Source organism: Papio anubis, unplaced genomic scaffold (genome assembly GCF_008728515.1).
Source record: "Papio anubis isolate 15944 unplaced genomic scaffold, Panubis1.0 scaffold44, whole genome shotgun sequence".
NCBI lineage: Eukaryota > Metazoa > Chordata > Mammalia > Primates > Cercopithecidae > Papio > Papio anubis.
Window position 1 is genome coordinate 255,839 of NW_022164575.1, and position 72,089 is coordinate 327,927.

A 72,089-nucleotide genomic window follows, 5' to 3' on the forward strand; every position below is an offset into this window, starting at 1 on the left:
TTTGCAGAAAGAGCTCCATTGCATTACCATCATCCTCCTTCAAAAAGCTCCTGCTGCTGGGAGATACCCCGGAGGTAGTGTGATGAAAACATTGTCGAAGAAACCAACAAACCTTTCATGGTAGAATTTTAGGCACTGTAGCAGATTATGGGGAACATGCCTGGTGGCAGATAGGACATTTGGCACTTCAGAGTGCCAAATGATCTCCCAACAGCACCCAGCAGCTCACAGCTCTGGGGACATTGGGCCTTCTCCTGGCTCTCCCTGAGGAATGAGGAGACCCAAATGAAACCGCAATAGAAAACAAGTGATACTTTCTGAGCCAAAGAAAGTTGCCTTCAAATCTGTGTTTTTGTAATTCCTCCTGGAAACAGGTTTGATTTTCCCTATGAGTTCTACATCTGGAGGCTGAGTGAAAACTGACCTAACCAGTTGCATAGGAGTTTCCTAATCTACTAGAAAGCTCTCAAAAAGCCGCATGAGATAAATGTGGAACTTTTGCAAAACACCAGTTTCATTCAAAATAATTTTCAGTTTGAATGTCATGAAAATTTTAAAATATTTTTCCATTTTCATTTCAGGTTCATCTTGTTGAAATGGCATTGTGTTTATTTACTTTTTGTTTTGTTTTTAAACACATAGCTCAGCAAGAAAAGGCCTTATATTCTGTCTGCTAGCAGAGGGTTTGGGGTACTTGTCTTGCACCTGCTCCGCATGGCCTCCTGTCCCCCAAAATCTAGCTATTAACTCCTTAAGACTGGAAGGGTCTCATTTTTCACTGTGTCCTCAGCAGGCCCAAGACCATACCTGACAGGTAATAGTTGCTCAATAAGAACCTGCAGATCTGAGGGGAACTGTGGGGGAAGACAGCAGTGTGGTTTTTCCATCAGGAAAACAGTGTCATGGGGCAGCTGCCTTGAGAGGTCACTTGGTCCTCTGCTCTGGGTGCCCCATGATGGCAGGGACCAGGCTGTCACTGGCTTTGTGTTCCCAGCCCTTGCCACCCACCAGGCATTCAATGAAAGTTGGATGTAAGAGGCTAGGCATTAGGGCCAGGAAAAAGAATATTATACATCAGGGGAAATACTACAAATGCAGGATTTTTTCTTTTTGGAATCAGGGAACTCCAGGCCAGAGAAACAGAGCTGTTTTGGTTGCTGGAATAGTAGAGCTATCACTGGTGGAGGATGATGGGAGAGTTTCCAGGATCTTCATTCCTGGTGGGCGAACAATGTGAGCAGGATGCATAGAGTAGCTCCTTGATGCCTAGAGCAATAGAGCTATCCCTGTTATCATTCTCCATTCAGAACCTCTTCCTGCACACATTCAGTGAGAAGAACTCTGGGGAAGACAGGTTTGGGTTTCAACCAAAACTTCACCACTTACCAGCGGTGTGACCTTGGCCAAATTACTTAGCCATTCTGGGCTTCCATTTCCTCACCTGCAAAATTGGGCTAAAACTTAGTAGTATTACCTCATTGAGAAGTGGGGTAGATTAAATGAAATCTTGACATATGAAAGGCACAGCTCCTGGCACATAGCAAGCACTCAGTACATTTCCCCAGGGCGGGAGAGGCTTACCCAGGGCGGGCCCTGGCTGAACTTGCTAGGTGGAAGGTGTTTGCCCACAACTGCTCTCACAGCAATTTTGATAATTTCACACAAACAGGCCCAAGCTCAGTAAAGGGATGGGAGGATGGTCGGGAGGGGTTGGGGGTAGCACAGAATCTGGGACAGAATAGGGCTGGGGCTAAGGGGAGCCACCTGAGAGATGCCTGCCCCTGCTGCTTGTGCAGGGGAGGTGGGAAGTGGCCAACCAAAGGTTATAGAGCTCATCCCAGGGAGAGCCCTGGAAAGCACCCTGTAGCCGGGATGATATTTGCTGATGCAGAAGAGAAGGATGGGGTTACAGCCCCAAGGGAGTTGACAGGCAGTTTCCAGGGCCTCATCCAGGGCACCAGGGCTCAGGAGGGAGCTCCTGAGTGAGTGTTCTACCAGGACTTACTCCAGGCCTTCCAGGCACTCGAACTGGGGAATCAGGAGTAACTGCTCCTGTCACCCCACCTCTCTGACTTCCTCACTACCACCCTTTCCATGCCTCCACCCAACCACCCCGGCCTCCTGCTGTTCCTCAGCCCCACCAAGCAGGCTCCCACTCAGGTGCTCTGCCCCAGCCACTCCCTGTCCTGGCGTGCTGGTCCCAATAGCTCACTCACTGCTTATAGCTCTCTGTCCAATTGTCACCTCAGGCAAGAGAACCTCTCTGTCTGCCATATACAATATCATTCATATGTTTCCCCATCCCTTTCACTCTCCAGCCCCACCTCATTGTCTCCACAGTACTTGCCACCATATGACCCATGTGTATTACCGGTAAACTTGTTATTCTCTACCTCCTACACTATAATGTGTGCTCCATGAAGGCAGGGACTTTGTTCACTCCAGTATGCCCAGAGTCTGGCCAAAATGCCTGATCCCTGAGATGGACCTGCCCAATAACTATTTGCTGACTTAATAAGGAGTGAGTGAACTGCCAAACCCCATCTGCTGGCATGTGAAGGACACTAACATCCTGAATTGGTACAGAACTGGCCAGGACCGAACCAGGACCTTATGAAGGTCACAGGTACCAGTTGCTAGTGGGATGGGAATTGGGGAGGAGAGGGCTGAGTTTACAGAGGGCAGTAGCTTACCTTGACTCCCATCTACCTGCTTCAAGTATCAATCCAGGAAAACTTTTATTAGGGAACTCTTGGACGCTGAAAAATTCCTTTTGATTCAGTGGTATGAACCACTGATGACAGAACTTCAGGCACCACGGTCAGCAGGGAGAAGGTGTCCGGCTGTTTGGCTCACCCAAATCACCCCTCGAGTCACTTTGTACCTACTTATAACTCCAATAGTAACCAAGAGATCATTTACACAGACAAGTCATTAGAGAAATTTGAGAATTTAAGTCATAGTTTCAGCAGTATTACCCAGATAAACAGCAGCTTGTGGTTAGGTCTTGGATGGAGTTCTTACCCACAGGTCAGGGTTTCTCCTTTCTGGTGCTTAAAATCACTGCCTCACCAAGAGGGCAGCAAGCAGGGTATCATTACAGTGAACAATTCATGACACAAAATGCAAGAATGTCTAAGCCCCACCCAGAAGCCCATGGTCACGATGCTTGCCTGATCTGCTCATGACTGAATCCATTGAGAGGAATTATTTTGGTACCAAGAACACATTTCCCAGTTCCCGTCCATATGTGGGGAGAAATGGCATGCCTCTGTGTGTCAGTGCCCAGAAACAAGCAGGCTGTCAGAGTTGGGAATGACAGAAGCCTCACCCACAGTCTGGCCGACATCTGAGAGGTTTCCAGGGAGCCTCATTGAAGAAGCATTGTTATTTTCCAGAGGAGGTCAGGGCACAGTGGTGATAATGTGGAAGAGAAGAAAGAAAATGAAACATCCTGTTCTGAAAGTGTGAGCTCAGAAAGTAATGGTTGTGTAAGAGGCTATCCCTTGCAGGAATGTCACTATTCCTTCTTGTGACTTCACCTTCCCTGCCAGGGCACTGAATTTCTTCTGGGCCATGACTAATTACAACGAAACCCCGTCTCCACGAAAGAATTATATCTGCGTGGTGTTCACATGAATAGGATCTGATCTATGCCTTCAGCAAAATAAGATAGCTGCATGCCCCTGGAGCTGTTTTATCAGGGTTAAATAAAATTGTGTACCTAAAGGACCTAGAAAATATGTGCCTGGGAGTCAGTGTGTGCTCAAGAAATATTATTTTTCCTGTCTAAAGATCTCATTATTTTGCTTACTACATGATATTTTGTTGCCTTGTAGTGATGATTATTTCTTTTAATATCTGGCTTAGACTACCCCTTTTAGCTTCTTGCATTTTTGTTTTAGAGAGTATAAAGTATGTTTGGTTTTTAGTTGTAACAAAGTTATATGTTGGAACTAGCTCAGTCTAAAAATAATCTCAAACATTACAGTGATTTGAGGGACATTTTTTCCCTTCATTAATTCACTTACCTCATGTTGTTCCAGAAGTATTTTGAGGGGCCACAAAAATAAATACAGCAGGATATAAAGAGATAAGATTAATTATTACAAGTTGGTTCCAAAATTGGTCCCAAGCATCAGAGAAGCCGAAGCAAAGAGGGAAAACAGCAATGACAAGAATCACAATGTTTGCAAGATACCAGTTCCTTCAAGAAAGCACAGTTTTTCTTGCAGTAAGGCCTAAGTGAACTCTGTTCCATCCTCAACAGTATCTCTACAGAATAGCTGCCTCTGATCCTGCCTTTTGGTACAAACCAGGGCACCACACCCAAGAGCAGCTGAAGACAAGATCTAAGCAAGGTAGGTTTCTGCTGGACTAGTGTGATTCAGGTGTGGGATCTTCCTGGCAAGAGGAATCAATGAGATGTACATTTGTTCCAGTTACTACAGGTGCATAACAAATTACCCCAAAACCTAGTGGCTTAAAATTACTATTTTAGTTTGCTTACAATTTTGAGCAAGAGTAATGTGGATAGGGAACAACAAGGATAGCTTGCTCTGTTCTGTGATATTTGGTGTTCACACAGGGGCAATGTGAAAGCCGGAATCTGGAAGCGTCTTTACTTACGCAGCTGATGGCTGGTGCTGGCTGTTGGCTGGGACAGGGGAACTCACACATGGCTCATCCACATGGCCCAGCCTGCCTCACTGCATGGAGGTTGACAGTAATCAGAATTCTTCTGTGGTAGCTAAGCGCTCCAAAGGTGAATGTCCCAGAGGGCCAGACAAAAGCTGGATAGTCTTTTCTGGCCTAGCCTCAGAAGTTATCCGAAGTCCCTTTCACTGAATTTGGTTGGTTACAAAGCAAGTCACAAGCCCACCCAGATTCAAAGAAAAGGGACATAGACCCCACTTCTTGGTAGAAGGCATGTCATCACATTATAAAAAAGCATGTGGATGGGAGGTATGGTTGCCGCCATCTTTGGAAAACAGAATTTTCTACAACATCCTCTATGCAATCACCTATACATACTATATCTTGCAATAAAGCCTTTGATAAGAATTGAGCAGACCCTTGGTCCTTAAAGGGTATCTTTTTGGTGTCAAACGCTAGATGAATAAGTCTAAATAGGTTGGTCTATTAGGTATAGTCTAAATAGGGATACAGCACATTTGAGAGTCACTGTGACCATAAACTAAATGGCTCAACAGAATCTGGGTCCTCAAATATACTAGTATGCTCAGGCTGCCATCACAAAATACCATAGGCTAGGTGGCTTAAACAACAGAAACGAATTTTCTCACCATTCTGGAGCCTGAAAGTCTAAGATTAGGGTGCCAGTATGATTGGTTTCTGGTGAGGCTTTACCCTTGGGTAGCAGATGGGCACCTTCTGGCTGTGTACTCAGCTGACCTTTCTCGTGAGCAGAGAGAGTGAGAGAGTTCTTGCATCTCTTCTTCTAAGGGCATTAATCCCATTATAAGGATCCCACCCTCGTGACTTCATCTAACCCTAATTACCTCCCAAAGGCCTGCTCTTCCAATACTATCACATAGAAGCTAGGCCTCTACATGTGAGTTTGGAATGGACACAAACATCCAGGCATAACACCATGGTTACAGACATGTCAGCATTCAGTGGAAAATAGCATCAATCCCTGAACATTTCCAAATATCTGGAGTCTTTAATCAAGTGGATAATTTACTCATACACATGAATTTTTCACTTTCTTTCAACTTAGTCTTATAGCTAAAATTCAAGCCAGAGACTATGACATGGATATAAATAGACCCAGAGAATCATTATATATAATTTGGAAAGGGTGTCACTGGCATACATCTGTAAGCAGTTCAGGAACACTTTCAAGCTGTGTTTACATGATATCAAACATCTGGATGAAAACTGAAAAAAAAAATAATCAATTTGGATTGGAAACAAAGCAGAAGTACAAATCTCAGTGCACTGTACTGGCCTTTGGAATATTGAATGCAGAACTGATCCCCTTACCCCAGGAATGAGATAATGGTGCTCAAGAAAGGACACTGAAATGACCGAGAAGGAAAGGGGGCTTCTGTGGGAAGCCATATTCAAAAAACAAAAAACAAAAAACTAATTCCATTATGCAACAGGAGATGAGAAGGGACAGCATCAAAGACTGAAAAACATAAAGGAAATGAATCTTAAAGCACCAAACTGCAAGAACTGGGAGCTTGGAGTCTTAACGGCAATGAATTTTATTCAACTAAAAATCCAATAAATCCTGGTCGTCAGGGAAAGGGGCATTCAGTAAACTCAAGATTCTAGATAGCCAACAAACCATTCCTTTAAGTATCACAACCTATGTTCACTTTTCAGGTAGAACCTTTTCTCAAATATCTTACGTATTCCTGGGGCCTCTTAAAAAGAATACACTCTACCCAGATCACTACACACCAGCCCTCAGTGTGTAGAGAAACTATGCCACATATCTTTGTGTCCCAGTGGTCCTTGTTAAAGGGCTACAGGACCCCAAAATACTTTAGTTGTTGTCTGCATTTTTTCAGAGTTCTGCTATTTTCTCTTTCCATCATTTCTTGGCTTTTTGTTCTTGCAGCATGTCTTAGGATAAGTTTCTCCAGAAGCTGACCCTGAGTTAAGGACTTGAGAGGTAGTTGTTTGGGAGGCAATTTCAGGAAGTACCAGGAAGCCCATCCAGGTGCATTCCTGAGAGGTTATTTATTCAACCCCTGTGGACAGCTGGGCTTCAGTCCTGTCAGAACTTCTATAAGACTATGCAGAACTGTCCCACACAAGGGGCAGGAACCTAGATTTCATCTCCAAATCTTGCCCATTGTTATCTTAGAACCACTGCCCTTAACTCCCAGGCACTATCAAAAGCCTGCAGGTGTTTGCATTAGGAAGCCATCAGGTGAGTAAGAGGTAAAGTGAGTGTAGACAGGAGCACCTGCTCTACCCTGCCCTCCTGATAGAATTTTGGGGTAAAGAAAGAAAACTAGACTATGAGTGAGAGCCTATAGGACTCTCTCCTGAGTAAAGGATACCTTTTCTGATAGCTTAGGGGTGTTTACTTTCTGATTTCTCCTTGGTTCTTGATCATATTTTTTAAAGGTGCTATAATGCAACTGGTAGTTTAAAAAAATTTTTTTGGTCATTCAAAAAGTCCAATATAATTAATTTTTGAAGCAAAGTAACAGTCCACTAAATGGCAGGTAGTGTTACATACACTCCCTAGAGATGAAAACTGACTTGCTAGTGTTACCTCAAGTAATGGGAAATGACCAGACTTCCTAAAGAGTCAGTGTGCAAGTTAGGGCTACTGTCCCAAGAAGGACACCTGAGTCCAAATGGGGAAACTGCAGCAAAACCCAAGCACACTTGTTTCCACACTTTGTGAGGCAGAGCCAAAGGGGAAACTGCAGGTCAATAGATATACAGGGGTCCACGGCACAAGGGATGCCACATTACAAACAAGACTCATCCCCTTATCTTTTCATCTTCAGAGGGGAAAGGGACTTGGTCGACACTGGCTCAGGAACTGGCAGAGAAGAGAATATAGGGGCGGGGAGTCATACGCAAAGCATGCAAGGTGGTGAGGATGCACAGAGCTGGCATCTGAAGAGGGCCAGCACAGGCAGCCCATCTCTTATTTAGTGCTCCACATCAAATTCATGAACAGCCAGAACAAAAATCCAGGTGTCTTCACTCCAACACAGCAGAAATTACTCAACATTGATTCACTTAGAGGCAAAGCTAAGAGGATGTGGGTTCCAGGAACACAAGGGCACGCTGGCCAGAAGGTCCCACGAGGATAATTCAAAGAGAAGGGCCCAAGGCCAGGTCGGAGAGCCAAAACCACCAGCCATCACAGCAAAGCATCCACTGGCAGGGAGGAGACAGCCTTAAGCTGGGGGAAGGAGGGGCCAGGAGTGCACACACCAGGGACGAAGCTGCAGCAGACAGAGAGCAAGAGGAAAGACATGCAGCAGCAGGGCAGAGAGCAGAAACAGACTGACATGGCGCAGATGCAGGATGTGGCTGGGCTATGACAAACTCCTTGCTGTGTGGACTCTGGGTAGTTCTTTGTTTTGGTGTATACTCAGGACTTTCCTGTGAGTGGGGAGCATAGCAGGTTAGTAAAGAGGCCGGCTCTAGGATGGCTGAGAAAGCTTGAACTCTGGCTTGGGTGTAGCTGGATTTGGGCAGGGATGGATAAGGGGAGATAGCCAAGAGAGTGCTGTTGCAGCAATCAAGACACAGGAAAGAGCTGGGAGGAGGGAGCCTGTGAAGATGGAAAGGAAAGGGTAAAATGAAGAGATTCATGGTAGAAATAGCATCAGATGTTGATAGGACTTTGGATGGCAGCATTGAAGCAAGGAAGACAGAAATAAGGGCACTGATTTGGAGACTATAAGCCTGGGGAACTGGGAGGCTGTTAGCATCTTCAGTACAATGGAGATGTAATTGTTGGAAAGATGTGATTGAGGTGAGAATGGTTGCACTGACCTCACCCTCCACTCTGTACTAGCAGAGGAGAGCATGTTGGGAAGTGATTCCTGGTTTCAGAGGCTCTCCTTTTTCCTGCCAGTAACTCCTCATTCCTCTTAACTCTCGCAGCAATATCACCTATACTAAGGAAGAAGGCACATGTCCCACATGCTTGTTTCCTGGGACAGAACCCAAATATTTGATCCTTGGACTTATGAATTTCATCAAGAGAAGTTAAGGTATGAGTTACAGGAATGTGGAGGATGAACCGAGTTCCTGGGTTTTTGACAAAATATGTGACTGAGACATAATACACATTAGAAGAAAGTAACACAGAGTTTGGAAGGATAGAAGACCACAGTTCAGCTAACTGGAAATATGGTATCAACGTGTCTGTTTTAGAAGAGGACTAGTCCACTTGAATGAGGTCACTGTGACTCAAACATTATGCTGTAATGCTATCCTGAAAGAGCTTCAATAAATCTAACCACTTATGAATGCCTAGATAACACAAATTTGGCAAGATCTAAAAACCAGCTAAGATTGATAGTGACAGTCAAAGGAGAAAGTTGTTGAAACATTGGAAACTCTCATGGGATGATGTCTGTAAATGGTTTGAAATAAAATAAATTTGATATCCTTGGCCATGAAAGGAATTCCCTTCTCTGCAATAGTGTTTGAGGTGTTAAGATGCCCACAGCCACAGTCAAGAGGCCAGAGAAGCAATGGAGAGAGGCCCAGGTGTCTTACTAAGGGATAACATTAACTTATGCCTCCTCAGAGAATGAGCAAAGGCTTATGGCAACCAAGCATGGAAGATTCCTCTTTTAGAAGTGTTGATAGCTTCAACCAGGCAGACTGCTTTGAACACAAAAGGGAGGGATCAGTTTAAGGACAATGCCAAGGGAAGACTTGGCGGGAAAGAAAATGTCGGATAGATAGAAGAGAGGAATGGAAAGTTTGAAAACCCAGAAAAGAAGAAAAGGGAAGGGAAAGGGAGGGAGATGGAGGGAAGGGGAGGAAAGAGGAGGGGAGGAGAGGAGAGAGAGTCTTTGATGAGATGAAGAAATTGAAAAGAGGTATTGGTCAAGTCCTGCTTTTGTTAATTCCATTCCAGACGTATATGATCTACTAGAACACTGGTGTACAGGAGGTAAAAGGAGAGGAAAGATCAGTACTGGGGAGAGAGATTTGGGAAGTGAGGGTGTAAACCAAATGAAAACTGGATGTAGTAAAGGAAGCAGCAGGAAGTCACTGCTGTCCTGGGCTGGAGTACACAGGCCATAAAGGAGCATGGTAATATGATGGGAAATCCTGAATAGGGCCAGAGACATGGGTTCTGGTCCCAGTTGTTCCTAACTCTGGGCAAACCACTCTATCTTTCTAGATTTATTTCTTCATATCTAAAGTGATGGGGTTAGACTAGGTGACCTTGAACATTTCTTCCCCCTTCTACAGCCCTCGACTGGGCGTAGATGTTATGAAATCAGAGACTTACAAAAATGGAACCGTCCAGATTGGAACATGTATTTAGCTTTTCTAAGTAGAAAATGCTTTGAAGGGAGGAACAAAAGGTTCCACTCAACACTTGGCGAGCGATATTTGTTCTGTAAAATAATTAGTGAGTAAGCATTATTGAACTGGGTTGTCACATAAACATTAGAGAATTAAAAGAAAAAACAAATTTAGGAGATTCAATTTTCCCTTCCACAGATCAGAAGGATGATTAACATAAACCACGGGAGGATATTTTTAAAGACATGCGCAGGAGAAGAGTCAGCATCAGATGAAAGCCTGCTTGTCTGGAGATCAGGAGCCTTGAGCTCTAGTCTCAGCTCTGCCACTCCCAGGACTTGGACACATCATTTCCTTTCCATGTCTCAATTTCCAAAGGAATCCTAAAAGTCGTGGACTCCAGCCTCCCACAATACCCCTACCCATGGTCATCCAGTTGTAATCATTAAAAAACACTTTCTTATTCCTGTACCACTGGTACATGTGTATCAATGAGGTCTAACTAAGAAAATGTTTTACATATTTTCTTTTCTTTTCTTTTTTTTTTTTTTTTGAGATGGAGTTTCGCTCTTGTTGCCCAGGCTGGAGGGCAATGGTGTGATCTTGGCTAACCACAACCTCAGCCTCCTGGGTTCAAGCAATTCTCCTGCCTCAGCCTCCCGAGTAGCTGGGATTACAGGCATGCACCACCACGCTCGGTTAATTTTGTATTTTTAGTAGAGACAGGGTTTCTCCATGTTGATCAGGCTGGCCTCGAACTCCTGACCTCAAGTGATCCGCCTGCCTCGGCCTCCCAAACTGCTGGAATTACAGGCGTGAGCCACCGCGCCCCGCCCTATTTTACATATTTTCAAAGGAGATCATGCAATGCAGGGAACTGGCTACACAGGTTTGAGAAGCCAGAGGATAGTGAGGTAACCTAGACATTAGCAACAGCATGAAGTCACTGCCACCCTGGGCTGGAGGAGAAAAGGGAGGAGTTGCTGTTACTGGAGCCAAGGGGTTGGTATCATCTCATGAAAGCTGGAACCACAGTAGGTCCATTCGGTGGGAGCTGGAGCCACAGAGGAGATACAGCAATTGTCAAAGGTGCCAAGATTGAGGGACAGAGGATAGGGGAGAATATTCCTTCCCCAACCTGCCCATCTTCTGCCAGTGCCTCCCACTGGCTCTATCCAGCTAGAAACCAGCTAGTACAGGGGCCTGGCAAATGCAGCCTGTAGGGGTCAGCCCCTTTTCCATACAGAGGATGGAAAGGGCAAGGACAGGCAGGCCAGGACTGGCACAAGATCCAAATTCTCCCTTCTTATAACTTTTATCCATTAGTCCCACATCAGCCTAGAAGCCAAGTCTTTACACATTTAAGGACATGAATCCAGTCATGCCTTCTTTGGATTTTTTTGTTTTTGTTTTTGTTTTTGTTTTTGTGTTTTGGCCTTCTCCAGCCTGACATTCAAACTTTCTCATACAGAATGGTTTCCAAGCCGCTTTCAACATCTTGATTCCCCCACCTTGGGGAGATTCCTGATATGTCCCTTAAAATGTGGCACCAGATGTTCATAAGACCCCAGGTGTCTATAAGACTAGCTCCAATACAGAAGAACTATTCCTGCCCTTATTGTAGCAATACAGTTATTACCCCACTGTTGACTCATGTTGCTCTTATAGACAACTAAGACCCACATGTCTTTTCCACACGATTTTGTCTTCTCTGACCTGCGTTAGTATGGTAATCTATACCATTGATAAGCACAAGCATCAAATTCTTTCTCTAAATCACTACTCTTGTTGTTGTCTTAAAAAAAAAAAAAAGTACAATAAACTAGAGACAAGTGCAGAGTTCTGTGTCACTCCACTGGAGACCTCCCTCCTAGTTAACTCAAAGCCCATGAATCAAAGCTCACTGCGTAGGATTGTTCAACCAGCTCCAGATCCACCTAGCAGCAAGGAAACTGTGTAAGACCTCCTCAAAACTTAAATCACAATATATGGTATCTGTGACAGTCACTTCCCTTCATTTTGCACCTGAAACACAGAGGGTACTCAACAAATACTTGATACATACCAAGTAAAATAAAATTATCTTGATTTATACACTTCATGACTCTGTTTAAAGAAAGTTAATATGGTTATTTTAGCAGGACATGGTAAGGAACCCATGTTGGCTGCTGGTGATCAGAATTCTCTTCTTTAAATGCTTATAAATCTCTTTGTTCCAGACTTTTGCTAGACAGCAACAAAAAAGTCACCAATTTGTTAAATCTGGAATCAACTCCTTTCTTCTCTTTGAAAACTGGGGTAACATTGCCCCACCCAGTCTTTGGGTACTTTCCTATCATCCTGAAAACCATAAAGACTCTAGTTGCCACTGAAGCCTCATGGGTCTTGATTCCATCTTCTACCCTGTGGGAATAATACTGGCCTTTTCTATGCCATAGAGCTGTGTAAGGATCCAGGAAGATGGGAAGGCACTGGGCAGAGCTCAGCAGTCACTTAGGGTACCCACATACAAGCTGTGTAGATGCTCGTAAGAACAGCTCTCATACAGCAGTGGAGTCACATCCCACAGCCAAAATGAATGCCACGAATGAGATCACACACCATATGTGATCAGGGAGGCTCCCAGTGGGGCTGAACCAAAGATCCTGGTGCTGCCGTTTCAAGGGCTTATAAATAACCCCATAGGGTTGGGCTAGGGCACAACAGAGGTTGGGCCCATAGAGTTTTCTTCTCTCTCCCTCTTTCTCTTCTCCCTTTCTCCTTCCCAATTTCCCTCTCCCTTTGGATCAGTGCTTTTGAGCCACTGTAACTGCATTAACCACCCAGAAAGCTATCCTGCCGGCGGCAGCTCAGGAAACAGAAGCTAAGAACCCAGGAGAATAGCTGAATGACAAAGTTGCCAGCCTCATCCGCCCTCTGCCTCCTACAAGGGGTCTGGACTTGGATGGGGCTGTGCAGAGGACACATTGCCCACAAAGAAAGTGTGGAAGGAAACTTTGTATTCTTCTCCTAAACCTATAGAAATCCCCTCTGGACTCAAGTGATGCTGGACAAATGCAAGAATGAACTCAAATAAGCCACCCACTGCCTAGTGGAGATTATACCCATGAAAAGTCTTGATAACCTTAAAGTCTTGGGATATATACAACAACTATTTTGTTAGCTGCAATTTTCTTTCTTGTTTCTCTCTCCCAAGGTAAACCAAGGAGGCTGCTGAAAGTTCGCAGGCATTGATTAGTGATGTGTGCAAAGATTTAGACATGAGGATATTGATTGATACTATTATAGCAGAAAATTGTAAACAACCTAAATGCTCAACAATAGAGGATTATTTAAATACATATGGCGTACTCATCCAGTAGAAAATTGTACAGCTATTAAAAATCATGTTATCAAAGAGTAGATGAAATGATGTTCCCAACATATTGTTAAAAGGAAAAAGTAACTTATAAAAGCCGAATACTGTACACATATAGAAGGAAACTTTTCAAAACATACGTTAACCATGATTGCAACTGGTAAAATTACGAATTAATTTATTTCCTTCTTTTTTGTTTATATGTATTTTCCAATTTTTCTAGTAATGTGCATTACTTTTTAAACAAGAGGGGGGACTAATTAAAGCTTATTTTTACTGGCAAGAAAGAAATAGGAAAAGCTCCCTTTTTCAAGGCTGTCTTCTAGCACCTTGTTCTGTCAGATGGACATTGAGCTAGCTTGGACCCTGCTCTCCAGCTTACCTACAGTCCATGGAGGCCTCCTTAGCTCTGGGTAGAAGCTTCCTCGGGACCAAAGTCTACCTTGAGATAAATTATCAAAAATAGGGCCAACCTCTCACCTCTAAGGACCAAAGGCCTCTTCAGCCTAGAGAAAACAGCAGTTCTAGAGTTGGTGGGTTTTCAAAGCAGAGCAGCAGCCCTAACATGTGAAAAGTATCTCCCTCCCTCCTCCCACTGCTGAAGGTTTGCAGACAGCTCCCTTTCCATCCCACAAGAGGAGACAGGCAGATGAGTCATAGCACTGGCTCAGATTAAAGGAGTATTATTGTGTTAGCAGAAATGGATCTATTTTATTATCTGTTTCTTGACACCTTACAAATAGATATGCTTTACCCACCAGACAGGCAATTTCCTTAAAAAGCCAACAATTTTGTTCACTCGAGTTAAGAAATGACCAATGAGTGGTAGAAACTCGTATATCTGAAGAGCTGCCAGGCTGAAAAGATGTAGTGGAAACACTGAGGAAGTTGGTTTATAACCCTCAGACTCTAGATTCAAGTCTGCAAAGTGATGCCATTTTTCTAAAAATATACAGAGGAACTACAGAAACCCTTTCCCCTTTTCTGTTTCTTAAGAGTTTTTTTCCCCCCAAGAAATACATCAGAACTGGTTTGTAAAAGGAGATTTACCACCTCAGATTTCACTGTTTTAGTTGGGGTGATGGTCATAGGATACTATTTTAAGGACTTCCTTCTCTTACACAGATTTTTCCATACTGGGAGGAGAGATAAGGTATGTTCCACTAATGTTCCTCATTAAATTCACACGCGTGCCAATAGTCATTTCCCTTTGTCTTGCTGTCCCATGACAACAGATTGCACATCATAGGAAATTGGAATGAAGACCTTATTTAGTTTGGATCTCTCTTCCCCATTGTCTAATTCCATATTCAATTCAATTTTTCATTCTATGTCTGCCTCCTTTCGCAGAAATATACTATGAATGAATATAGGTGCAGGTAAATTAATAGGCATTATCTAAGAACTTAACTCAAAGACTTTTCAGGATACCTTGACCAGTTCTTTCTCACCCCCCGCATGCCCCAAGCATTTCTCTCTGGGTCAAAATGTACTAGATACTTAGTGAAAACCTGATGACTGATGAGCATATATGTGTTGTAAATGTGTGTTCTCAGTACATTGTTTACTATTGATCAAATTCCAGCAGTTTCTCCATTTCCTTTTTGCTGTTATCCATACATGTCTCTGTGGTCTGTCTCCCTCACACTGCAACCCAGGCTACCTGTACATTAAAACACAAACAAAACCAAAAAAGCTTCCATGAAGTGCAAGGAAAGGAGATCTAAGGAAATAGGGAAAGTTTCACATTTCCTGTTATTGAATTTAGGCACAACCTTTAGAGGAAGCTGAATGCCTTTTCAATCCCATATGCTCTGTTCTGTGAAGCTATCATTGTTATTTTACCTTATGACTGCAAAGCTATTATAGCAAACTTTTTAAATGATCCCAACTATTTGTTTTTTGAGAATCATCTTGTATCCAAATTTTGCCATTACTTTTTTCTTTCTTTCTTTTTTTTTTTTTTTTTTTTTTTTTTTTTGAGACAGCGTGTCACTCTTGTTGCCTAGGCTGGAGTGCAATGGCATGATCTTGGCTCACTGCAACCTCCACCTCCCGGGTTCAAGAGATTCTCCTGCCTCAGCCTCGTGAGTAGCTATGATTACAGGCGTGCACCACCACACCCGGCTAATTTTGTATTTTTAGTAGAGATGGGGTTTCTCCATGTTGGTCAGGCTTGTCTCGAACTCCCAATCTCAGATGATCTGCCCGCCTCGGTTTCCCAAAGTGCTAGGATTACAGGCGTGAGCCACCACGCCCGGCCCCCAGTTTTTTTCATTAAAAAATGCAATTCTAAAAGATTTTGTTTTTCTAAATGGGATCCATTCGATATAAGAATTAGTGTTCTTTCCAGTTATCAAACATTCACTGTGTGCCAGGCATAGCTTTCACACTCATTAATTTATTTACAAACGCCCTATGAAGGAGACACCAACACTTGAGGAAATCGAGGGACATTTAGCCATTTGCCCAAGATAACACATCCACTGTGGGGTTCTTTTGACCATTTCATCAATATCCATCCAACTTTTATCACTAGAGTCCCTGAGCTTGGCCATCCTTTGTTTTCTGCAAACACAAAGTAGAGTGGTATTTGCACTCTGTTAAGCCCACACTTCACTAAAGAAGGCAGCCCTCAGGTAGACCAGAAGCCAAAACTCACTTATGACACTATATCATAGCAGTCAGGAGCAGATCTGGACATCAGAAGGTCCTGATTTCAAGTCCCAGCTCACCTACCTACCGGATGACCTGAGACTACAGGGACATCATCTGCTTTCTCTGAGACTTTTCCCATCTGTAAAATGGGAGTGAAAATAAGTTGAATTCTATGAACTTGCCAACTGTCAACCATTTTCTACTTCCAAAAAGTATTTTCAAATGGTGCAACCTAAATTCTTCACTGGGTCATTGTACAGATTACATGAGGACACAAAGGGAAACGTTCAGTAAGTGGCACTTTTTAGTAGACTTTTTCTTCTTGATTTTCTTTTGCTCCGGCCAATAGTTTGCACTCTCTGGGCAGACTTGACATGCAGAGAACCCATCTTGAGGCTTTGTGAGTGTAGGAGCCTATAACAGGGAGACAACAAGAGCATATAGATAACCAAGAATTAACAACAACAAAAAAAGGCCTCAGTGCTCCGTGCATTTCCTCCCTCGTTTGGGCTCTTAATTAGTAAATAGATTTACAAATGCTTCCCCACCCCGTTTCAGAAAGGAGGGTGTTACGGAAGTTTAGCACTCTGTTTAATCCCATCTACAAAGAAAAGCTTTCAAAATTTATTCTGGCCCCTCTCTAGTCGCAGGCGCGAAGTGGCACGGCTGCTTGATTGGCAGGGTGGCTCCAGCCTTCCAGGCGAGTCAGGGTTCGGACTCACCGAGCCCCCGGAACCAGCTTCACCACCGCTTGCCCCACCTGCCCTGCCCGCGCCGGGAGAAGATTCAAACAGCCAGAGTTAGCATTACCTGCCTGTGTCTTTACTTCGTCGCTAGGTGCCAGGCCCTGCGGTCTGTCCCGCACATGCCTTGTCTTACTACTTCCGACAACAGTCCTACGAGGAAACTGTCATTTCCCCCCACCCCGCCTCTTTCCCTTATCACTCCCCCCCCGCCCCCTTCCCTCATCTGCCTAGTGAGAAAACACGGGTCTCATCCAAGGTCTCTGAGCGGTGGAGTTGGACTCGAACCCTAGCAGCCCCATAACTCGGAACACTCGGAACCTCTCCTTTCCTGCGCGAGTTGAAGCGCTTTTTCACCTAGGAATCTTACAAACTTGGTCTCACCCTAGGGAAGGGGCTCGGCCTTGCAAGACCAGCACAACCTCGCCGCGCGGGGGAAGTCCAAGGGCTCCGACGCAGGGCGCGGGTAGGGAGGCGCGGCGCCGCCCCCGGGGTATTTAACCCCAGCCTGGAGCCCACTGGGCGCCGGACGCTCTGGCTCCTCCGCGCTCCCGCCTCCCCTCCCTCCTCCCATCTCTCTCCCGGCTCGCCCCACCCTCCGCCCTGCGCTCGCCTCGCGCGCAGGCACCGGCCGGCGGACGCGGGGAGCGGGGCGCGGGCGGCGCTCGCCTCTGCGGAGCCGCCCCCTGGCCGCTGCCGCGGCGCACCGCCCAGCCCGCACCGCCCGGGCTCCAGCCGCTCCGCCCGGGCTCCAGCCGCTCCGCTGTCCGCACTGAGTGCGCCGCGGCTGCCCGAGCGCCCCACAGACGGGCGGGTGGCCGTGGACGCCCAGTCAGCAACCCGCAGCATGGATTCAGATTCCGGGGAGCAGAGCGAGGGGGAGCCCGTGACCGCCGCAGGTACCGAGGGGCCGCGACGGCCCAGCCTGGTGGGCTGGGGCTGGGGAGGAGGGGAGGCTGGGGCATGAAATCGGGAAGCCGATCCTCAGCAGCCGGACCCCTTCCCGGCCAGGAAGACTGGCGGTTGCTCCGCGCCGTGAGTTTGCTTTGGGTCTTCCCCCAACCCCATTGCACTTGGGCGCGCGGGAGGAAGGGAAGGTGCATTCAGGGGTGGGTCTCCTTGCTGCCAGTCTCCTGCGGCGGGCTCTGGTCGCCCGGGCTGGGTGGGGGCGGGGAAGGGTTCGGGAATCCGCGTACTGTAGTTTGCTGCAGAGAGGGTTGCAACACATCTGCCTTTTGAAATAACTTTCCGAGCGCGGGCCCGGTCCTCGAACCTGGGTCGCCGGGACTGCGCTGCGGAGCAGGTGACTGGGTCCAAGAACATGACTGGGGGCTCTGAGCAGAAAAGGCCTCGCGAGTGGGTGGGGCAGGGGTCAAACCACATCTTGCAGCTGCGGTTCCCGAGGCTGCTAGGCGAGCCCGTGCACAGGCGCTCGTCCATCGCTGCCGCGCAGCCGGCAGAGAAGGTCCAGAAGGTCCCCGCGGCCGAGTCCCGAACACAGACGCAGGGGCGCGGAGCCGGTCTTCTCCTTTAAGAGGCCCCACCGACTTTTCACAATCGATAGTTATTAAAGCAATAGGTGGAAATAGGTGGATGCTTACTTAGGGAAGAAAAAAAAAAAAAAGAATGTCCTCCCCCGCCACTCCCTGATACTGAGCAACAGGAGGAAGCCACCCACAGCCGTGGGTCGACTTGCCGCCGGGCTCTGCCCACCTCCACTGGCCCGCTCCGCCCCCCACCCACGGGTCTACGCACCTGGGACCGGCTCGCTCTCCGTACGTGCCCACGGCTCCCGGCGCTTGTGCAGCTCTGAAGGTTAGCCCTGGGCCTGCAGTCCCGTGACCTGCGGGCTGGGACCCTCCTGTACAGACCGCGGCCCTGGCTAAGCCCCCCACTCTTCCCAGTGTCACACTAGAATACTGGCGGTGGGGACCAAGTGACAGAAGTCACCATCATTCCAGCCGTGGGTGTAGGAAAGGGAGGTTCGGGAACCAAGCAGGACAGCGCCCTGTGTGTGTTATTAATACCCTTTCATACTCACAGCCCCTGGCCAGGCAGTTATTTTCATTTTACAAAGATTCCCATAGAGTAAAGGGCTTGCCCACGTCTCACAGCCGGAGTAGCCAGGACCTAGTGACGCCCTTCACCCTGCATCCGGCCCCACAGAGGGTGGCTGTGGCCAGCACCTTTGGGTGGGTGGGAAGGGTCAAGGCTGGTGGAAAGGAAATGCCAAGATGTTTGCATTTGAGGGTTCCTGTGTGTGTGCGAGAGCCACCTGCTTTGCGTAGGTATATGTGGATATAATTCATAAACATGAGCCCTTTGCATGCCTATATGTTTCTGTGACTATAAAGTGCTGAGATTTTGCTTCACAGGTGGCTTGTGGATCTCCTGTCATCATTTAAAAGTTCCAGTAGGTGTTTTGTGTGTATCTATTTCGAGAGCGCAAGCGGGAGGGAGACATTGACACTGACACTTAACTCTCTCAAAATCCCAAGAACAGCATTCTCTGTGCTACCCTGCCCAACCCTCCATCTCTTCTTCTGGTTGAAGTTAAGGGGTTGAGGGAGAAGGGGGAGGAGGATAAGGAGGCTTAGAGAAAGAGGAAGGAGAAGAAGCCGGGGGAGGGAGGAGTATCTTCAGAATCCCTGGTACTTTGGTGAAAGGGAAGGAAAAGAATTCTTCCGCACCCTGTTGTTTTCTCTCTCCAGCCTGCCCCAGTGTTTAATATCCCGGTTATATTCACGGTCCGTTTGTGTCAGAAGGCCTCTGTGTAGCTGACAGCAAACATCACTAAGGTCAGATGGACCCCATGAAGAACAGCGCAGCCCGCTCTCGTGAGCTGTCACCATTTGTTTGCGCCTTACTGTTTTCTGCAGTCACTTCTTTCTGCGTGTGCTTAAATCTCACAAGTCAAACATGTATTTTAATGTCACAAGCCATTCTGCTAAATGGCATTCAGTCTCACTCATTATATTCCGTCTTAAAGTATTCTCCTGTATGACAGTGCTTCAAAGCTGGATGTTAATTCACCACCTTGCTAGGGCTGCATCCTGTCAAATGGAAACCGTTGTTGCGGATTCAGATGCAGGTTAGATGAGAGGTATGTTCTCCTTAGAGATTGACCTTTGTCCCTACAAGAAACTTGACATTCATCCATGGACCTGTATCTATGAGAGCTGAATGGGTGTAACTGAGAAGTACAGCAGAGTGGGACCTCTTGGAGAACTTATATGTGTGTGTGTATCTGTCTCACAGGGAATTGAGTCATAAAGGCTGTTTCCTCGTCCATGCCTTTCCATTTCCTGAATTTGTGGAAAAGCCCTGCCATAAGATGGACATTGTAAGGGTAAAAGGCTGGACTCTGGAACTGGACAGACCTGAGTTTCAGTCTCCACCTCATGGGCGAGTTATTTAACATCTCCAACCTCAGTTTCCCACTCTGTAAAATGGGGATAACAATAGTACCATAGGGGTTTATGAAGATTCAGTATAATAACACGAGAGGTGATCCTGGTAATCATTTAGTAAATGGTAGTTGTTATTTTGGTTATTACCTGATTGGATTATTTGTTGTAAGACTATTGCTAAATAATGAACTCCAGTGTTTTAAAATATAAATGCATGTGTAAAACAATTAATGTTGCTGTTGTTATTATCACATTAATATAACTGCCTAAAGAGATTTGTTTTGTATTTTCTCCTTTTCAGTCTCTTGTTCATTCTCTCTTGTGTGTGCACATGTGTGTGTGCTTGAGGAAGTATTTTTAGTTTACCTCTTCTCATCTTCATCCATCTTCCAGCACAAGGCATGAGATGGGGATATTCCAACCTGCTGCTTTCACCAGCTTTTCCTACGCCTCTAGGGAAAGTTATAAAAAACAGAGAACCCCTTACTCAATCCACCTGCTAACGTGGAGATGAAAGCGTTTCTTCTTTCATGGTGCTTCAAGTGGAAGAAGAGGAGGCAATCCCCTGCCCTCCACCTCCCCTATTCCATTGGTAAACCTTTTCCCTTCAAGGTGGCAGGAAGCATAGGAGGTGCTCACCTTCCTCCCTGCCACTTTTGCCCATCATGGTCACCTTTCTAGTCACCTATTGGCAGAGGAGTAAGAAAATCTCCAAAGACAACTCACTTTTTACTGTACCACCTTCAAGAGACTCTTCCAAAGTTCCCCCCACTTTGTGCGTGCAGAGCAGATCTCTCATAGAGCAACACACTGCAGTGGAGGGTGGGGCGGAGGATGAAATTTGTCTCCATCTGCATTTTCTGTTTTTCAGGAAGCACAGAATGATGCTTCTATGTCATTCTGCTGCCTGCATTCTCCGCTGCCTTTCTGTCATTTTATGGATCTTTCTATGATTAGGGAAGAGGCAAGGTTTATGGAACACTGGATTCTTTCCAGAGACCCAACTTGGCACTCTTTCTTTTGGCAAACCCACCATCCATCTCTCAGAAATCCCAGAGCTTGATGCATTCACTTGGGAGTTGTTAAGTCTTTCCTAAGAAGCAACAGGGGAGTAAACATTAGCGACATCAGTTTTTTCCCCTTTCTGGCTTGGAAGATCAAGACAGCCCACCCAGCTGAGGGCAGATAAGCTCCTTCCTCCCACAACTAGATGGTCCAGGGCAATCCAGCTGATGGTGCCTTTGTGCCTGGGTCGGTGCTGCAGAAAAGCATTTCCATGTGATGGAGTCAGAATACAGTAGGGGAACCACAAGAGAAAAACAGGACTGGGAAAACACCAGGCCCCTAACTCTGCCCTTCCTGTCTCTCTCCTCCCCTACATGCTCAGCTTGGTCCACGTGAACCAACTGAAGGAATGGATCGGATTCAATAGGATCCTGTTGAGGAGGTGGCAGGTGAGAGGGAAAGACATTCCAGAAGTCATACAACTTGTCTCAAAAGGCACAAATAAACAGGAAGGCAGCTAGAATAGAGGGCACATACTGGGGAGTTCTGGGAGATAAAGCTAGGTGAGTATAGGGAGTAAGTTGGTCTTGGCAGGGCCTCTGGAGCCCCCATGGTTCTTGAGCAGAGATGTGACCAAATGAAAGCTGAGTTTTCAGAATGTACATCTGGCAGAGATGGACAGATGCAAGGTTTGCCTGGACTTGGCACCTCAACTCCCAGGGTATGGCCACAACATCAGAAAAGGTAGTGGCACTAAGGCAAGACAGAAGAGGAAGGGTGCAAATGGCATTTCAGAGAAATCAACAACAGAAGTTGGTGACAGATTGTACAAAAGCAGTGAAAGGAGAGGGAGAGTTGAAAGAGACAGTGGCATGTTGTGTTGGGTAACGTTCTCTGGAGGCAGGGAAATGCAGGAGACGGGCTCTGCCACCCCACAGACGCTCCCTCTTCCTTCAGGCACTTAGCAGTGATGTTTGGGGTAAAGGTTCTTTTCCCCTTTAGACAATAAGTTTCACAGGTGTATTGGTTTTGAGGCACTGTGAGGTTTGAGGGTTTGTTGATTCTCATTGCTAGGTTCCTTGCAGAGACTGTTTAGTAATCTTTCTCTACTGACAGATTGAAGATAAATGGGCTGGCCTGCTAAGGGCAAGGGCAGCCTGGGAATGATGTGCCGTTTGGCTATTAGTCATTTTCCCATTTCTTGTTCCTGTTTGTTGAAATTTGCATGGATCTCTGCCTTATCCACAGAGTAAGCTGTAGCTGCTTTGGGAGTCAGGACCTTGTCTTGTGCTTCTTCATGTTCCTGAGATTTTATGGACATAGTAAGTGAATGAACATCTTGAGGAACCTCCTGAGAACTTTGTCCTAAAAGGCCAGACCAGCAGCCAGAAACCTGTCCTATAAAGTAGACAGGATGCCAAGGCTTTCCCTCAGTGTTTTGTTTTGTTTTAGTGTTTTAAGATTTCTTGTACTGTCTGGGACTCTGTGTTAGGAATTATGGGAAATGCAAAGAGAGATAAGGACACAGTTCACCCTGACCTCCAGGGCTTGACATTGGATGAGGAGACAGGGTATGTCTACTGATGACCACAGCCTAAGCCAGTGAATGAAGACTCCTCACCTCCCTTACCTGCATCACATCCCCAGTTATATCTCCCTTAACACCAGCCCTTCCTATTGCATACTTTATGGTTATTCCTGTGCTGGACTGTTAGTTAGCTTCCTAAGGACAAAGACTGGGTCTTTTTCATCTGTATGAGCCCATGCCATCTATGTCCCCTAAACATAGTGGCAGGTTACTGGCTGGATAGGTGGGTGGGTGGGTGGGTGGGTCGGTGGATGGTTGGATGGATGGTGTTGTGGGTTGGTTTGCTAGGAAGCAGACTCTGAGATGGAGGTCAGCAGCATGCACAAGGTTTATTTGGAACTTCTCTTGGAATTAACACCTGTAGAAGGCAAGGAAAAAAAAGGGGGAAGGGAAGGGAACAGGACTGGGCAGAGAAGCTGAGCTATCATGTAGACCCAACAGCCTCAGCTGAGTCCATGGGAGCTCTGGAGCTAGAATGGCTCATCAGAACTATTCTGAGTTGGGGTGAGAGGCCAGGCCTTTATACCTTTACACCCCCAAAATAAGCAGTCATTAAAGGCAAGCCATTTCAAGGAACGAGGTATGACCTTGGGTGAGGCTGTTCCCTCCAGCCGAGGGCTTCTGCAGGTAGCACTACCAGCCACTTGTGGAGGAAGTCCTTCGTTCCTGAAGGGGGAGTCCATGAAGCACATGGCAGTGGTCACCACAGGTGGCCTCCACAGATCTTTAGGACTGTTTACTAGGGATGGCAGGCCTGTCTACCAGCGGAGTTCAGGGGATAGTTATTGAACTGCAAACTTTGTCTAGACCTCTTTGGGGCAGTTTCAGTTGCCAGATTAAAGTGGCCATTCTAGACCTCATAGCTCTGAATTCAACTGTTCAATCCACACAGTGCAGTAGATGCCAGCTGATCAGCTGTTTTGTGTTCAGAGTGGTGCCAGGTGCTGTGATAGTATATAGAAATGTGCTTAGATGTGCTCCTGCCTTCCAGAGGTTTGTAGCCATATTGGGGAGAGAAAACCCACCCCAAACTGGATCTGTAAAACTGGGCATCACCAGCAGTAAATAGTGCAGGATTTGGAGCATGGGGCAATGTGATTTGGAGTTCTAGTGGGAAGGCTTCTTGAGGTAAAGACTGAGTGTATATGAATATATACATGGAAAGCTCTATTTCCTATGTTATTTTTCTCTTAAAAAATACAGCACTTGCCTTTTTATTTGTCAACAAAGCTAAATTATAGTCACACTTTCCATTAGCACAGTTCCCTAACTGGTTCATTTCCCTCCAGCATTACCCTTGGCTCCCATTCGAATTCACATGTAAATCTCTATAAAGACACTACATAAATAACTTTGTTTTGTTTTTCAGTCACTTGGCTTCCAACTCTTTATGTAAAATGCCTGTGTAGGTGGATGTTTGGGCTGTATTCTATACAAATATAGAAATAAAAGGATAGAGAAGAAGAATTTAAAAGACAAGTTTCCTCTAAAAATTCAATCCAAAAAATCATATAAGGAGAGCAAATATCCTCCCCATTGCCATATATATATATATCTTAAGGTATGCTAGAAAAATTTTATTACATATCAGAAATGCTCTTTTTAGGCAATGGCATGGGAGAAATTCTGAGTCTGCTTTAGAACAATCTTCACGTTCATATTGGGTTTCCTAAGCATCATTGCTTGGGAATAAATTTGAGCCTGTTCATGGAAAATCTACCAGTGTGCAGACTATAAAAATGGAAGGCTTGGCAGCACAGAAAGTGCTAGACACACCCTAATAGAAACCAATATTTTGTAACTCAGTTCTCCGGGAAAAAAAAAGAGACACTTGGTGGTGTCCAATATTGCTTTAAACTGTTGAAAAACCACAGGGGCAGCCACTGGCTTCTAGGTTGTGTTTCAGAAGTAAAATGTGCTTTCTGGGAAAATATTCTGGCCATGAAAGGAAGCATGTTAGCCATATGTAGCTTCATGGAGACTCCTGGTTTATATTTTTGTAGTAGAAGCATCCAGTTTCACATGAGGGAGAAGATTCTGGAAGGAGCTGTTGCTAGTGAGCACACACATCCCACGCTCCTGATTTGGAGCCTGTGGGTTATGCTGGGAAGGTGGACAAATACAAAGTCAAATACGGGAGGTAGGTGAGGGGGGCCATCTGCCCAGCAGGCCTCTGTGGCAGCTCTTTCCTGCCACAATTGAGTCCTGTCTCCTTGGTTTCCTTTGGATAAGACTGAGAAAGTGAGGGTGGGAAGACTGGGATTGGGGGTTACAGGATAAGAGAAGCCAGGGTTTAAGAAGTTATGGGCCGGGTGCAGTGGCTCACACCTGTAATCCTAGCACTTTGGGAGGCTGAAGCGGGCGGATCACCTGAGGTCAGAAGTTCGAGACCAGCCTGGCTAACATGGCGAAACCCCATCTCTACTAAAAACACAGAAATTAGTTGGGCATGGTGGTGCATGCCTGCAATCCTAGCTGCTCAGGAGGCTGAGGCAGAAGAATCGCTTGAACTCGGGAGGCAGAGGTTGCAGTGAGCCAAGATCGTGCCACTGCACTCCATCCTGGGCAAAAGAGAGACTCTGACTCCAAAAAAAAAAAAGAAGTTGTGGCAAAACAAGATGAGAAATAAGATGGCGTGATCCTTGCCAGCCCAAGGTCAGCCCCCGAGGGCTGTTACTGAACATAAAAGTATAATGATGTTTTACTTTTTTATTTATCCTATATTAATTAAGCACTTACAATGTATTCGGGACTGGGTTAATTGTTTATATGGTAGTTGATCCTTATACCGGCCTTCTGGGCTACGTACTATAAATAGCCCCAATTTATAGAACAGAAAACCAAACACAGAGAGGTTAAGTAACCTGCTTAAGATTGCACAGCTTCTCAGTAGATATGAAGCCAGTCTAACTCCAGAGACTCTTCTCTTGCACAGGTAGACTATGTAATTAGATTCATGGATGCCACCAGGCTGCCTTGCATCCCCCACACAGCCTCCACGGTGCCCAGAACCCTGACCCTTAGGCTGCCTCTGTTAGGTGAGGGCATTCTGCCTCCACAAACGCCTGCTTTAAGCTGCAGACATTCCCTGCATTAGCCCAGTAACAACATGGTCAAGGACTGGCTGACTCCAGCTCCAGATCAGGGGATGGTAAAGAGCGATCTGTGAGGGAAGATGGGAGAGTCACCACACAGCCACTGCTAAGGAGAAGGTCCTAGAAGGATGCTGCAGCCGTGGGCTTCTTCTGGATCATACGGGTCTGGTGGGAGAGGAGAGAAGAAGGTTTGAAAAGCAGAGTTAAGAGAGATACCAAAGTCAAGTACACCCTTTTTCAGAGTGTGCTTGAGCTGGGTCCTAAGCCCTTTTTTTCACCCCAGCATTTAGAATCATTTCAGATATACAATCCCCAGGACATGGTGACCAGCTGGACTTGAGGAGAGAAAATTCAAAAGGTGAGAGTACACATAGTGAAAAGAACTTGACATTCAGAGCTGGATGACTCAGGTTTGTGTTTCAAGCATTGTCGCTTAGTTATTGCTTGTCAGTAACATTATTTTCTGACCAAAAAAGTGCAAGCTCATGGTAGAATATGTGAAAACAGTACAAAGAAGAAAACTAGATTGAGCCCTAAGAGAAGACTGCACTCTTCCAAGAAGGTGGTCCAAAAGCAATTAGAAAAAAGATGTGAGAGCTTTATTTAGGGAGAGGGGAGGGTTTAAAAAGAATGAGAGTCCCGTTTCTGAAATGTTGACCTGGGATGCTAAAAACATTTTGTTCCACTGCCAGGCAGTGTTAGAACAAGAACTGGAGGCCAGATCCCGTGGTTTCTTTGTGTTTACCCCAAAACATAGGTAATTAAAAAGAAAAAAAAAAAAGGATCAGAGAGCTATTCCAGGTATTGAGATATCAAAAGGACTTTTGCTCTTTTTCCTTCTGACGCCTTCTACTGTGTTCTTGCCACTCCCTCCCATCACCTGCATTTCCTTTCTTAGGTTTCTCCATCCTGGGCCCATTTGCCACAGGTCAGACCAGCACAGGCCCACGCTAGCACGTTGCCCAGGGGCCTCCTTCCCTTGGGTCAGGCCCACTTCTCTTTCTGAGTCAGAAGAGCCCTCCACAAAGCCCTCAGAAGATAAGTGCATTTTTTTTTTTAAATACTTGAGAGGCATTTGGTAGGTTTTACAGATGTCCAGGGACAATTGCAAAGGTTAATTTACTTTGAGCTTAAATAGCTACTAGCTTCAAGAAAAGGTTTATTGACCACTAGTTCTCCAATTACATTTTATCTTTCTTTAGATTGATTTTTTTATTATAAAGAAACTGGCATGTTTGTTCATCCATGTTAGGTCTCTCTACCTTTAGGATTTAACTTCATAATTCGCTGAGTCAAACAAGGCAGGCAGAGCTAAATTTATATAGGGTCAACTTTTAGAGAGCCCACAGCAGTATCTGGTAGGTATTAAACCTGAATTTTTGTGGCTCTGTTTTGTTTCTAACTTATCTGTGTATAATCCTGGTTTCCCTGTACCCTTCTTCAGTTGCTCCTCCTGCATCCCTCATTAATATATTTTTCCTACCTGTGTCCCCTAAGATGGAGCTCTTGCCTTGCTTTTTTCTGACAAAATACTTTCTTTTAGAAAAGACCATCTGTTCTTATAACAAAAGCTGTAAGCTTTTGGGAAGCTAAAGACTCCCAAAGTTATACTCTAGCCCAGTCTTCTCTCCTGAGCAAGAATCCTGTCTTCTAAAGGCCCCAGACCCCTCCTCCTTACTGTTTAGGAGACACCCCAACACACCCACATCCAGGCCATCACCTTTCCCTCACTTTTTCCCAACTCTGCTGGTGGCCTTGACAGCCACCAAGTCACTCAAAGTTAAAAGACTGAAATCATAGAACAGTGAAATCTCCTCCACACATGTTCTCATAGCAGAACCATGACATGGATAAAGCAGGTATTACCATTCCCAGTTTACAGATGAAGAAACAGATGCAGAGAGATTAAATTATCCCAATCACAAAGTAAATGGCAGACTTTTGCTATTTAAAACTGTCCGGGGTGAGGGCAGAAACAAACCTAAATAAACAACTTGAATATTCAGTCAAATATTTATGGAATGATTAAATATATAATGACATTTCCACACAGTGGGATATTATTCAGATGTTAAGGAAAGTTAATTTGAACAACATTTGATGATATAGGGAAATGTTCACATTATAACATTGTCAAAGAAGGTTCAATAATCTGTGATCCCTGTTTTGCTGTATGTACATGTATACATAAATGCGCATATACACACCCACCCCATACATATGCCCCTTTGTATATGGAGAAGGGGAGAAATCTCCCCTCACATTCACACACATAAACACTTGAGATTTTTTGTTAATGCTAGAGCAAAATAAGCCACTCTGTGATGAGTGTATAGGTAATTTTAATTGTCTTCTTTGTACTCTTCCAGATTTGTCTTCAGTGAGTACACGCAGCTTTCAGCTGGTAATTTGTTTTTATAAACAACAGCCAAGTGAGCTGCAGTGCCTGTTCCCCAGCTCATCCTCCTGCAGGCTTGTCCCAGGCCCCTCCATCCTCTCCCTTGAAACTTGCTCTTCCATCAATTCCCTATGTTCCTCTTCCCCTTAGAGCAGTCCTCTGTGGCCCCCTCACTGGCTCTGCCCAGCCCCCTACCTGGGGTGATCCAGCCTTCTGCCCTGCACACCCCCTGCCCTAGCCTCAGCCCATGCTTTCTCTGGTGCCCCCACCACCATCACCACCTCCTATTCTGAGCCCACCTGGCCTAGCCTTTGTGGGCCTCTATGCCATGAACAGAGGGTCAGAATAGTTAATGAGCTTGTAAATATGAGGCCTACAGACTGACCGAGGGCACTGCAGCCTCCCAGTCTAAACGCACCTGTGGGTGAGCCTATGGATTCAGCCATCTTGGCTGTCTTGAAACTCAGCGTCACTGCTGCTCACTGGCTGGCAGGAGGTCCAACTGGCAGCTCTGACCCGCGTGCCTTCTGCCACCCTTCCTCTGTCCTTGACCTCTATCCCAGATATGAGTGACGTTCACTTCCCACATTTTCATTTACCTATACTAATTTTGTGTTTTTATTACTTTTTAAATTAGAGGGGGAAACAAGGACATTTAAAAGTCTGTTATAACAGGATTGTTAGCTTTTAGGAGGTATTGGTGTGCCACCACCACTGTTAGTCCATCGTTCCAAAAAAATTTATTATTGAGGAGTGGTGTAATACTAAATATAATGTGAATCTATTTCTGAAGGAATTAGACTGAAATTTATTTGAGGATTCCTTATGCATCTTGAAGCTAAAATTAAGAGCTCATACGGTGGTCCCAGAATTCCTTACTCCCCTCTAGCCTCCCAAGCAGAGGAAGCCCAGTCAGGAAGCGTCTAGAAAAGGAAGTGTGCACCATTTAGATTCACATTTAACAGAGTTTTTAACCCAGTTTTAAATTAGCCCCAATCACCCTTAATAGTTGGTATTCCCCATCAGCCAGGATTTTATCTATCTTTATTTACTTTCTTGGTTTATATTATGAAAAATGATTTATCCTTACTCCTTTTCAGGTATAAAATTATACAGTCAGGTGCCATGTAATGATATTTTGGACGTGATAGTAGTCCCTAAGCTTACAATGGAGCTGAAAATTCCTTGCACTTGATGATGTTTTGATGATCTTGACCCTTTGTAGGCAGAGACTAATGTATGTGTTTTTCTTAGTTTTTAACAAAAAAGTTTAAAAAGTTAAAAAAAAATTAATAGAAAAAAGCTTATAGAATAAAGATAAAAATGAAAAAATAATTTTTGTACAGCTCTGCAATGTGCTTGTGTTTTAAGGTGTTATTACAAAAGTCAAAAAGTTTTTTAAAATTTAAAGTTTATAAAGTAAAAATGTTTCAGTAAGCTAAGGGTAATTTATCACTGAAGAAAGAAAAATGTTTTTTATAAGATTAGTGTAACCTGAGTGTAAAGTATTGATAAAGTCTATAGCAGCGTACAGTCATGTCCTGGGCTTCCACATTCACTCTCTACTCACTCACTGACTCACCTGGACCAACTTCCAGTCCTGCAAGCTCTATTCATGCTAAGTGCCTTAGAGAAGTGGACCATTTTTTATCTTTTATACTGCATTTTTACTGTACCTAATACATGTTTAGATATACAAATACCATTGTGTTACAGGTGCCTACAGTATTTAGTACAGTAACATGCGGTACAGGTTTGTAGCCTAGGAGCAAAAGGCTGTACCATGTAGCCTAGGTGGTAGTGGGCTTTACCATCTAGGTTTGTATAAGTATACCATATGATGTTCACACAATGGCAAAATCCCCTAACAATGCATGTCTGAGAACGTAGCCCCATCAAGTCACTCATGACTCTATGTTGACTATGCTTTTTCACCCTTCCAGAAAACTCCCCTTATTAAGAAAAAAAAAAAAAATCACTCTTTCTTAGTTTTCAAGTTGAAAGCAGGAAAGTTCCCTTATTTAGTGCCTTTATGAAGGAGCCATCTTTTCTTATTATTTGCAAGTGAATGACTATGACCACTGCGATTTTAAAAGGAATATGAAAGGGAGAATGATTGAGTTAGGAGTAAATTGTTGGACAAAGGGAGCATTGTGCCCAGAATGATGGATAGCTCATCCTAAGACCAGCAAGCGTGGTAAGCAGGTAAGCACAGGGGCTGCTACCAACCTGGATTTCTCCTCATCCTGGGAGGGAGGTCAGTGATGTGCCAACACTCAGGGAATGGATGAGGAGGCCTGTTTCCACCCATTCTTAGTGTTTTGCTTTGTTTTCTGTTGTGTTGTTGTTTAAAAAACTATGTAAAAAATAGCTCTGCCAAATTGTCGTAACCCAATGGGAGTGACTGAGGTCTGAGCAGTGTGTGAAGAGGGTGGAGGTTGGTGCTGAGACAGCACGCAGGTGGAATCAAGGCCACATGAGGGCCAAGAGCAGCTGGTCAGTGTTTTAGGGAATCATGGGGCACGTGACAGGAGTGCTGTAGGACAAGTCCATTCTCTCATGAGTCATTGAGTCCTGTCATGGCTGCCCCAGCTTTCTTGGGCCCCTCCACCTGGAGGGTAGCATCTCTTAAGCTCAAAGAACCTAAAACTTACAGAAAAGCAAAGCTGGGCTCCCCCATGGGCCCTACCCATCTTGTCTACACTCTAGAACCTCAATTTCTCCTCCTGACTTCGCCCTGTCCTCCCCGTCTCCCTGGTCCCGGCTCTCTGCCTTACCTGGGATGTCTTCCCTTCCCTGACCCATCTCAGGCCCAGATGCTCCTCTCCATTTCCTCTGCCTTGGGCCCCCACCCACCCCCAGAAGCCCTTCTGAGTGCTAGAGGGACTAAGGCAGTGAAAAATCCAAGTCTTATGGCCATTCCTGGAGTCGAGTCATGAAGCAAAAACCTTAAAAGCTTCCAGAGAGAAAAAAACAGGCCCTTACCAATGTATACTAGTTTTCTAAATAGCAACACTGAACTTTAGACAACAGTGATGCCCTGCCTTTGAATTCTCAAGGCAAATGATTTCCAACATAGAGCTCTGGACCAAGGTAAACCATCCATCAAACGTGTGGTTGGAATAAAGTCATTGTATGAAATGTTAGATCCCCAAAAATGACTTTATCATGTCCTCTTCCTGAGATAGCTGCTTACTCAGGAGGCAGCCAACTGAGGCCCCCAGGCCAAATCTGGCCTGCCACCTGTTTTTGTGTTTACGTTTTTAAGTACACCTTACATGGTTATTTATACCTTACATGGTTATTTAAGTACCTACACAATATTCTCTATTTTGCCTTTTTCTCCTTTACTCTCTGGCTCTTTAAGGCAGAATGCTGATACCTGTGCTGGACCAAGTGCTCCACTGAACCGAGGACTAAATTAAGAAAAAGGAGTCGTGAGATCCAAGAAACAGGAGATGGACACAAGAGAGAAGGGGTAAAGAACGAAGGGAGGACCCACGTTGACTGCCTGTGTCAGGCATAGAGAAAAACATGCCCAGAGTTGAGTTGGGGGACAGAGGGCTGCCAGACATGTTTTCAAGAAAAAAAAAAAATGGGAACAGTTGATTAGTTGATGTGTTTGAACCTGTTGAGAAGAACTTTCTATTCTGCTAGGAACTTTAGGAGTGAATTGGCACTAGACAGATAAAAAACTAACCAGGAGATTAAAAAGTAGTGTTTAACTCCTGGGAAAACAAGATGAATAAGAAAGGAAATGCTGGCATGGAAGTCATAGGACACTACATGACTTGGCTATGAATGATAGCTAAATCATAGTAATGTCATCACTGAAGTTTGATTTAACCAAATGTTGAAAGAGAAGCAAATTGGAAGGTGGAAGGAGAAATGAATGGGAAAGAAAGCTAAGTTTTCACCTTCTATAGTAGAAAGTTAAAAGCAAATAAAATCAAGAATTAACAGTGTACACATGTAACTTAAATATAGAGAAACAGCTAAAATAGTTTAAAGTGTTTTGTCTGTAAGGAGCTAGCATCAGAGGTGTGCTGGGGATGCTACATTTTGTTATAAGCCTCCCTCGTAGAATGACTTTTCTTTTTTTCTTTCTTTCTTTCTTTATTTTTATTTATTTATTTTTATTTATTTATTTTTTTTTTGAGACAAGGTCTTGCTCTGTCACCCAGGCTGGAGTACAGTGGCATGATCATAGCTTACTGCAGCCTCGAACTCCTAGCCTCAAGTTAACCTCCCACGTTGACCTCCAAAGTGCTGAGATTATACGCATGAGCCACCATGCTCAGTCTGATTTGACTTTTTAAATAATTGTACCCTGTATTACTTTGAAAATAACTTTTTTAAATAAAAAGAAAAGGAGTGACAGAGCAACCTGGTGAGTGATGTGGCAACCATGCCCAGGTGGGAGTGTCTCAGGCCCCTGGTTGGAGGACATGCCAGCTCTCATTATCATTATTGCTCCTGACATGAGCGTGAATGCATTTCAATAAAATGTCAAGAGTGAGAGCCATGCATTCAAGCAATGAATATTCTGTTTCAGTCCCTGGCTACAGTTGCCCAGATAAATAAGCTTTGGTCCCTGCCTTCAAGGAGTTCACAGACCAGTGGGTGATAAAATTCCTCATCCAGCTAGTGGATGATTGATTGCTCCACAAGGTGATAAGTGACAGGGTAGGTGATTGCAAAAAGAAATTGCCTAGAAGTCAGAAGTCATTCAAATGGAGCCCTGGAAACTAAGCAGGAATTGGACTGGGAAGAGAGTAAGAGGTCAGTGTCCCAGCACAGGGACAGAAAATGCAAAGGTGCAAGGTGACCCAGGCCTGGTGCAGGTGAGACCTGCCTGTGGCCTGGAGCCAGAAGCTTAGGGTTTGTAGAGGGTGAAGAGAAGACAGATGTCAGTTCAGTGGCCTGGTGTGCCATGCTAAAGAGTTGTCTGGGCTCTGTCTTGAAGTTTATGGGAATCCCCTTGAGGCCCTTTCTAGAGGAGCAGCATCATCAAAGCCTGCTCTCAGCCTGGTGTGGAAAATAGAACAGTAGCTGGGGTAGAGAGATGAGCAAGGAGACAGACGAACATTCGGGGAAGAAACCATAAGGGTCTGTACTGAGGTAGCAAGAGAGAGGCAGAGGAAGGCAGGTGCATTTAAAGACATCACAGAAGCTGAATAGACAGTCGGAGGCCTCGTTAGATATGAGAGGTGAGGGAGAGAAATAAGGCAAGGATGGTCCCCAGGTTCTTGTCCGGACACAGGCCGGTGGCAGAGTCACATATAACACAAGGAGAAGACTTCAGGAGGGTTGGAGAAAGGAGCTGAGAGAAATATTGAATGTGGAGGGGGAGGGATCTGTGGGAATCCAGGTGGAGAGATCGGGCAAGCAGTTATGGATAGGAGAGTCCCCTGGACAGGGGAACATATGGGGCAGGAGTCAGTCCATGGGACAGGGGTGGCATCTCACAGTTGGGGAGTGTCTAGCAAGAGAAGAGGACCCTGAGTGAGCTCGGGAGGACACCCAGACATGAGGCATAGACAGAGGAGGAGGAGGCCTGGAGGAGGCTGAGGAGGGCCAGGAGAGGTGGGGTTAGGAAAGCGAGACCAAGAGAGGGTCCCCTGCTGCTGGCGGCCAGGTAGGCCGTGTGTATCAGGGCTGCCCTCGGCGTTCCAGGATTACAAGTAGTTAGCATATCTGCCCCCAGAAACAGCCTTTAGAACCCCTACTTATATGTGTGACAACCAAAAATGCCCTCCCATGTTTCCAGACACCCCTCAGGGCCAATTACAAGACCATCTGGTGACCTTGGTGAGAGCGGTTACCATTGAGTCTGTGGTGAAAGCCAGGGAGGAACAAAACCACAGCGCCTCTGTCCTGCCGTGACCATTCCTGACTCAGGCCTCTTCCGGGGCTGCCCAATCACTATTTATTTTTTGAGGTTTAAATGTATATTATTGAGTTCCTAGCACACGTCAGGGACGCCACGGTGAACACAACAGTTAAGGTGATGCAGAAGTTTTTGCTCCTTAGTTCGTCTAAAACCGGGTTCTCGTCACATGACCAGGAAAGATGAGGCCCGTAGACACTTTGAAAGGTGAGGGGAGCAGAACGTATTAAAAGAAAGCTCTCAGCTTAAAAAATAAGAGGTCCTGCTAACAGGCTTCCACCTCAGACTGAATTCCAGGCCAGCAGACTGGAGCTGAAGAGCCCAAGCTCCTCCCCCTGCCCAAGGCGCGAAATCCCGATGCTCCGCCCCCGTTCCCCCAGTGCGCATGTGCGCCTTATTTCAGCGATAAGCTGGCGGGGAAGGGCAGGCAGACGGGCTGTTCTCTCTCAGGGTTGCGGGTTTCATCCGGGACTGGCCGTCGAGTCTTTCAGCTTTCAGGCCGTTTTAGGCTTGAAGGGGGTGTTTTGCCAGGGACCCCTTGGCTATCTCCTGTCTCTATCAAAGGTCTCTCTCGGAACTGCCAGGGAACAAACAGTTGAAGCCGGGTGTGGGTTCCTTGACTAGGCCCCCTTGCAGAAGATGGGAGCTGGGTGGGCAGCAGGGCGTGCTTGGCTTAGGGAGGAGTTGCGCTGAGCAAAACGGGATGAGAGGCTGGGGAGACAGGCCAGGGCAGTTGGGATGTGGGACCAGCGGGAAGAGCTAGCCTTGAGGTTTTGGACACGAGTCCCACCCACAGCTACGTCAAAACAGGGCAGCCTGTCGGGGCCAGGGGCCTGGGGGTCCTGGCAGTCTGTGGTTTGGTCTGTGGGCGCTGAGGCCAACACAGGAAGAGGCCTTAGGGAGAACCAGCATGACGCCTGCTGACCGCACGCTCTGTGGCGACCACAGGCCAAGAGCTGACAGGAGGCTGAGGGCTAATGGAGGAGTCAAGAGCCCCAGGAAAACAGGGGAGGGAGCAGCATTTTGGAGGGAAGCCACAGATGAGGAAAGCTGGAGGCTCCACTGTCGATGCCCCAGGTGTTACAGAGTGAGAAAGAAGCAGGAGAATTCCATTTATGAAGAATGGCGGGAGCAGAACCTGGGGGAGGGAAGCGGGGGAGGAGGCACGCGGAGGACCCTCCACAAGCATCAGCGCACATCTGATGCGTGCCCAGATGATGACAAAAATTCAATTTATCATACTTAAGGGGTTACTATTAAATTGAGAAAAGAAAGCAAATTAGCAGAATCTTCTAGTCTGCTTTCTCATTTAACAGACCCAGCAACCAACAGGTAAAGAGATGGGCGCATGGCACACAGTGAGTGCGCTGGGGGTGGCAGGGGCAGGGCAGGGCTGGAGGCTGGGCTCTCTCTTCCACTTCCTGCTGCTGGCTCAGTGGCAAAAGTCAGGACCAGGGCTGGGCTCTCTAGTTTTCCCTGTATCCGGGGAGTTAGCTACTCCATGGATATACTCTGGCATCTTGATTGTGCGAGACAGCCATTCTCAGCATCTTTGAGTGACCACACCTGGTGATTTGATTGGAAAACAGTGAAACCTTTTGGTGGTACTATTTTATATTACCATGAAGTATAAAGAAGTAGAAAAAATTGTATTCTGAGCGATTTGTGGCCTTAGAGTTTAATTTAGAAAGGAAGCCTGAGAGAAAGTCACATTTCTGAGAAGCTTCCAGGAAGTTAAACCTCCACAGCTAGTTGGCCCCTCCCGTTATGTCATGTGAATGGGATTCCCCCTGGACTCAGAGTGGTTCCATCACAGTAGCGGTCCCAGCAGAGCTTAGGAGCCCAACCTCAGGAGATCTTGCGAGTGTCATCCCGCCTCCCATCTGCTAACAACATCCCTCAACACTGTCATTCCACAGGCCAGATATTGACCATGACATTAAAAATGTGGCTTGACATGTCTTAAATCCGTAAACAAAACCAGTTTTACTACAGAATGTATGTAAGGGAGCTTATAAGCAATATATTACATGTCCCTTTCCTGCTGTTCCGCATTCAGATTGACTGAAAGCCAAAAATGTCATTGTTCAGGATTCATATTTCACAAAAAAAAATCAAGTAGAACATTGAGGAAGCCGTAATGCTGTCTGCCAAATCATCTCCCATCCAGAAGTACCTTCTGGTTTCTTCTCCCTCATGTGTTCCGACCTTTCAAGTACAGCTAACAGTTTGTCTGGTTGTTGTTAAGCTCACTAAGCTGAGGGTTTACATGTTACTACATTAATTAATTAGAGCACCTTCCAGTAGCCTCAGTCCTTTAGGTTTAAATACCCACTGCCACAGGCCATGTTTTGTTTCTTTTTTCCAAGATAGACTGGAGTTTCTTCCATTTTATTGTTTTGCACATTTTAGGTTCTGCATCCATACTCCAAAAATTACAGCATTCCAAAGACTGACATTTTTATTGCATTAGGCTGTTTACTAATTTCACATATTACCGTGTTGGCATGCTCCCATGGCTCTGAATGTGGCATCCTACTGGTGTCCTTGTTAGCAGTCTGGTGTTCTGAGCCTGAGTTCTTGGGTGCCTGCCGTGGTGGAGAAAGTTTGGGAGCTGCCAGCGGAGAGAGAGGATTACCCAGAGAGACAGAACGTGGACTGTGCTATTCCAATGCCCGACAGCTCCTGAGTATATTAAAATAGCTCATGAGTGTGAAGGGGTGTAAATGGGGAGGCTCCGGGGGTGGCAGGAAGGAGGGGTGCTGCTGTCGTGGAGAGAGGGTTTACTGCTGGAACTGAACACTGAGAGCATTGTGGGTGATCCATCTGGCCCCCAGGCAATGCTGCTGTTGTTGGGGCAAAGACAGGCAGAACCCAAGTGGGCCAAGCAGGTAGCTCCATATGAAAGGCAAAGGGTGGACCTTGTGTTCAGTTCAGAAGGCATTTGAGTAAATTCAGTTCCACCTGCACGTTGTGAATATGCACCTCCTTCCAGGTGTGGGTCCTGAACTGATAGAATCTGAGCCTTAAAGAATAAGAACAAACATGCTAAAATCATTCATTCAGTCATTCATTTACTGAGACGTATCTACAAGACATATACTGAGCAACTTCTATATGGTAGGCACTGACCTGCTTATGGGGATTCACAGGTCTTCTGAGCATCAGTCCCTAAGAACTCAGCACCAGATGCGGAAAGTGGAGGGCCAGTCGCAGTGCAGCACAGGAACAGGGCTACTACCGAGCTGGGTGTGAGGGCCAGCCTCCCCAACAAGAGGGACATAAGGGTTGGCCAGGGGCTCATGGTGGGAGGGGACCTTCAGCTGCAACAAACAACCTGTCAGCTGTGCTTCTGCAACCTGGGCGAGGGTCCACTGGTTTCAGCTATGGCACAAGAGAGTCAGGGCATGGTTGGCAGCCAGGGCAGCACCCTCAGGGAAAACCGGCTTGATTTCTGGTACTCTTTGGCTGTCATTTTGACTATTTCAGCCAGTTGGGTTAGGGCAAAACCGTTTTTGTGAAGAGTTGAGCCTCCTTTTGGCTTTGAATTGGGCAAGCAGGCGTCTGGTAGGAGAGATGGGATCCGGTGGGCAGAGCCAGAGGTCTGTTCATGGAACTCCTCTTCAGTGTTTCCTGCCACTTTGTTACTTAGGAAGGAGCATTAGAAGGGAATCTTACCATGTGCCAATAGGCACCCTTTTCCCCAACAGGCAGCCTGCTGCTAGGTTGTTACTTTCTGCAGATATTTCATAGCAAAAACTGGAAGCAGTTTGAAACCTACCAAGAGGGGACCAGTAGAGAAAATGGTGGCATGTGCTATTGTCAGAAAACAATGATACAGTACATTTGTTGTCATGGAAAGATACCCTCAGAATGTTGAGTGAAATGCAGGCGAGTTTTACTAAAACTGTCAAAAAACAGTTAATCGCCACCTTACATAAACACTCTCAGACATAGAAAAAGAAGGAAAGCTACTCAATCCGTTTTATGGGACCAGTCTTCTCTGGCATCAAAATTTGACAAAGATAGTACTATGAAAACGTTGTAGACCAATCTTACTTTTGAGCAGAGTTGCAAAATGCAATATTTACTAATAGAATTCATCAGTATGGTAAATGCATATGCATCATGACCAAGTAGGGCTTATCCTGGGAATAATGATGATTTAAATAAAAAAGTCTTTGAATAATTGGTTAAATTTACGTATTAGAAGAGATAAATTATATGATCATCTCAGTGGATACAAAGTGTTTGCTAAAATTGGATACATTTCTACTTAAAAGCAAACAATGCCTTAGCAAAATAGGAATAAAAGGAAGATAACTTGATAAGGGGTATCCGTCAAAACCCACAGCAAACATTGCATACTCAGGGAAATTTTAGAGACAGTCCTGTTAAAGTTAGGAACAAGACCGGGATGCCATGTAATGCTATTCAACACTGTGCTGGATGTTTCTACCGGTGTAATTAAGCAGGGAAAAGAAATAGTGGGTCAAAGAAAACAATCATTTTGTGGAGGCAATGTTGTCTACATTAAAAAGTCCAAGAGATGCTATATAAAATATATTAGAACTCACAACAGAGCTCAGCAAAATGTCTCAATTGGAGATAAGTATACAGGGATCAGTTGGGTTCCTATGCATCATTAATAACCATTTAGAAACTGTAATAGAAAAAAAGTAACAGCAGCAACCAAAACTATAAGGTAGCTAGAAGTAAATCTAATGAAAGATATGCAAGAGCTTTATGGAGGGGACTGTAAACATAATTGAGGGACACAGAAGGAGATATGATTAAATGGAGAGACATGTCATGTTAATGGAGAGGAAGATTCAGTATCATAAAGATACCAGTTTAGGCTGGGCGCAGTGGCTCACGCCTGTAATCCCAGCACTTTGGGAGGCCAAGGCAGGCAGATCACCTGAAGTCGGGAGTTTGAGACCAGCCAACCCCATCTCTACTAAAAATACAAAATTAGCCAGCCATGGTGGCGCATGCCTGTAATCCCAGTGACTCAGGAGGCTGAGGCAGAAGAATCACTTGAACCCAGGAGGTGAAGGTTGCGGTGAGCCAAAAACACCCCTTTCACACCCAACCGGGGAAAAAAAGAAAAAACCCCCATCAAAAAAAAAAAAAAAAAGATACCAGTTTACTTCAGATTAACATAGAGTGCTCATGGCATTTGATCATATGATCCTAAAATTCCTGTGGAAGAATAAAGGCAAGAATAATCAAGACAGTTTCTAAGCAGAATAAAGTGAGGGTGAGGGGGGCACTTCCCTTTGATCTATCATGACTTATGAGTTATATTAAGAAAACTTGGTTTTTGTACTGAAATAGACCAATGGAACAGAGTAAAAAACTCAAAAACAGATCTATGCAATATAGAAACCTGATATGAAAAGAAGGGGCATACCAGATAGGTAGCAGAAGGATGAACTATTCAATAAATAGAATAAATTGTGGGGAGAAAAAGATTCCCAACCTCATGCAATATGTACAGATAATTTTCAGATTGATTAAAGACCTAAATGTGAAAAACAAAACCTTTAAATCTCTGGAAAATATATGATTATCTTTTATCACCTCATGGCAAGAGAAGAATTTTTAAAATGAGATACAGAAACCACCAACCATCAAGGAAAAGATTGATAAATTAGACTATTAAAAATTTAGATTTCTGGCCAGGCACAGTGGCTCACGCCTGTAATCCGAACACTTTGGGAGGCTGAAAGGAGGCGGATCACCTGAGATTGGGAGTTCGAGATCAGCCTGACCAACGTGGAGAAACCCTGTCTCTACTAAAAATACAAACTTAGCCGAATGTGGTGGCACATGCCTGTAATCCCAGCTACTCAGGAAGCTGCAGCAAGAGAATCGCTTGAACCCGGGAGGCAGAGGTTGTGGTGAGCCAAGACCGTGCCATTGCACTCCAGCCTGGACAACAGAAGTGAAACTCCGTCTCAAAAAAAAAAAAAAAAAAAATTTAGCTTTCTATATCACTAAAGACATGATAATAAAGTTAAAATGTAATGCTACAGACTGGGAGGAGATAGTTGCCACCCCTGTGATCAGCAGAGGCTTAGAATCATAAACAAAATATACAAAAAAAGAAAAAGATATATAATTCAACTGAAAAAATGAGTAAATTATATGAACAAGCAATTTGCAGAAGAGAAAAACCTTAATGCCCAATAAACACAAATATATTGAATCTCACCAGCAATCACAAACATGCATATTAAAACAAGATACCATTTTATACCTATCAGATTGGCAAAAATTAAAAACTTGGGTGATTTGAAGTGCTTATGAGGAAGTGCAACCACAGGAACTCAGACACTGCTGCTGGGCATGAAAATGAGTGCAGTCTCTCTGGAGAGCCATTGGCAGCCTTTACTGCTGCAGGACTTGGCAATCAAGTTCTAGGTGTAGACCCCAGGAGACTGTGGTGTGTGTGCACACAAGGAGACACTTTTTTGCTTGCAGAAAATGGAAAGAACTTAAATGTCCATCAGGAGGAAACTTGAAGATATATATTTATATAAGCAACTAAATGACTAAACAAGATAAATCTTGAAAACAGGATGTGGAATAAAGAGTTGTAGAAGGATCTGTGTAGTATGACACCTTCTGTGTGAAGCTTAAACATGATGTTGATGCATGCATACTTATGAAACGAGACAAAAGCATAAAAACGTGGAAGGATGAAACAAAAATACGACTTCTGGTAGTGCAGTTTTATCTGGGAGCTAGAAGCAGAAGAGAGGGAGTTGAAAGCAAATAGGGCTTTACCTCTCCCTGTCTTTGAGGGTAAAATATTAAGACTTTTTCCACCTGAGTGGTGACCACAAAATGTTTGTTAAATTATGTTCTATTTTGTCCGTATGTTTGAAATGCTTAATATCTAAAATATTAAGAATTGTTCCATCTGGATGGTAGCCACACAGTGTTTGTTAAATTATCTTCTATTTTGTTTATGTTTATGTATATGTTTTTATGTATTAGGCATTTTTATCTATTATATATATGTTTGAAACGCTTAGTGGTTTTTAGAAAATTCTTGTGACGGAAAAAAACTGCTCGGTCTCCATCTTAAAGTGGGCAATAATTCACAAAACATTTAAACTAATTGATGTTTGTCACCCCATGCATTGCAGCTCAGTGTGGCAGGCTGAAGCACTGAACTCAGGCAGACTGTGGGGCAGAGTCTGCCCAATCCAGCTCTACTGCTTTCTAAATGGTAGATTCAGGCAAGCTACTTAATCTCTTATTTGCCTTGGTTTCCTTGATGTGAAATGCTGCATCCATTGCTATTGCTGACATTAGTGCCTACTTCATACAGTTGTTCCAAGAATATGATAGCTTAACTGCATAAAGCACATGAAAGAGTGAGCACTTTATTATTATTATGCCTGAATATGATCTACCATTCAGAGAGACACTAGTTTTTTGTTAGATGCAAGGGACTGGGGGAATGAATAAGCTGTGTTTAAAGAAATCATGTAAGTAGATGTTGTTTTTAGTGATGGTTACTTTTCCGCAGTGAGCCAAAAATATCTCTCAGATCTCCAAAATTAACCTGTTGATTTGGAGATGATTCACCCCCCCCACTGGCTTCACAAGTATCTGCTTCAGTTAGCTCTGGTAAGTAAAATTATCAAACACTCATTCACTTTTCAGAGCTGGCTATAAAATCAATATGTAACTGTTGAAATATATAGAATTCCCTCTAAAAATGAAAGCTACATCTATCTTCAAGTCTTGATGAATATGTTCTATCACATGAGACTGTCCCTTTTGTATTTAAAAAAGTGATGAAATATAACTCCCCAGGTAGGTGGAGATTTAAATTGAGGCCTTCAATATTTCAAATAAGTGAGAAATCGCAGTCATTAGGGAGCCAAGGGGAGTTTTTCAAAGGCAGATGCAGGAAGGCTTTGGTGTCTAGTGAACTGCAGGCTTTGGTGTCTGGTGAACTTGGGCCCAACTGCAGCTTTACTACTTACTAGCCACTTAGCTGGCAGTGAATTACTTAAATTGACTGTGCCTCAGTTTCCTCATCTATAAAATGGAACTCACAGTCCCTCTGTTGAGGAATTGTGAGGATCAAATATACGGTATATACCAACTCATGTGCATAATCTGTACTCAGCAGTTGTCCTTATCTCTGACATTATCATTAATTGAGTTACAGATTGCTCAGTGCTGATGGGTGATGGATTGGAAGTTCTAAAACAAGCTGAGATAATGAACTAAAAGGCTTTACAGCTCCCCATGCCAATCTCTGTTCTCTTCAAGGCCCAGGAATAAGGGCAGGGGAAAGGTCTTCATCTTGAAGACAATTAAATGCTGCTTTTCAAGTGTAATTATTCAATGTAAGGCATTGAAGCAATCTGAAATTGTATCCTGTTTTGACTGCCATTGCTTTTGTATGTTCTTATTCAGCACCCTTAAAATGTCCAAAAGAGTTGGGAAATTTTGTCGTGTTTGGTGCCCCCAAAACACACAAATCCCCATTCCTGGCCTGTGGATGAATGAATCTCTGGGACTGAGCAGCTACCAACTGCAAAGCCAAAGCTCTGTGCCTGTTAGCAGGCCCCAGCCAAAGGCAGGATCTCAGGGGCACCTAAGCCAGAGCTGGAGTCAGGAAAGCTGGTCACATGACAGAGAGGGTGAAGACTGGTGAACCAGCACCCCTGTTCTGTGTTTGGTTGTCTCCGGTAATTCAGTCCTTCATCCTTCCAACCTCTGCCCCTGTCCTACTGCACCCAAGGCTGCCTCTCCCTCCCTACCCTAATTATTAAATAATTCATTCTCTTGATGAAAGAGGAGAGGTAGGCCAGGTGCAGTGGCTCACCCCTGAAATCCCAGCACTTTGGGAGGCTGAGGCGGGAGGAGGGGGCAGATCATGAGGTCAGGAGTTCAAGATCAGCCTGGCCAACCTGGTGAAACCCCATCTCTACTAAAAATACAAAAATTAGCCAGGCATGGTAGCGTGCACCTGTGATCGCAGCTTACTTGGGAGGCTGAGGCAGGAGAATTGCTTGAACTCGGGAGGCAGAGGTTGCAGTGAGCTGAGATCATGCCACTGCACTCCAGCCTGGGTGACAGAGCAAACTCTGTCGTGCAAAAAAAAAAAAAAAAAAAGAGGAGGGGTAGTTTGATGGTGGACGACAAAGGGGAGAGAGACTCCCAAGAGAGATACAGTGTGGCTCTGACTGAAGTGAATAGAGAACCCACTTTAACCAGCTAAATGGACGTGTTTGCATTTTGAAGGAAGAGCCCATTATCCCTCAAGATCTCTAGTGGGCTAATTATTTCAGGAAGATGGGTCTTTTCATCATCCCTTCCTTACTGGAAAGGGATAGGGTTTGCAGGGGAAAATGAGAAGACTAGGGTAGGACAGGTGAGGTTTGAAGTGTCCTGCTAGACAGGCTGGTGTCACCATCTCCACCCAGATGCCCCACAGGTACCAGGAACTCAGGGATGAATTCATCTTCCCTACAGGCTGGCTCCTCCTCCAAGATGTCCATTTCAGTTGGTGGCACCTCTATATCCCTTCACCCTACCTGTCTCTCAAGCTAGAAGAAACACTCATCGTAATCCTTGACTCATCCCTGAACCCCAGCAATCACTCAATCCTTACTGTGCTCTCTCCCTGTCACCCAGAGGACAAGCTAAAGATCAGAAACATGAGGCATTTAACTATCTTTAAACACGAGGTGTTTAACTATCTTTCTAATTGCCATGGCTTCCTACTGCCTTCGGGAAATATCTCAAGGCAAGTAAAAGTGTTTGAAATCCATTCTTCAAGTTGTCCTATAGAAATTTTTGAAATGTCAATGGCCCACTTGTTGTCAGATCTGATTAGACATTACTTTTCCCTTAAAGTGGGGCTATGGGAAAGCTCTTGCCAAGAGGAAGGATAATTGTCCACTCTGCGTTTTCCTGCTGTTCACATGTGTCTGTATGATTAGCGGCTCATCTTCAGTCCTCGGTTTTGTTTCTTTCAGGCATCCTTTGAAATCACTGGGCTATTTTGCAAGGGCTAGTTTAGTTAGAATGAAATAATATAATCAGTGAGTCTGTTTAACCAAGCACACATAAACATATGCTGAAATAAATTAAAACTACTAAAAGAGAACAAACAAGTGAGGCATAAACTAAACACCTCTCCCCACCCCACGTGGGGGATCTTTCCCTCATCCCTCAGAATGCCACACAACAGTGGGGCCCAAATCTATCTGTGTATTAAATATTGGTAAAGCTTAATTTATCTCATTACAGAAAAGGAAACCGAAATAGAGGTTCTAAGAGTTCCATTTTGTGCACCCCACCAATGGTGCCTAGTGGAGGCTGCTACCCTTTCAGTCATGTTGTCCCCCATGAGTCCCCCAAACTGCCTGCTTCCTGTGGCAGGTGGTGGAAATTTGGGAGACCTCAGGTCTTCCCAGAAGCAGGGGTAAGCTCAGGGTATCTGTCTTCAAGGCAGGTGGCTCCTTTGGAGGGTTGGGAAAGGACCAGACCCAAGAAGTCTTCAAGAATATACTGTGAAGTTAACCCTGAGTCTGAAAAATCCATTCCCTAACCCTTCTAAATCATCTTAAGTTTCACCATGGGTGCCTTTTAAAGTGTTCCCAAATGCCTTTTGTAAGCCTCAAAACTACCATCCTCACTCACGTATGAAAGGAATTAGACCAATCAAAGGCACTTTTCATGAGCTTCTAAGCTTTGATTATTTCTACATGGGAGAGGGGAGGATCAAGGTTTTTTTTTTTTTTTTGCTTATCTCTGACTCAAAGGCCCCACCATCCCTCAAGACTTTCATTTCATTCTACCTCCTACATCTCCATGTTCTTTCTTTAAAATTCTAGGAATATACAAACAACAGTTTTATACAAGGGATGGAAAAATGTTTTCTAGTTTGAATCCGCTGGAGATGCAACAACTCAGTGAGTCTCTCTGGAAACCACAACTGTGTTAGGTTCACATTTCAAAACACTAGTTAAAGGTCGTTAATGGTCCTGCCCCCACAGCTTCTTAGGGACAACCAAAACCTAAAGCAGAGGCAGTGTCTTCTTGAGGAGGCGTTTTATCATCATCAAGGATATCCCATCCTGCAGACCACCACGCCTCACCCCTACTGCAAACACCTTCCTCATCATTCACCCACAGAACAGAAAAAGAGATGGGAAGGGGCGGCAAGGCCATCACTCTCCCCATTTGCTCCTGGCCACTTATCAGTAGTGAAAGATGGAGCATGAGGGACGTGACAGGTTCAGTCAGCTTTTCTGGCTGCATAAACTGAGCAGAAGGATGGTTGCTCATCATGAAAGTTCAAATTCAGGCCAGACGCTGTGGCTCACGCCTGTAATTCCAGCACTTTGGGAGGCCAAGGCAGGTGGATCACGAGGTCGGGAGTTTGTAGACCAGCCTGGCCAACATGGTGAAACCCCATCTCTACTAAAAATACAAAAATTAGCCAGGCATGGTGGTGTGCCACTGTAGTCCCAGCTACTCAGGGCGCTGAGGCAGGAGAATCGCTTGAATCCAGGAGGCGGAGGTTGCAGTGAGCCGAGATTGTGTCAGTGCCCTCCAGCCTGGGCGACAGAGCAAGAATCTGTCTCAAAAAAAAGAAAAGATAGTTCAAAGTAGTTTGTGAGCCTGCTCCATCTCAAGGAGGCTTGCTTGAAGTTCCTTCATTTTTTGTTTTTTTTTTTTCCCCTAACAATTAAGTGTAAGAGATTGAGTGCCAGAAACTTGGACTATCAGGAATGTCCCTCTGCCTAGGGCTCTTACCCCTTCCCTTAGGCCTTTCCTCCCACCTTCCCTGTCCTCTGGGTCCCCTGCCTTGACAGATGATGCCCATTAAGCACTCCAGATTGTTTTCTTCTGGGAACCATCTTCACTCTTAACCTCTGCTTAACATTTTTAGCTAATTCTCTTCCCTGCCATTATCTTAAGCTATTTAGAGAAACGAAGTAATTCTGATCTGTACTGGCTATTACAAATAATTTCGCATTTTATAATTTTGACACAGCTATCCACACTTACATTCAAGTTTTCCACACACTCCTTAGAGAAGTTTCCAAGTCCTGTGAAAAAGAAGGGAGAATAGCTGTCCCCTCACCCTGTCCACTCCCACATCCTGGAGTGATGCTCAGAGCCCTTTTCTGGGCTGTAGCTCAGAGCTCAGAGCCTGTCATCTTTTATAACTATCATTTACTTTATTTTTCCCAAAATTTATTACCTTGTTCTTACCATGCTGAAGCTCTTCTACCCACTCACCCAGCTTGGTAAAGATCTTCCTGTTGTTTATCACCATTAGCTTGGCATTTCACCATCTGGGAGAGCTTAGTATTTCTAGAAACATGGAAACATCACTTGTATTCCAGCTGAACATCATTTATAAAAGCAGCAGCTCAGACTGGCCCCAGCACTTTTCCATGCAGTGAAGTTCCCCCCTTAAATTATCTTTTGCTTTCTCTCTCCAAACTAGCTCACTGCCATTGTCACCCCATTCTCCCAACATAGTCCTGGTGTGTTTCCTTTCTTGTAAATGATTGAAGGGTCCTTATTCTCAGAGCCTTCATATTATCTTTGATTGAGCTCTTCTATCAATCTTGGTTTAAGGAGGCCCCCTGTCTTTCTACCAGGATGAATTTGCTATCGCTACATAATCACATTTTTATATCTATTCTCAGAGATTCTGAGGTACTATAAACAATCCATTACCTTTCATGCCTGGAAAATGGGAACTTTTGTTCAAACATGGTTAAAAGAATTATCCTTGGCCAAAAGAGCTCTCCTAGGGCTTGTATACAGAAAGAGAAGTTTTTACCAAGACCTATCGTCCATCTTTTAGTGTTTCCCCATTGATAAACATGGTCCACTAGTTAGGCCTGTTTCCCAAATATCCCAAGCACACCCGTGACCTTGACTCCCAAAGCTTAGCTCATGCTATTTCTCTCAGCCTGCAGTATTCCTCCTTGGTGGGTCACCAATAGGCACCCTGTGCAGAAGGCTGAGGCAGAAGGATGGTTGAAAGCAAGGCCAAGATTTCATCATGTGCAAAAAATCTTCCAAATGGGACTGCCTCAGTGCCCTCTCTCTCCCTTAAATCACTTGTAACATTATGTATGCATGCTGGAAACAATGGTATCTCCCCACCTTCCCCATTAATCTCTGAGAGTTGTGAAAGTGTTCTGTTGACCAGTGTCTTGATTTTATTTCTCTCAATCCTATCCCACTATTTCCTATAATGTATACCAGATAATGTGATATATATATGTCATATATATGACTTATGACATATATATATATTCATATGCATATATATATTTCCAGTAAGTTTGAGAAGTGGTGGATTAAACAAAACTATGCAGGTATCTTTACTGTAGGACTTCTCAAAGCCTTAATAAGCTACCTGGTATGGTGAACCATCAAAAGCAAACCATGATATATTGTCATCTACAAACTCATTTAACTGACCTCAAGACTTTCTTTCCTGGCGCATCTAACAGGACAAGTGCTCTGTAGGATGCGTGTTGGAGCACACTGTTATCAATCATGGGTCCTACATTCATCATGTCAGAAGGAGCTTGTGACAATTTGGGGTAGAGTATGGAAATCTACTTGGTTGTTGCTTTTTCTTAAAGCCTTCCTGGTAATTTTAGTGGTCCATAATATTTGGGTTCCTCTGCACGACACTTTTGATCTTTAAAGCTTCAGAGATGCTATCCCGGTGACCCTCCTGAGCCCTCACTGTAGAATTTTGTACCCAAAATTACTTGCAGGTAAATAATAAATTCTTATACAAAATAGATGGCAGGAAGCTTATCAGGGAAACCACCCAGGGACTTTGTGACTTGGGGAAAAATACTGGCCTATATCCATGACTTTAGAAACCACTTCCTAACATCATAGCTGTCCCTACCTACATGCAAATCCACCTTCAGAGCCCATGGACTTTACCCCAACTATTCTCACTCATGCCAATGTGGGCTGTTTCACGTGTTTCTGTATTTTGTTTCATTGTCTATATCTGGCCTCACTGCAGGATCATATTCAGAGCAAGACCCAATTGAATAATTTTCTCGGGATTTCCTCATAGCATTTGATACGTAGCCAAACTAAGAGTAAATTCTCAATAATTGCAGAGAAGACAAGGGACAAAGGGGACCTTGGTCTAAAAGAGACAAAAAGTTGGCTCTGGAATTAAAAAGCAGGTAGAGCAGGTGGTAAATGTGGCAAGATGGGTAGGTACTCAACTTCGCCTGCTGAGGTAAGAGCTTCTTAAATGGTATAATCTTCCTCCACTCTCAAGTTGCGTCTTCGTTACTTCTCTGTTCTTCATATGATAAATATACATCACTAGTAGTTCAGGAATAGATGACCAACTTGTCCCAATTTATATGGAACATTTCCAGTTTTAGCAATGAAAGTCCACTGCCTGGGAAAGCCCTCCTTGCTGGAAAACTGGACATTTGGTCACTCAGGAGGCAAAAATAGTTCCCTAATCAAAGAAAATCGAGACTGCTACATCTCATTCTACCCACCTGAATACATTTCCTATTGCTGCTGTAACAAATTACCACAAATTTAGTGGCTTAAGACACCAATTTATAATTTTATATTTCTGGAGATCAGAAGTCCAAAATGGATTTTACAGAGCTAAAATCCAGGTGTGGCAGGGGCTCCATTTTGTTTTTTTTTTCTGGAGGCTCCAGGGGACAATCCCCTCCCTGGCCATTTCCAGCTTCTACAGGACACATTCCTTGGTTCTGACTCTCCATCCATCTTCAGAGCCAGCCACCATGTCACCCCAACCTCTGTTTTCATCATTGCATCTCTTTCTCTAACTCGCTCTCCCACTTCCCTCTTTCACTCTCAACTTAATTATGTCTGCAAATTCCCTTTTGCCATGTAAGGCAGCATATCCAGGGATGAGGATGTGGATATCTCTGGGGGTCATTATTCTGCCTACCACACCAACTTCTCTCTGGGAGTTGATAGAACACCTTAATGTATTAAAGAAATATTTTTAAAATCTCACAGAATGCTTTATCAGTGTTTTTTAAATTTATGTAATCAAGAAATTCTTCTTTTCTTCCCAAGGAACACTTCTTAACATTTCATGGAAGGCTGCTGCTCTTGCAGAAGAGTAGGATTCAGAATGGTAGATGGGCAGACTGCAAGAATCCAGAGACATTCCACTACATATACAGAGTTTTGAGGGAACTCAGTTATAGATCCAAATTCCTCTTGGCAACTTCAATACATATTCTTTGTACATACTAATATACAAACTCAGCTGCCTAAGAAGAAACCTAAGGTCAAGGCATGGTGGATCTCCCTTTCTTCCACTGTTGTAGCCTCGACCTCCTGGGCTCAAGCAATTCTCCTATCTTAGCCTCCTGAGTAGCTGAGACTACAGGTGTATGCGTGGCTAATTTTTCATTGTATTTTATTTTATTTTATTTTATTTTTATTGAGATAGGGTCTCGCTGTCACACAGGCTGGAGTACAGTGGCATGATCACAGCTCACTGCAGTCTCAACCTCCTGGGCTCAAGCCATCCTGCCACCTCAGCCTCTCAAGTAGCTGAGACTACAGGTGCATGGCACCTCATCCAGCTAATTTTTGTATTTTTTCTAGAGACAGGGTTTTGCCATGTTGCCCAGGATGGTCTCAAACTCCTAGGCTCAAGCGATCTGCCCAGCTCAGCCTCCCAAAGTGCTGGGATTACAGGGTGTGGTGGCCAAGAAAAAAATCTTAATTGGACATTTTGCCCTGGAGGTACAAAACCTCCTGGCAAACAAAGAGTTGATGTGAAATTCGCATTGCCAATGACTCTTTTGGTAAGGCACCATAACTCACCCCTGCCCATCTTATTTAGAGGTGCATTTCCAATAAAACTTCATTTCTTATGTTTGGTAAGTAGTTATCAAAGTTTGATATTTTATATTATACCTAAAATAATTACAATGATAACTCGCTCCAAAGGAAATTTTTAATTTTTGCTTAGAGATTTATGGTTCCTGGAATCTATCTTCTTTTAATTTAAATTTAAATTCATATGCATCCTTTGGTTGTAGAGAATTATGATGGATTGATAAATATTTTCAAGCATAAGCACATACATGAAGTTAAAGTGCTGTGGGTGAAGTAGAATAGAGATACAATTTCAAGGAGAAAAAAATGTAACATTTCCAATTTTTAAAGAAGACCTTGTTCATGTCATTTTTAAAGTGTACAATAATGGGTATTATATAACAACGGTACTTATGTTACATTGGACACATTTAAAATAATGATTTAACAGGTTAATTTGAAAATGTCACTATTTACCTTACCTAGAAATTATATCTTTCCTATTTAATCTTAACGGGAAAAATGCTTGCTGACAAGTTTTAAAATATTCAAGGAGGTACACAGTTTTTAAAAATTCTTATAGGGGCCAGGCACAGTGCATATTCCTATAGTCCCAGCTACTTGGAAAGCTGAGACAGGAGGATTGCTTGAGCCCTGGAGTTCAAGGCCAGCTTTGAGGCTGCCATAGCGAGGCCCCCATCTCAAAGAACAAAATAAAATAAATGTCGATAAATTGAATTAATTATTATTATTATTATTTTGAGACAGTGTTGCTCTGTTGATCAGGCCGGAGTACAGTGGCGCAATCTCAGCTCACTGCAACCTCTGCCTCCCAGGTTCAAACAATTCTCGTGTTTCAGCCTCCCAAGTAGCTGGGACTACAGGTGCACGCCATCATGCCTGGCTAATTTTTGTATTTTTAGTAGAGATGGGGTTTAGCCATGTTGGCCAGGGTGGTCTCAAACTCCTGACCTCAACTGATCCACCTGCCTTAGCCTCCCAAAATGCTGGGATTACAGGCATGAGCCACAGCACCCAGCCAATTAATTATTTTTAAAATAAATCTTATGGGGATATGTGAGCTCTGACAACTGGTCCAGAGCAGAAAATGCTGGCAGTACAAACAGCAGGGTATGGAATCAGGCCAGCAGGAAAGCCTAGGGAAAATGCCCACTTAACCCAGCCCAAAGGGTTAAACAGCACCTGGCACAGAGCCAGCACTCCCTTCACTCAGCCGACACCTGTGTGTTGCCAGTGTGCCAAGCACTGGGGGTAAAGTCGGGCTTAGACACGAGTCCCTGTCACCAGGCACTAACCTGCCACTGGACGCATATGTAGTTGACCTGCTGCTTCTGTGTAAATGCATGTTGGCTGCAATTCCAGAAAGTCTAAGACCTTATTCTTGGGCAGTTTTTAGAAGCTGTGACTACAAAGCCATGACTCATATTTTTATATTCTAGAATGGATCCGTCTACATTCCACTATTCCTATTAGAATAGTTACCTGAGGAGGCATATACTTATTTCAGTGACAGGGCGATTACTCAAAAGTCTTTAAGCTTCATCTGTGGAATTGACTTCAAAGCATACAGTGCAATCTTCTGAATATGCTTAGTGCTAGTAAATATTTGCCTTTGGAGAGCAACTTTGATTTTGCAGAGAACAAAAGCTATTCACACAAAGCTCTAGTGATCATGGTAGATGATGAGACTGGGCAGGAATATCATTTGCCTCAAACTCTGGAATAGCATCAGTCAGGAAGTCGGAGCTTTCTCATAGTAAAGAAGAGTCAGGAGAGATTGTTCATTCCTTTTATGTTCTGCACAATGAGTGTTTATTCCTCTTAGCACTGAGGCAGAAGGGAAAAGCCTGGCCATGTCAGGGTCACTTGGGTGTGAAGTTGCTTAAAGATTCTGTGGTCTCAGACTTTGGAAGAGAAGGTTGCTGGGGCTGGGGAAGGCCTCTGGTGCTCGCTGCTTTAGTTCTGCTGACCCAGGAGCAGAGAGGCAGGGACCAGACCAGGACAACAGAAGCCAGGTGGCCATTGCTCTGTCTGCTCTGCATATCCTGTCACTCCTGTGTGAACACAAAGCACTGGACAAAAGCTCTTGAGATTCTCAAGGACCCTCAATTCTCAAAAGGAATATTGGTTTTTCTTAGTTCTACTAAAATACTTAGTAGAACACTGTATTTTACTACTTTCTTATTCTTCTGCATTTCTCTGGTATTTTACTCAACAGCACCATTCCCTATTCCCAGAACTGAGCTAGGTGCTGTGGGAGACATTGCCTCTGTCCTTGGACAATTTGAATCTCCTTGGGAAGATAAGAACAATATGCATACATACTGTAGAGTGAGAATGGCTAGTGGGTTTCATTTCAGATGTCAGCTCCAGCTAATTGGTGGCCTTGTAGAGTATTTCATCAAATCAAAACACCATCAATTGTAAGATGCCATTTTATGCATTCTTAAGAAAAAAAATACACTATAAATTATGAACCATTGCTTTCTTATTATTTAGAATTTTTATTTATACTTATTGAAAGAGGATTTTTAGACTTATTTGCATATAATATTGTGGATTTTTTAAACATATATTGTTCTCATTCATTCATAAAGTGGAAAATAACAGCAAAATAAATTGGTCTGGTTTTCCTAAGCTGCTTCACCTTCGGAGTACTACTCATCTGTAGCATCTTTGATTTGGAGTTATTGATATGTGTGTTCTCACAGTACAACTCTCTATGCCATCAAGTGTATTCAGGAGGCAACATTTCTTACAAAAATTTCTCTTGACTTTCTCCCAAATCTCTGACAACTTTTGTGTAAATTGATGTGCACACAGGTAATAACAACCACAGCACAACAGCTACCTGGCAACAGTAACTGAAAGACCCATCCAATTTTCAATATTTCAAAAGCAAAAGAATACCTCTTAGGTAGGCCCAATGATATGTGGGTTCTGAGACTCAGTCAAAAATGACTGTCATGATCAACTATCCATGTCTGCCCTGGGAATGGGGTTGACAATGGAGCTGCATTCTTGCAAGTAAGCAATAATTTGCTGCTGTATAGTTTGCGAAGCCGAATGGTTTCCAGTGTGAGAGCAGTGGTAGAATGTTCTCTGTGAGCTAATAGAATCAGGAAGGCTTTATGAATGAAGTAGGTCTAAAAATGTAAGATTTGGCCTGGATAAGAGGAGATGACCTCCAGCAGAGGAAGGAGCATAAGCACAGTTTAGAGGATTTGAAAGGGTAAACAAGCATGTCACATGGAGAGGAAAGTGGGGGAACCAGGCTGGGGTGGGGTTTAGTTAGGGAGTTAGGGGATATAAAGACATGAGTTTTTGCTCTGAGAGCATAAGTTCAAGTTAGTGTGTTTTACTTGTGGAAAAGTAATAGACAGTTCTTATAATTCTAAAACTTTTATATGTTTTTTTACCATAGGTCCTGATGTTTTTAGTTCAAAGAGTCTTGCTCTTCAAGCCCAGAAGAAGATTCTGAGCAAAATAGCCAGCAAAACTGTGGCCAACATGTTGATTGATGACACCAGCAGTGAAATCTTTGATGAGCTCTACAAAGTCACCAAAGAGCACACTCACAACAAGAAGGAAGCCCACAAGATCATGAAAGACTTAATCAAGGTGGCGATCAAAATCGGGATCCTCTACCGAAACAACCAGTTTAGCCAAGAGGAGCTTGTTATTGTGGAGAAGTTCCGGAAGAAGCTGAACCAGACCGCCATGACCATCGTCAGCTTCTATGAGGTGGAATACACCTTCGATAGGAATGTGCTCTCCAATCTCCTGCATGAGTGCAAGGACCTGGTACATGAACTGGTGCAGCGGCACCTGACGCCCAGGACCCACGGGCGCATCAACCACGTCTTTAACCACTTTGCCAATGTGGAGTTCCTCTCTACCCTTTATAGTCTGGATGGAGACTGTAGACCCAACCTCAAGAGGATTTGTGAAGGAATCAATAAGTTGCTAGATGAGAAAGTCCTTTAAATGCCTTCCCCCCTCCTGGACTTTGCTGCTTTAAAGTTACAGCACTCAACCATGATCTGGGTGAGAATCAAGAACATAAGCAGAAACCCTTGTCAAAGATGTCCATGTTCTGTCCTGTTCATCCCTCCGATGCTGATTCTAATGCTGAACTGAGCTCAGGTGTGTTTTTCTTCTGCGCTCTCCAGCAAGGTTTCTACTTAAAATCACATGTGTGCAAGCCCAAAGGACATTTCATCTATTCCAAGCAGAAAGGCTGTTCTGTTCATTACAGTGAGTGCAGTTCATCTCATGGAGTGGGAGGAGCACTAGACCAGGAGACAGAGGACATGGATTTGGTTTCCAGCTTAACCAGTTAGGATTGTGTCCTCTGCATTCTGGAACCATGATGCCTGCCTGCCTCACAGGGTTGTTGTGAGGACCAGATGAGATGATGTATGTTCATCCTTTTGGAATCTCTAATTTAAGGTCTTAATATTTTGTCTTCTGAGCATGAGGGGATAAACCTGGATGTAGACTATTAAGCAGCATAGGAGAAAAGAACAATAGAATCTAATGGACTGGGTTTGCAATCTGTCTCTAAATGTACTGCTTCAGACAAAGTCAAATCCAAAGATGTGAAAAAGTATAGCTGCCAATTGGAAAACTGTGTTTCAAGAGTCTTCTTTTTGGCCAGGCGTGATGGCCCACACCTGTAATCCCAGCAGTTTGGGAGGCTGAGGCGGGCAGATTGCCTAAGGTCAGGAGTTCCAGACCAGCCTGGCCAACATGATGAAACCCTATCTCTACTAAAAGTACAAAAAGTAGCCAGGCGTGGTGGCGCATGCCTGTAATCCCAGCTACTCAGGAGGCTGAGGCAGGAGAATTGTTTGAACCTGGGAGATGGAGGCTGCAGTGAGCTGAGATCATGCCACTGCACTCCAGCCTGGGCAACAGAGCAAGACTCTTGTCTCTAAAAAAAAATGATAATAATAATAAAAAGAGGTGTTTTTTGAGGTCTTAGATGTTCAGGTTTATGATCCTGCAGAGGGAAACTTTCCATTGGGGGTGGGGAGAGAGAGTTTTCCATCCACAACACAGAAACAGAAAAACACTGTGCTCCCTCTGCAGGACCAGCCTTCCCTTATCTAAGGGGCATGGAGCTCAGGGAGGCTTTATTCCATATGCACAGGAGAATCAGGCAGAATGAACCCCTACCCATCTTTCTTGGCCTTTCACAGTCATTTTGTGCTGTTTTCTCTGGTTCATTAATAAATTGAAACTACCCTCCAAACAACAGATCTTAGAGTTGTGATTCAAAATAAAATTCCTTGGAGTTAAATACAGTGTTAAGAATAACAGGATTGAAAGGAAGAAGAAAATGAAGAGCAAGAGTTCTGCCCTCAAACCCTAAGGGGAAGTAGATTCAGGGGAGCATTAGTGGGTGGATCTGTGAGATGGTCAATGGGGAGCTAGCCCACAGACACAAACCACCTTCTCCAAATGTCACAGCCTTGCTTTCACAGTGCAGCTTCTGACGTCTTTTCATCATAGTCTTAACCAACACCAGAACAATGTACTTCCTTTCAACACTGTGCCATATTAAGAGACTTGCTCCTCTTGCCTTTCCTCCCATCCTCCTGTGCTTCTCTTCTAATGATAATGCAAAAATACCATACTAGTGCAGCCATATGGTTCATCACACCCCATGGTCTATCTCCAGCAGGAGCATCAAGAGGTTTTGTGCTCTTGCTGGTTTGTGGGGAGATGTGAAACAATGTCCACTGAGCCTCACTGGCCATTCAGCCTCAGCTGGCTGTCATGTCAATATCAGAGCAAACCATCTAGTTACGTTCTTCAGCCACAGCAGCCAGAATTAGTTCATAGGAAGGCTATTCAGTATGGAATATGGAGGAGTAAGGCCAACCCCTATTCTCCATATTGGACAAACATGGCCTCGCCCTATACTCAAACTCAAGGGCTGAACAATGATGCCCTGTGCACACCTGGGCTGAGGAGATGGCTGGTCATTTGGCACTTCTGGTGGGAACTACAAGCAGTTGGCTCCCCTTCCTTCCCACCTGCCTGCAAGGCACCAGTCCAGCAGTGCTGGATTTTCTCATGCAGTCTTCAAGGTTTGCCTTGATATATTTATCTGACCAAAGACTGTTTTCTTGTTCAAGAGATGGTTCTAGAAGTAGGTTCATTGTTCATTAAGTGGACCAACTCAGAACCAAGAGGAATGAGTGAACCTGTCTTCTGTCCGTGTGAGATACAGTGGGGAAGAAGGCAGGATCCCCAGCTAAAGAAGGTGGTGGGTTCTGTCCTGGCTCTGCAGGCCACAGCACAACAACGGTGTAGGAGGAGGGCTGAGTTGGGTTCTGACAGCCCACAAGTCTCTAAGGAAACTGGGTCCTTTCTGCTCTGGTCAAGGAAGGATCAGCACTTCCACCAGTGGATCTCACCAAGTGCAATGGCAGAGTATGGAGCAAAACATTTTCTATTACCTTAGGCTCCCTGCTGAGGGAGCCAGGGGGCTCTCTATCTAAGACCTCCAGACTTAGCAGCAGCAACCAGTGGGGAGCTGGGCTACCTGGGCACAAGAACTCTTCTAAAAATACAAAGCCAAAACCAATCCCATGTGCACATTTCAAACATACAATTGTCATCTAAATCAAGTGATTCTTGAGTTTCATCAAGCAGCTGAAAGGCCTACAAATTTCAAATATTTTACATAACAACCTAGTGACCAAAGCTAGCATCTCATTATACAGTCCTATTGGTTTATCCTGAGGACTCTTAACCACATCACCTGGTGGCCCTGCAAGGCTGTTTTGGCTGAAAAAAATGTGACAGAGGCCAGCAGATGCTTTGGAAAGCAGGACTCTAGATGTGCATTTGTGCTCAGAGCTCTGTACAAAATTCTCAATATGAGAACCCACAAAAGTAGAGTTAGAATAGCTGCATTTTTAGGTCCCCAATAACAAACATCGTTTTGCAAAATGATGGGAAAGTAATTTCAAAATAAGCAATGGTACAAGATGGCTCAATTGATCTAGCCCTACACAGACTTCAGACAGCAATGCCTGATTCAGCAAACCAAGTAAGGGAGTGACATTCTTTAAGGCTGAGGAGTGGCGGGAGCAGTTTGCATCAGTCATCTGGAAACATCACTGGGTCTTCAACCATCCCTGAACACTCAGCTCTGTCCCCACAGGAGGACACTTGTGCTGAAATCCTCACCAAGCCCTTTTCTACGTGTCCTTCCTCATGTATCTGAGCCCTGCAGAAACACATTCCCTGCCAGCTGCCACCTGCCATGTGTCTGTACCACTCTTCTTCTCTGTGTTTGCATCTGTGGGTCTTGACACCCTCAGTAACTCCAGGTGTCTTCTCAGTGACAAAATGAAAAGACTTCTCCATCTGTGCTGCTTCAAACTCTCACCTCTCCCATCTGTACATTTTTTAGAATCAAATCAGCATATTCATTGGCTGCTCCAATGAACTTACTGCATCTATTTATATTTTAAAAAAGGAAAGAGCTCAAATCAGGCCTATGTGCCCTCTGCCTCAATATCTTTTTTTAATTTTTTTACTTTTTAGAGATAAGGTCTCCCTCTGTCACCCATGTTGGAGTGCAGTGGCATGATCACAGCTCACTGAAGCCTCAGACTCCTGGGCTCAAGCAATCCTCCTGCCTAAACCTCTTGAGTAGCTGGGACTACAGGTGTGCACCACCACGCCTGGCTAATTTTTTTTTTTTTTTTTTTTTTTTTTTGTAGAGGCAGGGGTCTCACTATGTTGCCCAAGGTGGTCTCCAAACTCCTAGCCTTAAGCAGTCCTCCCACTTCATCCTCCCAAAGAGCTGAGATTACAGATGTGAGTGAGCCAACTGTGCCCAGCCTTGCCCCAATATTTTTAGGACTTTTCTCTTTTTTTAATTCAACATGATCCCAGAGGTCAAGACCGAGACCAATCAGTGAAAATTCAACTTTAGCTGTGAAAACATTGCACTAACAGGAGCTATCCAACAATGGACCAGAATGTTGACAATAGAGTTATGAATCAGATGGCCTTGGAGAAGAAGGTTGCCAAGGCCCTCCCAACTGGGAGTTAAATGGTCAAATGGATTTTGCTTGTTTAATCTGACCCTGCTACATGAGCCACAGCCGAAGGTGGGCCCAGTTCATGCTATTTCTTTAGAGGGAGGTCTTGCTTGTTGGCAAGGGCAGGGGAAGGGGAGAGAGAATCTTCTACAACACTATTCCTCAAAATAGCATCTATGAATCTCTGAAAGTCCTGAGGGCAAGGGGGCGGGGGAGATGGAGTCCATGAGTTCCAAAATAAGTTTTTAAGTTTTTGTTTCTGACAACTTTTTTAAAAAATTAAAATCAATGTAAGTATGTTCCACATCATCTGGGAATGACCTCATAGCCATGTGGTGCCATCTGGCTTCAGTCTGAGTTTCTGAGTTTGTGTTTACATCACTCATGCTGACTGAGCACGGCAGGTGAAAGAAAAGAATTTAACTTCATGCGTTTAAGGTCTGACATCACCTAGAGGTCTGCAGAGGGGAACTTTCAGGGTCTGTGAGTGCTCAATTTAGAGAAACATTGCTACAACATATGAAAGTGGAGGCTTGCAGAGAATGAATGTCACCCTCCCCTAAACAGTGACTTATTTGTGGGGGCTCGAAGGTTGAGAGGTGAGCCAAGTGTCTGAAGCACACATAGGTCTGCATTCTATGTGCAGGTCAACTTCCACATGTTCTTCCTGCCCTTTGAAAACTGGCCAAGAGAAGCTACCACATATGTGTTAGTCTGCTTGCATTGCCATAAAGAAATACCTGAGGCTGTGTAATTTATAAAGACAGAAGGTTTATTTTGTCTCATGGTTATGCAGGCTGTACAGGAAGCATGGTGCCAACATCTGATCCTGGTGAGCACTCAGGGAGCTTTTACTCATGGCAGAAAGTGAAGTGGGAGCAGGCATGTCACATGGCAAGAGAGGGAGCAAAGGAGCAAGAGAGGAGATGCCTCTGTTTTAACAACCTGTCTTTTAAACAACCAGATCTCACATGAATTCAGAGCAAGAACTCACTCACTACTGCAAGGACAGCACCAAGACATTCATGGAGAATCCATCCCCATTGACCCAAACACGTTCCACCAGGCCCCGCCTCCAACACCAGGGATTACATTTCAACTTAAGATTTAGAGGGGACACACATTCAAACCATATCAACATAGAAATCAAATTAAAGAATTGACCAACCTATGCTGGCAATCCTAATACTAAACCTCAAAGGCTCAAGAGAGTCCCTCACCGGACAAAGCAGGCAGTGTTACTCCCAAGGAAAGGAACAGAGGAGAAGTTTTTGAAGAGGTCACCTGCACGTGCTCACACTCTGTCCTAGTTCCAGCCTCATCTGCTGGCATGCAGACACAAGTCCAAGGTGTCAGGAGACCTTGTATGCTTCCGGGATCCCAAGAAGTTGTTCCTGAAGAATGAGGCATGTGGCTCTAAGATACTGGTGGCATCAAATTCCTTCCAGCCCCAGAAAAATGAGAGGTTGGCTGGTGAAAAGACTCACACCTACCCCCAACAGCACTGCAGTTCCACTGGTAGCCTTGTCTTTTCCTTACATGTCCTTCCTTTGCTGAGCTGGGGCAGGTCTGTCCATAGGAGGGGTCCTGGCAGCCCACCCAGGCAGCCAGAGTCTGGGCAGCCAGCCCTCCCAGGCCTTGATATAGAGCTCTTCTTAGCTGACTGCTAAAGCCATTCTGGACCAGTTCCTGAGACAAGGGAGTCTGGGGTTTGGCTCCCAGCTCAAGGAGCAGCTGGGCAGGAGCCAGAACTTGGCACAGAGTGAGTGCCGGAGGCTAGTGGGGAAATGGCAATTAGGTTATGTTAGGGAGAGAAGCGCTTTCTCAGGCTCTGTCACTGGTGAAGGAAGAGCTTGTGGGCTGGTCCCCGAGGAGGGACTTGGGCTCTTTCCACCTCTCCCAGCAGCTGGCTTCCCTGTGAGAGGGTCACATTTCCTCTCAGCCATGGGATGGGGCTTCCCCTACTTTGTGTTTCAGAAATAGTGACAGCTTGGTTTTAGAAATAGATTGTTGGCTTTGGGTTGGGGGAGATGAGGGAGATAGATATTTTGGGGTTTGCTGTGTTTCCAGCTTTCACAGAAAATAGAAGATGTAGAACATGGAGCCAGCTATGGGTCAGGAGGATTCATCTTAGCTTGCCCATTAGCCAGGGATTTCCTTATGCTTCACCTCTCCAAGCCTCGGTTTCTTCAACTGCAAAAGCAGAGAGTTGCACATGGTCTCTAAGAATCCTTCCAGTTCCATAGTTCTTCCAAGCAGCATAGAAGATAAGCTCTGGGCATTCCTGCACTGTAGGTCTCTTAGAGGGGAAACCTATTCATTATTCAATGGAGCAATAGCCTCCAAATTGAAAAATGACTCCTCAGTGATCCTCTTCAGAACTTTTGAATGAAGATCTTAGTTGATGGCTTTCAACGGGAAAAGCTTTAAGCCAGAAAAATGAAAAGTAAAATCGAGACTCCCAGAGAACTACACACTGTGGGCCCAGGGAGTCAGCCAATTAGCCAACTCAGCAGGAGCCCGCTGGGGTTCAATGTTAGGCCCAACCCTCTATTGAGACATGCATTTACAGATCAAAATTGTGTCAGACTCCAGTAACAGGTCTCTGGACAGAGAACAGGATATAAACAAAGTCATGAATAAGTCATTATTGATTTGAGTCAAATATCATAGGATGCCATCAGAATTATTTTAAAATAATGAAGCCATTCCCCCAACAAATGAAACATTTTATGGAATTCTCAGTCCTTTTTTAAAAATAGCTTTATAAAGATATAGTTCACATAACACACAATGTACCAATCTGGGAGTACAATTCGATGGTTTTTTGAATTGTGATGTGTTATGCGCTACATAAGGACATTTTGGTCAATACCTGACCCCATAGACAACAGTCATCCTATAGGATTATAATGGAGCTGAAAAATTCCTGTCGCCTGGTGATGTCTTCATGATCCTGACCCTTTGTAGGCCTAGGTTAATGTGTGTGTTTCTTAGTTTATTAACAAAAAAGTTTAAAAAGTAAAAATTTTAAAAATAGAAAAAAGTTTATAGAATAAGGACAAAAAGGAAGAAAACACTTTGTATGGCTGTACAATGTGTGTGTTAAGCTAAGTGTTACAAAAGAGTCAAAATATTTTTTAAAAATTTAAAAGTTTATAGTTTCAGTAAGCTATGGTTAATTTTATTGAAGAAGGAAAAATATTTTTTATAAATTTAGTGTAGCCTAAATGTACATTGTTTATAGTTTATAAGGGTGTACAATAATGTCCTAGGCCTTCAAATTCACTCAACACTCACTCACTGACTCACCCAGGGAAACTTCCAGTCCTGCAAGCTCCATTCATGGTAAGTGCCCCATACAGGTGTACCACTTTTTATCTTTTCTACTGTATTTTTACTGTACCTTTTCTATGTTTAGGTATTTTAGATACATAAATACTTACCACTGTGTCACAGTCACCTACAGTATTCAGTTCAGTAACATGCAGTACAGGTTTGTAGCCTCGGAGCAATAGGCTCTACTGTATATCCTAAGTGTGTGGTAGGTTATACCATCTAGGTTTTTGTAAGTACACTCTATGATGTTTGCACAACAATCAAATCGCCTAACAACGCATTTCTCAGAATGAATCCCCGTCAGTGTATGAGCATTCATTAATATGTGAACCCTAACCACAGTCAACTTTTGAACATTTTCATTATCTCGGAAAGAAGCCCAATACCTTATCAATCACCTCTCTACCCCCATGAGACCTTATTAGCAACATAAAAGTTTATTTTCTTCCAAAAATATCACAAATAAGAATTTCTTAACATTGGAACTGCTCTATGGTCTTAGATTCAGATCAAGCAAATCCCAGTTATATGCATGACTGACTCATTTTGCCGAACCACATCCTAGATTGAGCCTCAAGCTCCATCTGTGTCCCCCACCTCAACATTCTCCTGAGATGAAGCCTCATCAGCCTCTTAACAGGGGTGGCCTCTGTGGGGAAGTGGGTTCTGCAAAATGTTAAGGACAACCTGGCTGCCAGAGGCTGGCCACTCCATCATCATCCTGCAGCCCCATTGAGGATGCAGAGTCAATAGCCATGGCTGGGTGTGCCATAGAAGGAATTCAGGCATTACATAGGACAGAGGATCTGAAACTGGGGACTGTGAAACACCTGCATCAGAGGTCCCAGGGATGGGGAGTGGCGCTATTGAAAATGCAGAATCGCCGGGCGCAGTGGCTCACGCCTCTAATCCCAGCACTTTGGGAGGCCCAGACAGGCAGATTACGAGGTCAGGAGATTGAGACCATCCTGGCTAACATGGTGAAACCTCGTCTCTACTAAAAATACAAAAAAATCATCCAGGCGTGGTGGTGAGCGCCTGTAGTCCCAGCTACTCAAGAGGCTGAGGCACGAGAATGGCGTGAACCCGAGAGGCAGAGCTTGCAGTGAGCTGAGATTGCACCACTGCACTCCAGCCTGGGCGACTGAGCGAGAATCCATCTCAAAAAAAAAAAAGGCAGAATCCTGAGTCCTACCCCGAACCTACCAGCTCCAAATTTCTGGAGGTGGGGCTTGGGACTCTGCATAGTTAAAAAGTTCTTTGGTGATATTTAGACGCAGTAAAGTTTGCTGACCCAGTATAGAGGGCTCCACTTGAAATCATTTGCATCTCAAATTCTGAGGTTTTCAGAATGTAACTCCTGCCTGAATTGTTTTTACTTCCCGCCCTTTTCAGTTTTGAAACTGAGTCCATCCCCTCTTCTTCCTTTGTGTTCAGGAAGCAACCTCTGGGCATGTGCCCAACCCACTACCCTTCACATGTTTTCATCTCCCTGGGGCTGTCGGCAAGCCCTATTCTCACTAGCTGCAAGTGCCTGAAGGCTATCTTTAGGCAGTTATTCCAATGCGAAGAGCCATGGGAACCATGAGAAAAGTGGCACCAGTTGGCCCCTAATGTCCTGGCAATTGCTGCATTTTTTCCATTTCTCACCTCTCAATTAATTACCTTTAGTAACTGTTTAAAAGTTTTCTTCTAAGGTCAATGACCTGGGATGCTGATCTGGAGATATAATTTCCAGAACTATATTTGACCCATATATAAAGAATAAAGAGAGAGAGTCCCTACCCCTTGAGGTAAATGTCGTCTTCTGCTAGGTCTCTCTTTGACCCTTTTCTTTCCAAGGCCTCCTCTCCAGTAATGTAGGATGATCTGGAAACCCCAGTGTAGAGCAGGATTACTCCTGGAACCTGGAGGCAAAGGGGAGCAGAAAGAGCACCCCAGGCGACATTCCTTTCTTTTAGCCAATGGAGAAACAACATCTATAAAAGTTGAACCCAGGCTCAGATCAGCCAGCCATGAGACTCCCAGATGGGAGGCAGAAGAGAAACCGGGGACACACAGGGACAGAGGGGAGAGGCCTCCAGGAGCATGTACATTTGGTTCCATGTGGTTGCAAGTTGAACAGAGCTACCAACCCCTTTAGCTTTCCCTAACCAAGATCTCTTTGAGAAAACGGAAGAAGGTTTCATCTCAGAAAAGGACCTTACAGCCAATGAACAACAAAAAAAGGAATGTGGGGAGCCCAGCCCTGTGTGGGAGTTGTTGCTCCCAGGCCTCCCTAAAGGGTTAGGTTCCCCTCACTGCAGGTCCCCTAGCACAGGGCAGGACGACAGGTGCTGGCATACAAGGCCATTCCTGGCAGGGATTATGTAAGGCCCTGCACAAGTGAGGGCTGGCCCTGATCTCATGCCTCTAATCTGACAACAGGCAGCTCACTTCTGGAGAGATCAACCAGCTCCTAGTTCAGGTATCAGGCCACACCCTAGTCATCCCACAAACTCAAATGCCCAGAACTCAGCAGGGCACTTCTCTTCATTCTATATGGATGGAGGCTCCTTCCCTTATCATTTAGTTGGGAGGGGCAGGAATTGAAATTGTTTTCCTCCTACTGCTCAACACAATAACAGACATCTTCACTCTTGGAGCTCCTGCTTACTCAGCCCTTGCCCCTGTCGAGGTTATATATGTGTGACCTCCAGCTTTCCTGCTCCACTCTCTCTTAGATTTTCAGGTCACCGAAGAAGAGGTCATGAAATCTGCTCATTGATGGGCATCAGTCACTTGCTGGGACCCATCACTCCAGCAGAACCAGGGACCCATTTCTTTCAGTCCCTCGAACTCCTCACCTTCTGACAATCACATATCCTTTTACACTTTGCCTAATTTTCTACCTCTGTGATCAAAAATCCCAAGGAGAGGAGAAACCTTCATGCTGTTTGTGTGTGTACACGTGTGTGGTTACATAAGCATCTCCTTTTCAAACTTCCAAAACCATAGTAAAAGATATATTTTCCCTTTTTAAAATTACATCCAGTTGACAGATTTCTCAAAACTCCCTCTGAGTTAATTGCAAACAACAGGATTGCTTGAAAGATTTTTGGATAAACTTAACATCTCTGGGATCTTGAATGTGGAGAACTGGCCCATTAGCACACATGCTTGATGCCTCCCAGCCTGGAGCAGGTCCTTCTACCATCACTGGGAGGAGGGAAGAAGAGGTGACATTTCACTTCCCACCTCTCCCCTTGATGCCTCTCACTTACTTCCTGAGTCATAGTGGTCTCATTTGTGAACTAATCAATGCCATCTTGGTGTATTGGAAGAGATACTGCAGCTATTGGGAGAGATACTCCTTCACCCAGGAAAGAACTGCAGCTTGGCCAGGCTGCTGAACTCTCGGCCTTTGTAGGGATCTGATTCCCCCTGGCTTCCCTCCCCCACCTTGGAACTGCTCAGGGAGAAAAGGCCCACAGGGGTGTGGGTGACCCTCACAGTGGTGGCTGGCCAATTCCTCACTTGCCTGTGAGTTCCCAGAGGAAATGCAAACAAATCAGACCACACTTGGCTGCTGGCCAAGGAATCTTTGAACTTCTTCAATAAAAAGTCCTTAAAACTTTGGTTCTGACCCAAATCTTTTGCTCCAACATAAAAACTGCCGGGCCTTAAGAGTTTCTGTTTAGAGAAACAGTGTGTCTCTGGCATTTGAATAAGGGTGTTTATCTCAGAAACCCTTCTTTGGGTTCCACCATGTTCCGTAAGTTCACTGTATCTCACCTTTAGCCTTCAAGCCTCCCTGAATACCCAGCATTAGTACCTACACCTCTTGTAGCAGTTCTTTCTTTATAAGCCCCTGATTGTGCATTGTAAAAAGGCCCAGAGGTTGCTGAGTTTCCCCTGAAACGGAGACAAGAGAGAAAAAACTCTCCAGCAGGAGGCGTTTAAAAAGGTAGTGGTCACTGATATTCGTTATCCAATGTGGTCCTGGAGCTGCCATCATTTAAAGAAATAAAAATAAAATGTTTGAGGAACTGGTGCAGTAAAAGGCATAGTTGTTTCTTTTAGAGCAAATGGTACATTACTGATTGGTACATTTTCATTCCCTCTTTGTTGCTGCTTAATCTCCAAAGCAGATTATATGGCACATACCTGTCTCCAAAGTCTTATCTCCTATCTTTATAAATAGAGGTCTCAGGAGGGAGAACTAGGTTTTTCAGACCTAGGCCTTCCCCTTCAACCCATGTGTTCGCCAAATCAATACCCTTACCACCTCCACTTCTGTACCTTCCTGGATATAATTTCATTGAATCTCCTTTCGGCTGTCAAGAGGAAGTCTGGAGGAAATCAGAACAGTTGCCAGCAAATCACTAAACAGGTCCCCTTTTCATCTACCCCATCACCAATTTACCTAAACGACATGGACCGACATTCAGACAGCCGCTGAACTCTTCCTGGTGTGTCTCCTGAAAATATAGACTTGAACCTTCTCAACCTGAATTCTGTCTGATCCCCAACTTGCAACACATGTGGAAGTCAAAGCCATTGGGATAGTTCTCTCCAGAGTTGCAGGTTGCTGGAAAAGTAACCTGGGAGCAGGAGAGGGTTCCAGACTGAAGAACAGAAGAGAGAATCACAGTTCATACCCAAGGCATATTTTTTAGAAAACTCAATAATTGTTAACCAATTTCCTTAATTGCTCCCTTAATTAACACCTTCCTAGAATCCAAACTGTTCATTTTCACCTGAATAACTTTTAGTGACAATAGATGGGAACCAACTCTGTTTTGCAATTAATTTTCTTTTATGGCATGCTTCCAGAGGTGTTTTAAAATTATGTTTTTTGGTTTGTTTGTTTGTCATTCTTAAAGTGCCAGGATAAATTTACGTGTACATAAATTTGCGGGGCCTAGTATTTTAGGACACCACCAAACTTTTTATAAAGGTGGACATTGTCAACGAAAGAGTCAAACTCTGTAAAATATTTGAAGAGATTTATCCTAAGCCAAATATGAGTGATCATGGCCCGTGACGCAGCCCTCAGGAGGTCCTGAGAACGAGAACATGTGCCTAAGGTGGTCGGGGTGCATCTTGCTTTTATACATTTTAGGAAGGCATTAGACATCAATCAAATACATTTAAGAAATACATTGATTTGGTACAGAAAGACAGGACAACTCGAAGTGGTGGGGTCCGGGGTGGTGGAGGGTGCCTTTTTAATTTTATTTTATTTTGAGATGGAGTTTTGCTCTTGTTGCCCGGGCTAGAGTGCAATGGCGCGATCTTGGCTGACTGAAACCTCCACTTCCCGGGTTCAAGCAATTCTCCTGCCTCAGCCTCCTGAGTACCTGGGATTACAGGCACCTACCACCACACCCGGCTAATTTTTGTATTTTTAGTAGAGACGGGGTTTCACTATGTTGGCCAGGCTGGTCTCGAACTCCTGACCGCAGGTGATGCGCCCGCCTCAGCCTTCCAAAGTGCTGGGATTACAGGCGTCAGTCACCCTGCCTGGCCGGCTATAGGTAAATTTAAACATTTTCTGGTTGACGATTGAGTTTGTCTAAAGACCTGGGATCAATAGAAAGAGACATTTGGTGGTAGAGACCAAAGTTTTACTATGCAGATGAAGCTTTAACTTGCAGGCTTCTGAGAGAATAGGTTGTAAAACGTTTCTATCAGACTTAAAATCTGTATTGATGTTAATGCCGGAGACAAGACTATAATGAGGCATGTCTGACCCCCACTTCCCTTCATGGCCTGAACCAGTCTTTCAGGTTATGAGTTAAGAGCCCTGGCTGAGGAGTAAGTCCATTCAGATGGTTGGTTGTGGGGGGCGGGCGGGGCGGCGGGGGGTCTTAGAATTTTATTTTATTTTTGGTTTACAACATCATTAACTAGAGATTAAAAGAGGTTCTAAAGATGCCTGCTCCATTCCCTATTTGGGCATCCTTTCTTTTTAGACTGGTGATAATATACATACACATAACATCATCTTCACTACCACCACCACACACAAAAAAAGTTTGCTTTAGCCACCCATAAAACAATTTCATATTCTGTCATAATATTTGTGGACTAAATGTGATACTTGACCTCTTTTTGCTCTGTCTTCATTTTTTCCTATCATTATTTTTATATATTTACATGGAAACTTCTAAAATTGGCCAGAACCATGTTGGAAGAGACAAATTATGAGAGCAGATGAAATAACATGTTCATAGATATTTATGATGTGACTTTCTGAAGCACAATAAAGTCAACTCATACGAGGATAATATTGTCTTGCTAATGCTAGTATTTATGGCAAGTCATAAATGAACATGTTGGATGCCTATTTTGGGTAATGACTGCTTTTAGAGCATTGGAAGAATTTCTCACTGTGGGTCACTCTGACATTATTCCTTCCTCTAGAAAAATTCTGGATGGCTGTTTAGCAGGAGGATGATCCTGGAGGAAGACGGCCAAGGCTACATATAATGTGCTGTGGTCATTATCACTTCCTAGGTGAAGAGTGGTTTCCGTTGTTCTCAGGTTGTAGCCTGGAGGCAGTTGAGGATTCATAAAGCCCTGCATTTTCTCCTGCCTTTTTCCTACCCCTCTCCTTTCTCTGCCTTTATCTTTGTTCTAGTTTTCCCTACAGCCTGATTGCTTTGGAGCTCAAACACAAACTATTTGCCCTGTCATTTCTCCACTTGCCCATCCCTGCCCTCTCCCCAGCCATGAAACCCAAATTCCTCCTCCATCCTACATGTATACCCCTAAAGAATAAGACTTAGCTATTCTGTTAATCAGCAGGTCTTGCTTGGAAGTCAACTTCAGAAAAGTGCAAAAAACACTTCTGCTGTTTTCAATCTATCGTTTCTCTAAACCCATCTTGTTTCATTTTCAGCTGCCAAAATTTTGGTCATTTTGAGAAAGTGGAAGTCTCCCGGCAGAAAAGACCAACTTTATGTAGTGACTATATGCTTGGTGAAGTTTTAGGAATTCCCAGGAAAAGCCTGAAATTCTAATATTGGGACTTCTTTTAGGTAGAGCATCATGTGGCCATACATTTCTGTGCAGTGTTTGAATACTGAGAAGGACATGCAGTAATCCATTATCATTCCTAACCCTGTGGCACAAGTGGATGTCAAATAGATAGCTGTTTTCTTGGAAAACAATGCAATGGGACACTAATGTAGCAAATGTTGATAGAAGATGGAGGATGAAGTGTATAAAATACAGAAAACCCAGGAGAGGGGATGGCTCAATCCCACTAAACAGATCACTATAATAGGATGAACTGGGCAACATTAAGCACCTAAGAATTATGACAAAAAGGAAATAGGGAAGGATATCTGAATCAATCAAGGTTCAATCAAGAAAACAGCACTCCAGGGGATGGGGGGCAAGGGGAGGGAGAGCATTAGGACAAAGACCTAATGCATGTGGGGCTTAAAACCTAGATGATGGGTTTGATAGGTGCAGCAAACCACCGTGGCACATGTATACCTATGTAACAAACCTAAACGTTCTGCACATGTATCCCAGAACTTAAAGTAAAATTAAATTAAAAAATACTGCTCCCAAAATTTCAAACATAGAATTTAATACAGGTAATTGATTACTGAGTTGATGAAAGAGTTGAGAAGTCTAACAGGGTACAGTGATGCACCCCAAAGATTAGCAATAGCAGGGAGTTGCTACCAACCCTTAGAAGAGGAGGGATAGAGAGGAAAAACTTACTTATTTTCAGGAGCTCAGGAGGTTCAGTTTGAATAAAAAATTGAAGTAGATTGTAGGCATGTTACCACCTCCATTTACGTGTAACCTCCCTTTTCAGGACTCTCAGTTTAGGGGTAAAGATTTCTCTATAGATTACTTAAAAGATTAAAGAAAGTCACTGTATCCCATGGAAACAAGTCTAGATCCCAGTAGTCATCAAAGAAATGTTTGATCCTTTTCAGGTCTTTGAATAAACATGAAGGAGAGGAATAAATATGATCAACCCTTCTCCCTATCCTCTCTTACTCCAGTGGGCTCCCCACAGACCATTAGAGGTAGGGAGACCATTTATCCTGATTTGCCAAGGACAGTCCCAATATACATCTGTTTTCCTGGCATCCTATCTTGTTTAGCATATGTCCTGGAATTTTCATCTTATAATGAAGTAGTATTAACAATTGTATTAAAAAGAGCTGAGATAGGTTTGGTAGACTTCCACTTTGCACTTCCACCTTCCACCACAGTTTCAGGTAATGGTGTGTGAGACTCATGTGCAGTGAACAGATTTCTCATTTTAACACATTGAAAGATGGCCATCTATACTCATATCTCTTTTCCAACTTTTTATGATACGATGTAATTAACATATCCCTTTCAAAACTGGTTTGCAGAGTATTCACTGATAAAACTAAGTACACTCCTATGCCAGTGACTAGGACCAGCTAACTACTGGGTGGTTGTGGGAAAAGTATGTGTCACTCTTGACCGCCTGTTATCTCATGGCCATTGCCACAGCCTTTTCAGTGCACAAAGCATTCAGACCACTAATTGGAAGAGTCAGCAAAAAGTTGTTGGAGTTGGTCTACGTGAAATACAAGGGCAAACAAAAGATGAAAATGAAAAGAAAGTTTCCCAAATGCTCTTGATATTTTGGTTTTCCCATGTATTATATGATGTGAATCTATAACTATTTATCTCATTGTTTGGCAACAATTTTATATTTTGTAGTAAATCCTTTCAGTAGCAATGAGCTCAAAAAATAAAAATTTAATGAAAATTAAATAATCAAATTTCCATTTCACAAAAAAGTTGATGATGGATACACAACTTGCACAGAATGTTTATATTTACCATCTACCTCTGTGATAGTATGATCACATGAGAATTAGAAGCAACATCAGCATCTCCTTCAGAAATTAACAATTATCTTAAGAAGACTGCACCCAAAGACATGGATTTATCATATGCAGCTGGAGAAGGTGTGTTTACCTATCACTCTGAAAAGCACAACTTTTCATTTAGATCAAATGATTCTCCCCTTAAATGAATTTTGCTCATTTTTGATTCCAAGTTTTCTCATGCATGGACAAAAGGTAAATTAATAGCAGAAGTACACTGCAAACAGTTGAATGATGCCTAGCTTAATACCAGTATCACTAGATGATTCAAATATAAAATCAGTTAATTCCCATAATGCCTCAATTTTTTTCATTTAATTAAGTCTTAAAATGTTCATTTTGCCAAAAGTGAAACATTTATTGTAAATATTATTGTAAATTCAATTAAAAATTTGGCATCAAGGATAGAATTATTTATTTTTGCAATGGTAATATAAATACAAATTTGGTAGACTATAGCATTGTGATAAAACATATTCTTACTAGATTGAGCAAAAATGTATTTTGAATGGACTGTGGTGCATACATAATTTATAACTCAATAGCATAAACCAGGATAGTCTACCAATTGAAGCAGCAGCTGTACTTATTAAAGTTTACATGTATTTTATATATACGCACTACAAAATTTTTTGATAAAGATAATGTTGAATTTTTTCAATGCTTCAGTATGACTTCATACTTTTTCTCTTTACTATCCATCATCAATTAGATTTCCAAAATGTCTGAGCCATTGGAAAATTAGTTTTGAAATCAACTAAAGTATACTAAGTGGCATTGAATTTTTACATAAATAAAATCTCTAAATTTTGGTTGTACTTGGTTGAAAATCAGCTGGAAGTTTTTAATCAGGGCATCCTCAGAATGCCAAAAACTTTAATTTTTGAAGCTTTTATCAAAGTGTGGTTATCAATAGATACATAAGAAGGATTTCACAAGACCCAATACTATTTCATGGTAAACCTACTCAACAAACTAATAGAAGGAAATTTTCTCAATCTGATAAAGGAAATCTATGAAAAACCCATAGTTAACATATGCCTAATGGTGACAGACTTGCTATGTTCATTTTTAACTACTTCTATTCAACATTGTATTAGAGGTTCTAGTCAGGGCAATTAGGCAAGAAAAAGAAAAAAGGCATCCAGATTGGAAAGAAAGAAAACTATCTCTATTTGCAGATGGCATGATCTCACATATAGAAAACTCAAAGAATCTACAAAAATACTACTAGAGCTAATTATTTCAGCAAAGTTCCAGGATACAAGATGAATATATAAAAAATTTCTATCTACTAGCAATGAGTAGTCCACAAATAAAATTAAGAAAACAATTTCTTAATTGTCACATTACCACACAAAAGAATAAAATACTTAGGAATAAATTTAACCAAATAAGCTAAGGTTAACTACAAAACATCATAGATAGAAATTAAAGGAAACCTATGTAAATGCAGACATCCTGTGTTCATGGATTAGAAGACAATACTGTTAAAATGGCAATATTCCCCAAAGTGATCTACAGATTCAGTTGAATTCTTATCAAAATTCCAACCGCCTTTCTTATCAGAAGTGAATGAGCCTATCCTAAAATTTATATGAAATTGCAACGGACACAGAATGGCCAAAGTCATCTTGGAAAAGAAGAAAAAATTTGGAGGACTCACACTTCCCAATTTCAAAAGTTATAACAAAGGTACAATAACCAAGATAATGTGGACAGACATATAGATCAATGGAACAGAATCAAGAGTCTAGA

General features: G+C 43.9%; 1 protein-coding gene across 2 annotated transcripts; it reads left to right on the forward strand.

Annotated features, from left to right (window-relative positions):
• The first annotated feature begins 7,326 nt into the window (after positions 1-7,326).
• Positions 7,327-55,304, forward strand: LOC100997454 (tumor necrosis factor alpha-induced protein 8-like protein 3). Of its 2 annotated transcripts, XM_021940560.2 has the most exons (3): positions 7,327-7,518; positions 17,517-17,660; positions 53,469-55,304. In XM_021940560.2, exons 1-3 carry the CDS (start codon positions 7,347-7,349, stop codon positions 54,029-54,031), a joined length of 879 nt encoding a protein of 292 aa, XP_021796252.1. In that variant the 5' UTR covers positions 7,327-7,346; the 3' UTR covers positions 54,032-55,304. The 2 variants fall into 2 exon arrangements, with proteins under 2 accessions (XP_021796252.1, XP_003900981.1); XM_003900932.5 differs by lacking the exon at positions 7,327-7,518 and having other exon boundaries at positions 17,485-17,660.
• Positions 55,305-72,089: the final 16,785 nt, after the last annotated feature.

Coding starts and splice junctions, on each gene's coding strand:
- LOC100997454 (XM_021940560.2), top strand. CDS start 7,347: ATGGGGAAACTGCAGCAAAACCCAAGCACACTTGTTTCCACACTTTGT. Junction 7,519..17,516: donor TCAGAGGGGAAAGGGACTTG/GTCGACACTGGC, acceptor CCCGGGCTCCAG/CCGCTCCGCTGTCCGCACTG. Junction 17,661..53,468: donor GGAGCCCGTGACCGCCGCAG/GTACCGAGGGGC, acceptor TTTTTACCATAG/GTCCTGATGTTTTTAGTTCA.